The 72,089-nt window shown below is 37.5% G+C and overlaps 5 protein-coding genes across 5 annotated transcripts in view; 4 read left to right on the top strand and 1 right to left on the bottom strand.

The window, feature by feature from the left end:
• LOC143402078 (olfactory receptor 1f45-like) overlaps window positions 1-315 on the top strand; it is a 945-nt gene extending 630 nt beyond the window's left edge. Inside the window, exon 1 of the mRNA XM_076859562.1 lies at window positions 1-315. This exon is cut by the window's left edge and continues 630 nt beyond it. Coding sequence (XP_076715677.1) covers window positions 1-315 — 315 coding nt within the window.
• A 2,202-nt stretch (window positions 316-2,517) lies between these two features.
• Or11a1 (olfactory receptor family 11 subfamily A member 1) lies at window positions 2,518-3,474 on the bottom strand. The gene has a single exon (XM_076859561.1). It carries the CDS (start codon window positions 3,472-3,474, stop codon window positions 2,518-2,520), a length of 957 nt encoding a protein of 318 aa, XP_076715676.1.
• An 18,638-nt stretch (window positions 3,475-22,112) lies between these two features.
• Window positions 22,113-23,084, top strand: LOC143402075 (olfactory receptor 6Q1-like). The gene has a single exon (XM_076859560.1). The coding sequence runs from the start codon at window positions 22,113-22,115 to the stop codon at window positions 23,082-23,084; it is 972 nt and encodes a 323-aa protein (XP_076715675.1).
• An 18,579-nt stretch (window positions 23,085-41,663) lies between these two features.
• LOC143400814 (olfactory receptor 10C1) lies at window positions 41,664-42,605 on the top strand. The gene has a single exon (XM_076857811.1). It carries the CDS (start codon window positions 41,664-41,666, stop codon window positions 42,603-42,605), a length of 942 nt encoding a protein of 313 aa, XP_076713926.1.
• A 5,053-nt stretch (window positions 42,606-47,658) lies between these two features.
• LOC143402074 (putative olfactory receptor 2I1) lies at window positions 47,659-71,700 on the top strand. The gene is made up of 3 exons (XM_076859559.1): window positions 47,659-47,706; window positions 49,443-49,727; window positions 70,759-71,700. Exons 1-3 carry the CDS (start codon window positions 47,659-47,661, stop codon window positions 71,698-71,700), a joined length of 1,275 nt encoding a protein of 424 aa, XP_076715674.1.
• The last annotated feature ends 389 nt before the right edge of the window (window positions 71,701-72,089 follow it).

Here is a 72,089-nt window from a genome sequence, read left to right as displayed (position 1 = left end):
GTTATAAGTTCCTATGCCCATATTTTCCATGCTGTGGACAGAGTTCCATCAGCACAGGGGAAAAGGAAAGCTCTGGCTACATGCAGCTCCCACCTCTCCATGGTCATCCTCTTCTACAGCACAGTATTTGCCACCTACCTGAAGCCCCCATCAACTTCTCACTCCTCTGGGGAGCTGGTTGCTGCTGTCATGTATACCCTGGTAACTCCCACTCTAAACCCTTACATTTATAGTCTGAGAAATAAGGATGTAAAGAGTTCATTGAAAAGGATCCTGGGCATGGAGAGTTCTCTGGATTATGGATCATCCCAATAACCATGTACTTTTAGAAAAATTACTCCCTATTTCACTACCACAGTAACAAAGAGAGTTGGTCAAAATCATGGCTGTGCTAGAGCATTATATGATCCACTGAAAAGAATACTGGATTGAATTGGCTGTTCGTTAAATAGCTTTTGATTATACATTCACATCACTGCAACATTTGATAACCATGAGCATTTCTCTCTGAGGTTTAATATTGAAGATCCTCCCCATCACCTTGCTATAGTCAAAGTCATCTTTGCTGTTATCAAAAAAGATAATTGATGTCATCAGTACCATCATCAATAATAAGAGAAAGGAAACTGGACCAATGCAGTTTTCCCCCTTTAGTCCTCTCTTTTCAGAATGTTTTATATATCCATGTGTTTGTGCAATGTTTGAGACTTTCTGATTAGTTTCTGATTCTACGGCTAAGAATTGGAAGACAGCTAAAAGCAAGAGGACTTATTTGAAAACACTTCTTTTTATGTAATAGAATAAATGAATATTTCTTACATATGTTTGTGTTTATTAAGTTTTAAGTGAAAACAATAAAACAGTTCATTGCTCTATGATGAACTGATCTTTCAAATACAGACTGACAATGGGTGATGTGGATGATATCTTTGCATTATAAAAACAGTACACATTATTTTTTTAGTCATTATGATGTTTTTGGCCTGTGTTCCTTTATACACCATAGACATTATATCAAAAAAGAAGACTATGTTTTGTTAATTTGTATCATCCACTGAATTTCATATTATTGTACATTATGAATTATATGATCAGTTGAAACACTTAATGATTAATTCTATGTTGGTGAATAACTTGATACAGGGGTATATATAACTTTGCCTTAAGAAGAATATTTCTGAAGTTCTCAGACTGCATTCTCTTTTCCACGTTCACATCTTAATCTAGACTTTCTTCCTGGGTCATCTAGAAGTTAATACCTTCTTTTCAATTTAATCTAATGACTTGCCAGAGCAGGTGTTCAAAAATTATTTTCAAGCAAATAATGATTGAATGGATAATCCAAACTGATATATCCTCTGGCTAATTTTAAGAAATTATTTAAAGATCAATGGAGAAATTTGAATATGTCTTGTGTATTAGATGATATTAAGGAAATATTGATAATTTTGTTAAGTACTCTAATGGCCTGGTGGGCATGGTTTTTTAATGTCTGTATCAGGAAAGGAATATACTAAATACATGTGGAATATATATGTGCACAACATATTTACCCAGCATCTGGAATTTGTTTCTTTCCTTCCCATTGATAAGACAGAATGCATTACTTTACATCTACTTTTATTTGTGTGGTGCTATTTTCTAGCAAAATAAACAAGCAAAAAGGAGCTGTAGGGAATTCAAACAAAATTAGCCAAATGTTTATGTTGAAGCCAGATAGCAAATTGGGACTCATTGTGCCATTCTCTCTATTTTTGAATATATTTTAAATCTATGATTAAAAATTTTTTAAATAAATAAGTAAAATGAATTCATCTTTAAATATTTTTGAATATACATATCCTTAGATCTAGCAATTTAAGTCCAAAAAATTTATTATAGAAAAACCTGAATGTTCACAATGTACACATAATAAAAGAACTAATTACAACTAAAACATTCCTACCAATAGAAGATTATTTAAGCAAATCATGGTTAGCCATACAATGAAGCCCAAAAGAATAAAGAAGTAGATATTTTTTAATATAGGAAGTTGTTCATGACATAGTGCTCAATGGAAAACCAGATTTCAAGCTCTATGATACATAAATAAGTAGAAAGAAATTTTGAAATATCATCTAGCAATAATATAGTTAATATTTCTAAATTTGTTTTGATATTACTGTTTTGCTTCTCTATTTTCATTTTTCTTCTTCTTATTTTAACTATATATATTTATGGGGTACAATGTGATAATTCAATTCATATATTCATATTCAATACATATATAGTATATACTATGGGTAATGATCAAATCAGGGTAATATTTATGGCATATTTAATAAAAAACTAAAAATGTTTAAATAAGTTTTTAAACTAACATTTGAAAAGTACTGCTCTGCATCTTCTTTTTTTAGTGTATTTTGGTTTAACTACAGGAGAGCCAAAGGGGAAGGTTGGAATAGAACAGTTATTCCTTTCCAGTCACTTCTGGAGACTTCTCAGTGGAGACGTCCAAAGTCCAAAATAAAATCTTCACTACGCTCTTTCTTCAACTGTTTCCACTTTTTTAACTTGAAGAAGCCTTTGTAGTGCCTGATGAACCTCCTTGTTCCTGAGGGTGTAGATGACAGGATTGAAGATGGGAGTGACCACAGTATAGAGCAAGGCAAAAACCTTGGAGAGGAGCTGGGAGTGGACAGCCGAGGGCCCGATATACAAGACCATGAGAGTTCCATAGAAGGTGGACACTACAGCAAGGTGGGAGGAGCATGTGGAAAAAGCCTTTCTCCTGCTGGCCCCAACAGGAATTCTCAGCATAGTCATCACAATGCGAGCATAGGATGTCAGAATCAGTCCAAATGGAACAGTGAGGAAGACTACAGAGAGAACAAACGTTGTCACCTGGGCTACTCTGGGATCTGAGCAAGCCAGGACCACCAAAGGCATGAAGTCACAGTAAAAGTGATCGATGCGGTTGGAGCCACAGAACCTCAGCTGGGCCATCAGGACCACAACCAATCCATCTACCATGAAGCCAGACAGCCAGGCTGTGACCACCAGCCCCATGCACCATCTAGGCCCCATCAGGATTGGATAGCGAAGTGGGCAGCAGATTGCCAAGAAGCGATCATAAGCCATAACAGCCAGTAGGAAGCATTCTGCTGTGGCGAGAGAACCAAAGATGAAGAACTGGGTCAAGCAACCAGTCACAGAGATGGCTGCCTCCTGCAGGAAGCCCTCCAGCATTTTCGGCACCACTGTGGATGTATAGAGGATCTCCAGGAAGGACAGATTAGCCAGAAAGAAGTACATGGGCGTGTGCAACCTCTGGGAGCCAATCACTACCACAATGATCAGCATATTCCCTATGACAATGAAGGCGTAGACAACAGTGAACACAATAAAGAAAAGGAAATGCAGCTCAGGGATGTCGTAGAAGCCAAGGAGGACAAATTCAGCAATAGTTTGGTTTTCTAAGGAGGCAATTTCCATGTGGATCATCCAGGTTTCTATTTGGCAGTAATTGGAGAAATTTTAGTGCATCTCTAGGAGAAATTGTTGTGCATCTGTATTTCTTCTATAGCAAACGTAAGATTCATAGGACTAAAACAAAAAGGATGAAAATGAATCTTCAAATGAGAATTACTTTTAAAAAGTCTTTGTCTATCCTCTCTTCAGTTGTTACTCATTCTCCATCTCTCTTTCTTCTCTGCCTTCCTTAATTGTGCATGTTCAAGGTTCAAGAGAATTTAACACAACTTTAGTCTCTCAAAACCCTTTGACCTACTAATTCCACCTGCTACTATACAGTGAATTCTAGCAGCCAAATCTGTATAATCAGTCATGGTTTCCTTCATCTGCACCAGTGTAATTTCCTCCAAATGTCTGGTAGACATTTTCCAAAACAACAGACCCTTTTATCCTCCACAGCTATAGTCAGCATTTTTATGAGTGGCTTTAAAGTTCTATGTGAATCCCGTGGTCACTGTCTCAGAGTCATCTTTAGTTCAACACCCTTTTTTCTTCTCCTTCTCCAATCAGTGAAATTTCATCAACTATTCCCTGGGAAATTTATATATATATTTCTCCCTCTCTTCCTATTCTTACGTGAGGCTGATGATCTACTGTGTAGTCATCTAGTCTCTGTTTATGACTCTCTCTTACCAAAATAACTTTCTTGAACTACTAGCTTCATTCTTTCAATACTGTGCAAGAGTTAATAGTAAAAATGTTATAAATAATTATGAGAGGGAAGTATGGGTGCAGAGAGAAAACAAACCCCGACCAAGGCTGTGGGGCAAAGGGTATGGAAATCAAGGTCAGGGAAGGCTTCCTGAAGAATGCAACTTATAGGCTGTTTTGAAGCCAGGTAAGAGAGGACCAGGCAAAAGGAAGGGAACTGGGCAAGGTACCCCTAGCAGGAGAGTATATATGAAAGTCAGGAGGCATAATTGAGCATGGCATTTTTTAAGATATTAAAAATTAATCTGTGTACCATTAGAGCAGACTTTTGGATACTATCCAAGATGATGTGTGCTTTTTACCAAAGACAATGTGAATATGTTGTATAATTCAGAGCATAGGAGAATAATATAGGAAAAAATAGAGCTAATCATATATGTTCACATATATGAAATTTAAGTGTTGATTTCTGTATTATGAGATTCATAAACATATTATATTTATCATCATATAAAATGTAAGTTCTTTAATGCAAACAGCATAGAATGGCAATTACCTAAGAGGTGGAAAAATGAATGACTCAGGGCCAAAGGCATTGGGAGACTTCTCACTGCATGTTATTTTAAGGCAAGGAATCCCATTTTCCACTCCCCTGCTCACTTTTAAATTCTCAAAGACCAGCTTAAATTTCATCTCCCCAAGAAGCCTCCTTCACTAATGGAGCCCTTTATTTCTTCAGTAATCAAGTACTAAGTATCTGGTCTGTAGAAGATATTACACTAGTTTCCAAGGATACCAGGTCAAATAAATTGAGTCCATGACCTTAAGAAGTTTATAATCTTATGTAACTTCATCAGATAATGGCAATACACTGAAAGAAAGTTAGGGAATTCAACCTGAAAGAAATCTTCCGGAAGGAAGTGAAGCTAGACTAACTCTCCATTACTCTGGAAAATGGAAATAATGGAGATGAGAGCATTCCAGGTAAAAAGAAAACCATGAGTAGACACTGAGGCCAAAAAAAAGCAGAAAGTGAAGAGGAAAAGAGGTGTGGGAGGGTTAAGTATCCAATATTAATTAAACTTGTCTCTGAGGGAGCATTAGGATGCAGGTGAATAACAAGAGAGGAGGGCCAGCACCAGCAGCTGTATCCTAGAGGCAACAAGGTACAGCTGAAGGCTTTTAAACAGTAGAGTGGAATGGCTCAGCCTATACTTAGATCAGAGGCTAAATCCCAGGTAGCAAGAAGGAAAGAAAAGATGTCCCCATCCAACTGATACTTGGTGTGAAATGCATGCTCCCTTGAATTCTTCATTCATTATTTTATTGTATGCACTTTTCTTTCCCAAAAGATTACAAATTTATTTAGGATAGGAACTAGAATTTTGTATCTACTACAGTATGCAACAAGTAGAAAGTTCTTTACTTTATAGACCATAAAATCCACAGATTCTGTTACCATTCTCCAACTCTTACCTCTAGAAGCTATTCCCTTACTCTCTGTTCCCATCTGCATTTCCTTGTGATATGAATTTAGCACTCCTCTGGGATTTCCTTTGACTCCTAGATTATTTTATCTGGTCCACATCCAATCTGCCATTTGGGTTATTTATGCATTATCCTTCACAGAGGAGAAGTGAGTATACAAATCAGGCTAGAACACTTTCATCAATAAAAAGCTCACCACCACCGCTCCCCCAGTGTCATCATGGATCACACTGACTTTTGGCAATTTGTTTCTAAAGTGAGCCAGGTTTTGCTTTCCTAGAGTTTCCTCTCATTTATGCTCTAGTTCATAAAGAAAATTCCTTTTTTTGTGACAGCCCTTTAGTTCCATGAAATTTGTAAGAGGTGGGATAGAAGAAAGGGTAGTAAGGACAAATGAAAATTTCACGATTATTTTTTGTAAAGCTGACCTGTGCCTATTCCAATCTACTTGATGACTTTGCTCAAAAGAAACCTTTATAATCACTCTCATTCCAATCGTTCTGGACAGTCTATTTCAAGAAATGCAGAATTAGGACAATAGCAAGTCGGGAAATAAAAAGAAGACATTTCATTAACTTCTAAATGCAAAAGTAAAGAGAGTAGGAAATTGAAGTCATCTATCCAGGGTGACAATCCATAGAATATCACAAAGACTACAGTCTTGAATATCTTACCCTTCAACCAATATGGAAAGAGAAAAATTTGTAATATCTCCAGGCACCACTTACCTTCATAAGCCACTGAACAAGGTTAAACAATAATGATTTGTTGTTAAAAAAACAACAGCTTAGAGGAATAAAAGTAAAGAAAAAACTTGAAATATAAATTTTATGGACAATGTGTTAGTCATGGCTGGGATCAAAATACCTTAAAAGAACAACTTAGAGGGTGAAAAGTTTATTTGGGGCTCATGATTTCAGAACAATGATCAGCTAGTTCCATTGTTCTGGGCAGAACACATGGCAGAAGGGTGTAGCAGAGGAAAGTTTCCCAGCTGAAGGAAACCAGGGGGGCTGGGGGGAGCGAGCGAGCGCGAGTGCACAGGGACAAAATAAAAACCTCACTTCTTTTTTTTTTTTTCCCTGTTGCTGTGGGTATATACGTGACTGCATGACCAATGTAATTCTGCAACCTGTACTCTCAGAAAAATGAGAAATTATATCCCATCTGATTCAAATGTATGATATGTCAAGATCATTGTACTGTCGTGTGTAACTAATTAAAACAAATAAAAAAATAAAGAAAAAAAAATCTCAAAGGCATGCCCCAGTGACCTTCTTTCTCTAGCCACACTCCACTTGCTTACAGTTACCACCCAGTAAAGTAGTCTTTACAAACGGATTAATCCACTAAATTAGGTTATAAGCTTCATAATCTAATAATTTCACCTCTGAACATTCCTACATTCCACACATAAGCTTTCAGAGGACACCTCACATCCAAACTCTTATAGACAACTTAGGGTATGAAGCAATTTTTCAAATGAGGCCAAAGTAGTAAAATCCACTTGCACAAGAGCTAGTCATCCTCAAACAAACAAATCCTTATACTTTCTATCTCCAAATTGGACTTCTAATTCAAATGTGTGTGTGTGTGTGTGTGCGTGTGCGTGCGCTCATAGTCTGTGAACAATGTACATGGATATATGGCTGTATTCATTTCCATAGCCATATTGTTCTTTGAAGTGTGTAAAAGTTCCTCCATATGAATATTATTCGCATGTACGAAACAAGTATCATCCTGAATTTTTAGAACATCATATTTCCAGCCCTATTGTTCAAAGTGTTGGGAGTGGAGAGGAGGACAAAGTAGAAGGTAGTGAGATGTGAGGACTATAAAGAAACGGGAAACACATAGCAACAGCAGGGTGGATGAAAGGCCTTTGTTCCTTAAAAACAGAATGGGGTCAACCAATAGCAGAAGCTACTGAGTTGTGAAATGCCAAGGAATGAAGCTGAACTTGAAAAATTCAAAACATGCAGGAAAAGTTTGAAATCAAGGTGAATTTTAATTGGTAGAATGGTGGCATACACCTGTAATCCCAGCAACTTGGGAGGCTGAGACAGGAGGATCAAAAATTTGAGGCCAGCCTCAGTGATTTAGCAAGGCCCTAAGCAATTTAGCAAGAACCTGTCTCAAAATCAAAAGGGCTGGGGATGTGATTTGGGTTCAATCTTAGTAACCTGCCCCCCCAAAAAAAATGAATTTCATCACAATAACTGGTAAGGAAATGAGAATAGTGCAAAATATCTGTCTATTCCAATTGTAAACAAGCCTAGATAAATCCACAGCCCTCATCCAACCCAGATTTCAAGAGCCTTCAGTTAAAACTATCACTATTTCTGGAAGAGAAATTTAAATAATATTCCAGAAAAACATATTTAAAGAAATATATACCAAACTATACATTTCAATTTATCTTCAGGAAATTTAAAAAAAAAAACTTATTCTCATGTATTTTTTCAATGTCTGTTGAACATGTTTTTATAAACAGAAACAAACATTAAATAAACTTTAATTGAGCTTGATTTTTTTAATCTTTTGATTCTTTAGTTCTCTTTGGTAATTACTACATAATATAGCAAAAATACATGTTAATGGCTTTAAAAGAAAACTTTATCATTTTAAGCACAACCCAATTTTTTTCATGTTATGAAGAAGGACAAATTTCCACCACGAAAAAAAAAAAAAATTGGTGTGAGAGGGCCCTGCCTCTTTCTACACCACAGCACACCAACTGGGGGTTTGAGAACATGCATAGCTATAATTTCCCTCTCCAGGAGAAAGAAGGGGAAGGGAGTAATCTAGTACAGCCAGAAGGATTACACATCAACTTTTGAACTCCAATGAAGGAAATACCAACATTAGGATTCTGAAAAAAGACTGTGGGATTTCATAAAATGCTTCTTTAAATAGAGATATTTGGACTCTAAATTAATTGAAATTTGTTACTATTTAAAAGAGAAATGGCTATAAAGACCAACCATTTAACTTTTTTAAAGGATCTATGTATTCAAAAATAGGATGCTCACCTGAAACAGCATCCCTGCTCTCTAAAGACAAGACTGTGCAGAGGAGACGACCTGCTGAGATTGGCTAAGACTTCAGAATTGTGGAGTTACCTACTTACAGCTCCCTCCCTTTTTGAGTTCAAACTGAAATAATTCAGGATAAATATTACCCTTGTGACCCTCCACCCCTGAGCCATTCTCTTCTCCAGCTTCCATCCCTTTTTCTACCTCCCAAACTACTTTGTCCTTTGGAAGCCCTTGCTTTTATCACCAGGGAGGGCTGGCAATTGCTGAGAAGAGAGAGGCCCCTGAGAACCAATTACGGCTTTCCTAGACAGTAGCCTTAAATAAAGATGTAACAGCCCCTAAGGTTCTTGTTTTGTTTTGGGAGAGGTTCCTAAACTGTTGACTTGACCAAAAATGGAGCAGAAACTGAAAGAGCCATGTGGCAATCTCCCTTTCCATCCTCTTGGGGACAAATGCTGTCAACTTCTCCAGGCATCTTATCCCCTGATTCCCAAACTCTTCCCTATCCTCCCTCTGAATATCTCTAATTTCCCTGCAGCATCCCTAAATGCTCACCACCAGTAGCAGTCCTCCCAGAGGCCTGATTTCAACTCTCATTCCAGCCCAGGCCCTCTCAGCACCTCAGGCTACTGTTTCAATAGATGTCACCTTTGGTCAGGGTGTTCTATACAGATCATCAAAACCCCACCAATGGCCATTTTAAGGAGAAGGAAGCGGCCTGATGTTTCAAAGTCCAGTTCAATAGTTATGTGATGTCTCAATATCCTCCAAGACCTCATGTTTGTCTGACAGCTCATCTTCCCCTGCTCCCTCTTTGAACCTTCCACAGAAGTTGGCTAATCTTTTCACTCCCATCGGCAGGAGTGTTTCCCAGGTATTTCTGGGTTACTTATAAAACCCAGACTCTTACTCAGACCTGCTTTTCTTGGCCAACAGACCAAAAGAGGAAAATTTAATTCTTGAAACTCCTAAGTCTACTCTCTGTGGCTCACAGTAAATGCCACCCAACTTCATTTTGGGCCTCCTCTTAGCCATTGGTTCATTAAATTGTAATATGATAAATGGAAACACGAAATCCATGTGTCCTGAAAAAAAAAAAAAAACTTGCGGATAAGAAATGGTTTTCTTTTAGTCATACTAAGTTACTATAATTTAATTGACAAATAAAAATGAATACATTTATGGTGTAAAGCATGATTTTTTATATAGGTACTTAATGTGAAATAGCTAAATCAAGCTAACTAATATATACATTAATTCACATACTTATCATTTTTGAGGACACTTAAAATCTCTTTTAGCAATTTTCAAATATATAACACATTGTTATTAATTATAGATGCTCTATTGGACACTAGATTTTTTTCATTTATTCACCCTAACTAAAACTTTATACTCTCTCACAGTATCTCCAACTTGTCCCCTTTACTGTTCATAGCCCCTGATAACCATTATTCTGCTCTCAGCTTCTATGAGTTTAAACCTTTTTGTTTCCACACATAAGTGAGATCATGTGATGTTTGTCTTTCTCTGCCTGTCTTATTTCAATGAACATGATTTCCTCCAGATTCATCCATGTTGCCACAATTGACAAGATCTTCTTCAAGGCTATGTAGTTTTTCATTGTGTACGCATACCATATTTTCTTTGTTCACTCATCTTTCATGGGCACTTAATTGATCCCATATCTTGGCTATTATGAATAGTGCTGCAATGAACATGGGCATTCAGATATCTGTTCAAGATATTGATTTCATTTTCTTTGAAAACATACACAGGGGATTTTGGAATCATATGATAGTTCTATTTTAACTTTTTTTCAGGGATCATTATGCTGTTTTCCATAATTACTGTACTAATTTGCATTCATACCAACAGTATACAAGAGTTTTCTTTTCTCCAAATCCCCACCAGCACTTGTTATCTTTCCTCTTTTTGATAATAGCCATTCTAGCAAGTATGAGGTAATATCTCATTGTGGCTTCAATTTGCATTTCTCTGATGATTAATGGTGTTGATCATTTTTTCATATATCTGATGGCCATTTCTATGTTTTATTTTAAGAAATGTCTATTCAGGTCTTGTGCCCATTTTCTAATTGAGTTATTTTTTTTCTTGCTATTGATTTTTTTGAGTTCCTTATATGTTTTGGATATTAGCCCCTTATTTTAAATACAGGTTTGCAAATATTTTCTCTCAACCCATGAGTTGTCTCTTCACTCTATGAATTATTTCCTTTGCTGTGTAGAAGATTTTGTTTGATACAATTCTTTTTGTTTATTTTTGCTTTTGTTCCTGTGTTTTGGGGATCATATCCAAGAAATCTCACCCAGACTAATGTCATGGAATTTTATCTTTTTGTCTAGTAGTTTTACAGTTTCAGTCTCACATTTAAGTTTTTAATCCATTTAAAGTTGATTTTTGTATAAGTTGTGTAATAAGGGTATAAGGTCATTCTTCAATATGTGGACATGGAATCAAATTTTCCCATCACCAAAGTGACTATCCTTTCTCCATTGTGTACTCCGTTGAAGTAATTATTTAATTTTGATCATTCTGCTTATGTTAAGTATCATATTTATTGATTTGTATATGTTAAACCATTCTTATAATTCCAAAGATCACTTCAACATGCTATTGAATTCAGTTTGCTAGTATTTTCTGAGGATTCTTACATCTGTGCTCATCATGAACGTTAGCCCATGAACCACCCTATGTTTTTTAATTCAGTAGTTTAAATCATAAATGTGATGCATCCTTATTGTAACAATTGAAATAAAATACTGTTTTCTTTTTCCATATTTTATTGGTCCATTAAAGTTGTACATAAATGGTGGGATTTGATGTTACATATTCATACACACACACGATATAACAACATAATTTGGCCAATATTAATTATCAGTATTTCCCCCTAAAATACTATATTCCTTTTTTTTAATTTTATTTTTATTTTTTATTAGTTGCTCATGACAATACAATGATCTTGACATATCAGACATTTTAAAATACTATTTTCTAAGAAAAATTATATTTACTCTTTCTCCTCCCCTGAACATTTTCAACTGATTGATGAAACCTGTCAAGATATTGGTGACTGTCTTTCATATTTTTCCCTTTATTTTTATTTCCATAAGTAACAAAGGGTTCAATGATTTTTTTAAATAAAAAAGTGAAAAACAGCATGTTTTGGTGTGTTCTCATTTGTGTTTACACACACACACACACACACATATCGCTCACATATGTTTGTATATGCATGGTCAAGAAACTACTATCTCTAGGGTTGGGGCTGTAGCTCAGAGGTAGAGCACCTGCTTCACACGTGAGGCACTGGGTTTGATCCTCAGCACCACACCAAAATAAATAAATAAAGATATTGCATCCATATTCAACTAAAAAATATACTTAACAAGAAAAGAAAAAAAAAGAAACTACTATCTCTAGGTGTGCCTAGATTCCAGTTAAGAGTAGCAGAGATCTGGAGTATTAAAAAGATAAAACTACTATTAAATGTATTCTTAACGTTTTACCATGTAAAAATGTTTCTACATTTATTTTTCACTTGTTAAGTAAAAGTAGACTAGCTGTTTAATTTTTTAGTTTTTTTAATTAAAAAAGTAATAAGTACATTACACTTCTAATTCTCTCCCCTCCAGCCAATAGAAAAGTCTAGTGGGACTCTTTGCATAGTTTTACTTTAAACAAAGATAGATAGTGGTAGATAGGTAGGTAGGTAGGTAGGTACAGATAGACATTTTGAATAAAATAATCTTAAAGTAAACTGAATATTACATCATTCTTCTTTATAAATATTTCATCAAACTTATAGTCTGATAGTACACACACACACACACACACACACACACACAGGCATTAGTTATCTTACCTGCTGAATTAGTTGTTGACTTCAGTGTTCACATGTTTCTTTTCAACAAAGTAGATTCACAGTATACATGGTATAATAAAGTTTATTTCTTGTGCTAAACAATATATATATATATATATATATATATATATATATATATATATATATATATCAACACATCATAGGTATCCTTACAAGGCAGTAGAGATTTTCTTGTTGAAATGTCTTTTTGCAGAAAAATATACACGAAATATGATTTTGTGTATCATATAACAGTACCATATAATGTATGCATGGGGGTGTTTAGAGCTGTTTGTCAAGTCTTTCTACTGTTCTTTAATCTTTCATATGCATTTCCCCCATAAAACCTCCACTCAGCTCCTCCTCATGTAACCCATGCTCAGAATCAGCTGTGTATCTTTCTCCACTTTGCTCCATGAGTATGAAAATACTTTATAAATAAATCCTCACACAAATGTACAGCGCTGATATGGTTTTAGTTCCTATATTGAGTCTTTAACTTGAATATTGAACTCAACCATTTCTCTAAGACTAGATATTTAGATCATTATAAGTATATTTTATTACAAATAGTGATGCACTAGATTTCCTGTTCTATAAGTCTTTACCTATCAATCTCTCCTTTTCAGCAGATAAATTTTCAAAGTGATTCTTGGCTCAAAATACATGCACTTTCATAACTCCAATAAGTATTGCCAGATTGCAATGATAATTCTCAAAAGAACATAAAAAGAAATTCTCAGACTTTTCATAAGCATCGGGTCTTAACACAGTTTTCATATTTGCTAATCTAAATATATTGTCTAATCATTGTTTTTATATGCATTTCCAATAAGAAATGGCAACCTGAATATCTTCCTCCATTTGTTTGTTTTGTCTTTCCGTGCTCACCTTTTCATATCTTTTACCTGTTCTGATTTGGATTATCTTTCTTATTAATTTCAGAATTTCTTTTTGTATCAGGGAAAGGCCTGTCCTTTGTCCAAGTACAACACAAGTTCATTTAGAGAATCAAATTTTGTTTGTTTGTTTTTAATTTTAGCACCTAGAACAGTTCTATACTCTAAGAACATGGTGCGTGGACTTAAACCAGTCTGATTTCAGTCATAGCTCCACCTCACTGCCCCTGCCCACCCTATAAAATATAAACTCACTGGGGCATGGCGGGGGAGAAGGGAGAAGGGGGGAGGGGGGAGAGGGCTCGGTATCAAGACTGGAGTGGGGACCACAGACATACTCCCCCATTAGTTTCACATACCTTGTCTAATTTCATTCCTCAGGAATTTGTAGTTGATAAAAGAACCCTAATCTTAGTAGACTAAGCAATTTTTACATAATCCAAACTGAAGGAATTTCAAGATTATTGGCCTCCATTTTATTTTTCTAACATGGAGCAGGTCTGCAAAATTGGTATTTGTAACCCCCAAGTCAACTTTCCCAATAATGCATGGGCATGGGCATGTGCAGAGTACAAAAGGTTTGAACCTTGCATTATGCACTCTCCCAGCTAGGGGTTAGAAAGAGATGCTTTGCCTTCTTGTTTCAGCTCTCATACTGTAAGCAAGTGTCCTTCTCATAGTATAGTTAGTACTATAGTTAGTGTTACATTTTGTTTGTTTGTTTGTTTGTTTGAGTTTTGTTGTGATTTCACTGATTAAAACGGCCCTGTGTGTGATGCTGAAGTGTTGTCTAGTGTTCCTAAACATGGATGGGCCTTACTGAGAAAATACATGTGTTGGATAAATGTTTAATCCAATTTTTATTAGTGCATTACAGTTATACATAATATACATAATATTGGGTTCATTTTGACATAATTATACAAGAATGGAACATAATTTGCTCCAATTCAGTCCCCAGTACTTCCTCTGTCCCTCTTTTCCTCCGTCCCCCTGATCTCTTTCCTCTATTTTATCAGTCTTCTATTATTCATAGTTTTTTTCAATTAGTGTATTACAGATAAACATAAGGTAAAATTCACTGTGGTATATTCATATATGTACATAGGATAGTTTTCTCACTTTTATTTCACTGTTATCTCTTTTCTCATCCCTCCTCTGTCCCCCTCAATCTTCTTCTTCTTTTATTCCACTGACTTCTCTTCAATTTTTCATGGGATCCCCCCACCCCCACCTTTTTTATTTCCTAATTTTGCTTTAGCTTCCATATACAAGAAAATGCATTCACCTTTTGACGTGCTGAGTCTGGCTTACTTCACTTACCATAATGTTCTCCAGTCCCATCCAGTTTTAAGCAAATGTCATAATTCATTCTTCTTTATGGCTGAAACTCCATTATATAAATGTATTACATTTTTTATCCATTCATCTGTTGAAGGGCATCCTGGCTGTTTCCATAGTCAGCTATTTTGAATTGTATTGCTATACTATACTGATTTTAGTTCTTTTGGATAAATATCATGGAGTCAGATAACCAGGTCACATGATGTTTCCATTTCTAGTTTTTTTTTTTTTTTTTTTTTTGAGAAAACTCTGTACTGCTTTCCAGAGAGTGGATATCATAATTTGCAGTCCCACCAAGAATATATGAGTATTCTGGCTGTAGTGAGATGAAGTCTAAATGTAGTTTTGATATGTTTTTTCTTATTTCTAGAGATGTTGAACATTTTGTCATAAATTTGTTGGCCATTTGTATTTCTTCTTTTAAAAAGTATCTGTTTAGGTATTTTGTCCATTTATTAATTGAGTCATTTGGAGGTCTGGAAGTATTAAGTTTTTTGAGTTATTTAGATATTAAATATATATATATATATGGAAAGAGAGAATACTAACATATTCTATATATATTCTGGATATACCCTTTCTGAGAGCAAGTGGCAGAAATCTTCTCCCATTCTGTAGGTTGTTAGAGAGACTTGAGTCATGAGTTCAATGTTAGTCAACAATATTTATTAAATAAGATGTCTTTAAGCAGAAAAACAAACATAGCTATTTATTAATCAGTTGATGAAAATGTGACCATAGGCCCACAGGAATCTAACCCTGCATTTTCCCTATATCAAGGCAGGATTCCATACTGGCTATGTCCATGTTCAAGGATACTGTATAAAGTGTAACTGCAGCAAATAATAAGTTCTATTTTCACTTTAAAGAAAACTCAGGAGAGTAAAGTGAACTGTCCAACCTCACAGAAAGGGTCAGTCATACAGCTAGAATTTGATCTCTGGCCAGGATCACAGCTCTCTGCTTTATCTATAGCTCTCTGCTATATCCTACGATGCAATAAGAAAAAAAAAGAAACACAGAATAGGGGAGAGGAGAAAGAGCATGCATCAGATGAGCTTTTATGTACTTACAGTTTCCAAAAGGGTTGGCTTTAAAGCAGCCTTCTAAATAGCACATTTAAAGTATTATCTTAGACATTCCATGCTTATATAATTATGTCAAAATGTATTCTACTCTCATATATAAGAAAAAAGAACCAATTTTTAAAAAAGAAAATCCATTTATTGATATCAAGTAGCATATGTTTCTAAAACATATATATAACTGTTGTGTCAATAGAGGTCAAAATATTAATAACTTCGGGTGGTACAGATTGGAAAAAGTAAGTAAGATGTTACCAGTCATGGAAATTGAAGTCTATTGCTTTGACATTGAAACTATTGTGATATTCCAGTAATAGTAATTTTAATCAATTAACTTTATAAGGGTCTAGGAAGAAATGAAGTGAATGAAGAATGTATAAAATTAGCTTATGTGTTGCTCTCAATTATAAGCATATGAAAGAATTATCAGATAACTCTCATAGAATTTTGTTAAGACAGGTTATCAAATTTGGACAAAATACTTAGTGGAACAAAGAAATTTAATGAGAAGTAATAGAGCTCATGAAGATTCAACATTAAAATTTACAACAGAAATATCCCCTCCAATATTATTTTCCAACTTGGCTTGGTCCTTAACTATTTAAATATTTTAAATAAGGAGTCCCTTAAGTTTTTCAATACATGGTACTCACTTCATTGCTTTTTTAAAAAATATTTTTTCAGTTGTCAATGGACCTTTATTTATTTATATGTGGTGTTGAGAATGGAACCCTGTGCTTCACACAGGCTAGGCAAGTGCTCTACCGCTAAGCTATGACCCCAGCCCTACTTCATTGCTTTTTGAATGTCTGTTTATGTTCTTTTAAAAGATAGTTTTAAGGAATGTAGGGGAAGAGAAGAATTCTATAACATGACTTATAAATATGAAATGCTAACAAACTGGAATCCTGCTGGGCCATTATGGCCCTTTATTTTATAAAACTTAGAAAAACATGTATCACCATCAAAAAATGGTCACCATTCAAACATATCCTGAGGAAATTAATTAAAGTTTAAGTTCCAAAATTGGAAGAAGACAAGAAGAAGTATTATCTTAGAGTAAATAATATAACATTTACTGTAATGATCCTTCTTCAGACTTGGTGGGGGGTCTTCTGTTCCTATCACAGATCTGCAGGAAGAATTTCCTCCTTCAGGGGCTCAGGGAAATGGCTGCTGATTTTTCCATGCCTTCTTGACTGTCTTTATCCCCACAAAGGAATGTTTTGCCTAATGCCTAAGAGAAAATACTTGTTTTCAACACCAAAAGAAGTATCAGATGCACTTCCCGTTAATAAAGGTCATTAGTGATTGTAGCAGAAGATCCTGAAACTACAGGACCCTGTGTGGGGTGGGCTTGTTCAGTGGATGTGGTTGAAGAACATGACATCTTGTCCTTAATTCAAGAACCTGTAGTCTCAATGCTGACATTTCATAAAGCAGGAGAGAAGAACTTGGCCCAATCAGCCTGCTCCCCACAAGGACAGGTAGACATGGTCCCTCTCCAGGGAGCAGCCTGCCCTGACAGAGCTCTTTGTCCCTGAGGAAGTTGTTTGTTTGCCAAGTTTCTGACAATCATCTCTCTGTGCCACCTCTGTGTGCCTGGGTCTTGGGAGGGACATTCCCCCGAGAAGAGTCTCACACCAATAACAATCCACACCCAGGGCAACCATCCCAGAGCTTGAAGGCTTGATAAATGAAAAATAAACTGGAAGAATTTTCTGAAGATTCATAGCCTCAAGGAGCCCCTAACATCTAGGCTGAATATAGTTCCAAAAGAGGGGCACTTGTAACTTCTCTCCAAACTTTCTTCCTCAGTTGATCTTTCTCACTGTTTTTCTAAGACAAAAACTGTGCCCTTTCTTTTTAAACCAGCTGAGCATCATTCCAGGTTCATTCTCATCATTGGTGAGTATTAACCTCTCCATTCCTGACCTCTGCCTAAAGCCTGTCCTTGATCATTCAAAACAGATTAGAAACATAAAGGTGGAGTGTAATTAATGAAGGTGAGCCACATAGTCCCTCCAATAGCTCAGAACTATTTTGAGCTATCCCTATTTTAGAAGGGAGGGAGAGAGAGAGAGAGAGAGAGTCAACTAAAGCCCAGAAAAGTCAGCATAGGATGCTTCAAAGGATATTTGGAGCTTCACTGAACTGAAGAGGAGTTTGGAGTACTTCTTCCCCTATCTAGAAAAAATGTGAGGTGATTAATGAGAAAGAAAAAAATCCTCCATCAGTTGCTGAGGTGAGGGATTGGGCTGAATTATACTCAGAAAGTCCTTTTGCCCCACCCTGTCCATTCTCCAACAGGAAGTTGTTCTTATCGTCACTTGCACTGTAATATTCATGCCTAGAATCTGAACTAGTAATTAAGGAATTGCACTTTCATCTCTCTCACGTTAGAGAATTCACTTTTTCTCTCATTCAAGTTTCCCTCTGAAACTTCTTGAGAAGTATCAAAATAGTTTACTTTTTATTTTGTATTTTCATTTACTATTTAGTTTTTAAACCAGGTAAATATATAATTTTATTAAAAATGAACTTTAAGATATCTCTGAGAAAACAATTGATTATGTCACTTTTCTTTGCAAAACTGTGAAGAAAGTCAGATTAGAAGAGATACACATGAAAGTAACCACTGTTGAACAATATAAGGTAAAGATTAAGCCATAGTTTGGTGGGAGAGAAATGAACAATGTAACTTTTCACATTTTCTTGCCATCCACAGAATTCTCTATGTGAGTTAACTCAATGGTTAGAGGTGAATTTGGGGTTGTTCCCTGTAAAACCACCTGACCTCACCCATTCTATGTCAGTACCAATCACTGGCCAGCAGTATCATTAAAAAGGAAAAAAAATATATGGAAGGGAAAAAATATAAATGGGGAAAAAAGTAAAAGTGTCAGGCACAAATCTATTCCTCCCATCCTGAGTCTGGCAGCATGCTGAGAATCTGTCCCTGGAAAAAGAAGGGTCTTGTGAGACATGGATACTGAGAAAATTTCCCAGTCCCATAGGAAAGACAAAATCATTCACGTGAGAATTAAAGATATGATTAAAAATACAAGCCAACAGATAAACCTGGGGACCAGAAGAACAGAGGACTCCAGTTTTCACGTTAGTACACACCACTTGGATGACTCAAAAAGCCACCTCCTTATTTCCTCTCTGGGCTTCAGGCCACTAAAAATAGATGAAGTGTTTGGCTTAGAACCTGTAGGTCCAATTAATTGCCAATCTAACAAACTCCATAGTCCTCTTTAAACACCAGAATATAAAGGTCATTGCATTAGGACAGCTGGTTAAGTCTTCTTAAATAAATCAAGAAGGATGGTTGCTATTTTACAAACCAAAGGCACTGAAGATGGAAGGATCCTGTTGGTTCTTGAAGAACAAGAAAAGCTGCCTTTGACAATTATGTTTGCTGAATGTTAAATGTGCATCAGAATGTGTGTGTGTGTGTGTGTGTGTGTGTGTGTGTGTAAATATGTAGGGTTTTTTTTTATTAAGTCATCTCAAGGTATGAGTTGTAAATTTGAAACAGTTTTATGTTTGTAATAACTGGCATAAGCTACACTCTGCTTGTTCCCTCTCTATCCATTGGATAGCTGATTTCCTTAATGATCCTCAGTCAGATTCCCTCATTTGTGAGTCACCTTTAGTTCAAAAGTATTAAAACTGTTAATAAAGCGGTCCTTTTCCTCTTTTTGTTAAGGTATAATTTTGCACACAAAGACCTATTTATTTTTAAGTTTCAATCACAATTTTTACTTTAAATTTTCTTTTTTTTTTTTTTTAATAACCCCAGTCAACAGCCAGCACTAGCAGCTGGAGTACATAGGAGAGAATTGACCTCTCATACCATCTCCCCACGCCCACCTGGTGCTGGGAGTGAGAGGGGACAGGAACAAAGAATTGGTAAAGCTGCATCTCTTCTCTGCTGGTAGAAGCTTCTGCTTTAGCTCTTGGAATGATTCACTTAGACAGTGGTAGCCAGCTCCCATAGTCTTGGCCACCTAATCATCTTCATCTTCCAATTAAGTCTCAGCTACAGGCCTTATACCAAATTCCTAATGCTTGTACTCTTTGATCTAAAATCTAGCACAGCCCTGAACTCATCTACCCTTCCTGACCCTAATTTTGGCCTATCCCCGTAGATAGAATTCATCTTCTATAACCTTTCAGACCCTGAAAAAGCAGTAATTCAAGGAAGCAGGGCCTGTCTCTTTCTTCTGTGCCTTAAGGTCCCATGACATCATCTCCCATATGGCTCCTTTCTTATTAGATACTGCTGGTAAGCAAGCCCAGGGGCTGAATCCAGGTAAGAAACCAGAAATCAAGCCACCGCTCTCCACAAACTCCCCTTTTCTCTGGCTGGAAAAAAAAATTGAAAATTAATTCTCTTACCCCTTTGGAAGGGCAAAAGAAGGGATAGCCTGTCTTCACAAACCTTGCCTTCCTCATAAGCATAACCAACTTCTCTCCTCTCAACTCCCCTCTTAAACACTTGGGGTCTGGAGAAAGTGGAGGCTGGGGTCTGGAGTTTTGTTTCTACTAACATATCACTTAGCAACCAATGCCAGGAGCTGGCAGATTGCTCAGGAAAAATGAATTTAGAATGAGTTTTCCCACTAGTAAACCTAAAATTACATTTTTATGGACATACAGGGTGAGGCCAGATTTGCAGGGTCTACAAAGGACTACTAAACAAGGGAAACTGGCTGAAGCCCTCACCAAATTGGTGAAAGGAGAATTGAAAGAAAATGAGCAATTAAGGTAATGTCTTTTTATGACTTCAAGTGTGCATTTCTGTGTGGATATAAGCATGTTTAAATGCATGCATTCAAATTAAGTAGCCTGTAAATAAACACTCCAAATATAAACATTGCCAGTCACTGAATATGAAAATTTCAGGTGATACTTGTTTTTTAACAATTGACAATTTCTCTAGTCTTTTCTCTGTTAACAACAAATCTCTGACATCAAAATAAATGGTTTAATTAAAATAGTCTCTGATGACATTAAAATGTCTTTATGATAAGATATTTGGATACAGAAACCTACATTTAAAGTGACTGGTAATCTTACAATAATCTGACACCTTGAGAATATATATCAGATATTGGGTTTTGCATTATATCACTTTTTCTCTTTACATTGTGTCAGAACAATTACCCATGATTTTTGATGTGTAGCATATAAGCCTAACTCCTAATGATGAATACTTTTGGTGTTTCCATTTTTAGAGGCACTTCAAAGAAAGAAAATCAAGAACTGGAAATCTGGGTAAAACTCCTACTTTATAGTGTCAACACTATTATCTCCATCCTTCCCAATGGTAATGTTAACCCAGAAAGCCTGTTTCCTCTGAGTTTGCATTTCTGGTCTCTTTGAGTTTGCTCTCACATCAATAATAGTTGTTTTCCCTTTAAAGACCCTAATCCATCCCCAAATTCCCACCTGAGAATTCCAGCCTGAATTTACCCTCTCCTCTTGAAACATGTTCCTCTTCTTACCATTAACTAAGCAAGATTATTCCTATTCTGCCTGAGAGATAGAAATTCAGAAGTCTCTCTGAAAGGCCTCTATTCCACCCATATTGAAATCTGTACAAAGGACAGCACACTCTCCATCTTTACCTCTGGAGATCCAATGGCCATTGACAGAACAGGAGAATAACAGAATAGGAAGATTCCACATCCTCTACAAGCTTGATGGTAAAAGAATCTTAGGGTCAGAGAGGGCACAAGAGTATACAGTAAGCAATATGTAGAGATATCAGGCTAATTCATAAATTGCTGGGGATTTTATGCCAAAGAAGTTGGCATCAACATATCAACATATGATTTAATCTATATGTGGAAGTAAGGCATGTCACATGCTCAGTCTAGAAAGATCCATAGATTCAGAGACTTCTCCTCTAATTCTTGGGAATTATGGGAACTCCTGGGAAATGTGACGTATCTATTTCAATTAGGGGAGAAAGATGGCCTTGAATATTCAGTATTCTACTTTTTAAGAAATATAGTACTCATCACTGTTTAGAAAGTGAGAGGTAGCCAAGAAGTAAGCAGAAGGGAATATTGAGAGACTGAGCATCCATAGTGGTTGGCCGGAGATAACTAGATAACCACATAAACGAGGACATCTAAGATCTTCAAACAACCCCCTCCCCTTTCCTTGTCCAGTTGAATCAACTGGTGGAATGGAGAAAGTCAACCGCACATTGGTGACTGAATTTGTTTTCCTGAGATTTTCCAACTCCCCACATCTCCAGGTGCTCTTCTTCTCCCTCTTCCTCCTGGTCTACCTCTTGTCCTTAGTAGGCAATGCACTCATTGTGCTCCTTGTGGCCCTGGATGGGCGCCTCCACACTCCCATGTACTTCTTCATCTGCAACCTCTCTTTAGTAGAACTCTGGTACACCACAGTCACTGTGCCCAAGATGCTGGCCAACTTTCTAAGTGTCCAAGGGGTCATCTCAGTTCCCAGCTGCATTACTCAGTATTACTTCTTCTTCTCCTTGGCTGCCACTGAGCTCTTCATCCTCACCACCATGGCCTTTGACCGCTATGCTGCCATTTGTCGCCCACTCCACTATGCACTGTTGTTCAGTCCCCAAACGTGTGTGACCCTGGCTGGGATCTGCTGGTTTGTGGGATTTCTCTGTCCCATGTTCCCCTCCTTCCTCCTTGCACAAATCTCTTTTTGCACACCAAACCAGATCAACCACTTCTTCTGTGATGCAGATCAGATTTTTCGCCTTTCCTGCACAGACACATATGTCATTCAAGCAGTGGGCTATGCTTTTAGCACTGTCATTGTCCTAGGAGCCCTGGCCTTTACCATGGCTTCCTATGCCCAAATCCTGGCCACAATCTTAGCTATGGCCTCAGCTGCAGCCCGACGCAAAGCCTTCTCTACCTGCACAGCCCACCTCTCTGTAGTAACCATCTACTTTGGTACCCTCATCTTCATGTATGTCCGTCCAGCAGTAAAATATGAGTCAAATATCAATAAGATTGTGGCTATTTTCTACTCAGTCATCACCCCACTTCTCAATCCTCTCATCTATACACTCCGTAACAAGGATGTCAAGGAATCTCTGAAGGTGTTGGTGTCCCGGATCCAAAGAGTCTGCCAGGCAAGCAAGCATCTCAGTGATGGGGCCACATAAGTAACCAGAAGAAAGCAAAGCTGGACGACTGTCCAGAATAAAACCTTCTTTAGTCATTTTCTTTGTTATGTAGCCTCTTTAAAAAGTATTAAATTTATTTATTTGCCTTGTATGAGTTATCTGTGGCATATTTTAAATGAAAAAAAAATCTTCTCCTACAAAGCATACTGTCCATATGCTGCCTGCTCCTTCAATTGGTCAGCTGTTCTTAAGGGGAAAGAAATGGATAATTTCACATTAATATTAGCATAATGAAATAAAAAGGATTTTTTAGTTCTCTCTCAGTTGCTTGCATCAGTTAGCAATTCACGAATCTGATAAGAGTTTTGGGGAAGTAATAAAAGAACAATTTTTTAAAAGTAACAAAAAAAAAAACAATAAAAAAGTAACAAAAAAATTTAAAAATAACAAAAAACAATAAAAAAAAATTCCCCCGGAAGACTGTTCTTGACTTAATAACATGTAAAGCAATGAACAAGTGTTGATTCATTTGATTACATTAGTCTCCATCAAGCATAATTACAAATATAAGCCAAAATACTCATTTTTTAACAAAATGCAGTTCTTTCTGGATATAAAGATAAAAGATGCTCATTATCAAGAAGTCAAATGATGCACACTGCATGACACAGAAAATAAGAGAACATCTTCTAATTTAATTAGAAAGATTTTAATTTTTCAGTAGCATCCATAATGATGACTGCAGGATTTTTAACTACTCACAGTAGCCAAGAGTCAACCAAAGGATCCATCAATGGATAAAGAAAATGTGGTGTGTGTGTATATAAATAGTATATAATATATTTATACATATACAAATATTATTCAGTCCTTTAAAATCAGAAAGTCCTATCATTTGGGACAACATCAAGGATGAACCTAGATGACATTATGCTAAGTGAAATATACCAGATAAATACTATATTATCTCATTTATATGAACAAAAAAAAAGTAAAATTCACAAAAAGCAGATAGTAGAATAGCAGTAGCCACGGCCTGAGGGTGGATAGGCACAAATGGGAAGTTGCTGGTCCAAGGATACAAAGTTTCAGTTAGGCAAGATGAATACATTCTGGATATCTACTATATAGGCCTTGACTATAGTTACTAAAAATGTATTGCATAAGTAAAAGTTACCAAGAGAGTAGATATTAAATAGTATAATCACAAAAAGTATGGGAAGTGATAAATGTTAATTAGCTTCATTTAATCATCTCACAAAGTATATATTTATGTCTCAAAATATAACGTTATATACCATAAATACAAACAACTTTTATTTGACAATTCTACCTTAATAAAGCTGAAAAAGAAATTTAAGAGATAGTAATTTGAATTAGGAATTGCTTATAGCCATTTCAGTCAAAAAGAAAATTTAACTAAACAGTTTGAAATTTTTTAAAACTCACAAATAAAAGATTTTGTATTCCTATGTATAGTTACAAATATCAGTCAGATAAGCCTGAACTATTGAAATATCTATGTTCCAAAGTTTTCCAAACTTTGGAGTATGTTTATTAAAATACTAAACTTTCATAAAAATACTAAGCTTCTGAAAGCCAGACTATATCACAGATAGGCACTTAATGTTGTATCCTTATTTCGTGACAAAATCTTTTTCTTAATTCAGTGATACAGAGCCCTTCTTATGCTAGCCTTTAGTTGTCTTCCAGTGCTTGTGGGAAACATCTGCACTGTCAGAGCAGCCTGGTATAAAATGCAGTGAGTGACAAGAATGTGGGAGCTTCCTTCCTCACTAATTAAAATCAATTGTCTTGTCAAACATCGTGGAACTTCCTCCCAGAATTGTGAAGCTTTCCTTTTCAACCTTTATTTAGGAAAAAAACTTACCATTTCCAAAACATCAATAGCCATCATTTTTTTACATTATAATTCTCTGATAGCATCAACATGAGCAAGGCAAAAAGAAAAGAGCACATTGAGAGATGGCTACAGTTTCACCCAGTTGTACACAGAAAAGAAATGTTAAGGTTGCTGTTCTTGAATGATCCATTTCCAAATGTTTAAAGAAAATGGCCTACACCAGGATAAATCTCATCTTTAACAACTGAACAACTACCAGTTGATATTCAGTTCTTACTGATAGTCCGTCTCCCCATACCCAGGGTAGGCAGCTTCACTAAAGTACCTCCAAGTCAGGCTTTTTTATTGAGAGATCTGGAACAATCTGTGTGTGCTAAGAGAAGGTTGCAATGAGAGCTGGGTGTGGCTCAGTGGTTGAGCGTGAGCCTAGCATGCTTGAAGCCCTGGCTCTTCCATCTCTAGTACTGCAAAAAGGGAAGTAAATAAATGATTTCAATGAATCAGCAAATCTATGATTTTCAGTGTTCCAGTTTTTTCAGTTTGAGTGATCTTCACACACACACACAAAAAAAAAATTTTAAATAAAAAAGTTATATTTTATATATATATATATATATATATATATATATATATCCATTTTTGTGTGTTTTAAAAATAAACAGACCTGAGGTAATCTTTTAATTTGTCTGGCTTCATGTTTCTATTCAAAAGAAATTTCCACAATTCACTGTGGCATTTGTATGTCTTTACCTATTTGTTAATACAAGTGAAATTCTAAAATGCAAAATTTTCATCAAACTTTCTTTGACATTTCAATTTAATTAGGTCTATAAAATATAAAATAGAGATAAAAATAAAATATTTATTCAATTCACTTTTGGACTAAATTTTCACATGGTTTTATCTACTTTGAATAAGAAATTTCAATGCCAAATAAAACTGCAGAATATTTTAAGTATCTTCTTAGGATAGTTAAATTTAAACATTATCTTTAAGTAAGATATTTTAAAAGTTAAAATAGGTACACCAAATAAAAGTAGTTTTATAATTTGTTTAAAGTTTGAATTTTTTTATGGTTTAAGTGGGAGTTAAAATTGGGTTATATTATTTACAGTAGTTTAGAAGCAGTGCCCTGTATGAATTTCAGCTACTGCTGCACATGCTTTTAAGACTCTCTAAAAATAATGATATCTATTTCTGGTGGTCCTCCATCTGCTCATGAGTTTATTTCCTGTAAAAATACAGGAAATTTTTAAAAGTAATAGTGTAAGAACACAACTTGTACCAGTGGAGTACCAAGGATAAGGCCACGGGAGCAAGTTTGCTCAGATGTGGGCAATGAGGGAGTGCATTTTGAAACAATAACAAAACCAGCTGGAGTCAGTGTACTATGTCTTATATCCATGCAATGACAAAGATGTCAGTAACAAAATACTCCTCCCCACTAGGATCGCCAGCACACATACACGCACGCACACGAGCACACAGGTTTTTTGTTGGGCCAACTTGCTACAACTTCTATTGAGTTTTTTCATTTATTAAAAATTTTTAATAGAGCATATAATTATACATAGTATTTGAGTTCATATACACTAAACATGATTTTTTAAGAATTCATACTGCATTGCGTCCCCTTTCCCATTCCTCCACTCTCTCTCTCCTTCTTCTACAGTACTGATCTAGCCCTTTATCTTTATGATATTCTATCCTGCCCTCCCTCTTTCCTTTATTTTACTCTTGTTTCTACACATGAGAGAAAACATTTGACCTTTGAGTTTATGAGTGTGGCTTATTTCACTTAGCACAATATTCTCCTTTTCCATGTATTTACCGGCAAATACCATAACTTCATTCTTCTTTATTGCTTAGTACAACTCCATTGTGTGTGTGTGTTTGTGTTTTTTTTTGTGTGTGTGTGTGTGTGTGACAACTTCTTATTCCATTTATCTATTGATGGGCACCTGGGTTTATTTCATAATTTAGTTATTATGAATTGTGCTACTATAAACACGGAGGTGGCTATATAGCTATAGTATGCTGATTTTAGATCTTTTGGAAAAATAACAAGGACTGGTATAGGTAGGTCATGGGTGGTTCCATCTCTAGTTTTTTGAGGAATCTTCATACTGTTTCCAGAGTAGCTATACTAGTCTGCTGTGGGAACAAGTGCATGGAGTACTGCATACTTGGCATATGTTAAGGACTTCTGATTGGCAGGCCACTCCCCTCTGCTAGACGCATGAGGGGAGTGGCCATGGCCAATCAGAAGTCCCATAAACATATGCCAAGTAATGCACTCCATGCACTTGCTTCCACAGCCCACTCCTCATTTGGTCAAGGACAAGGGACAGTTAGCAAGAAATTGTATTGGTGGCTGCCTATAATCTTTCTAGCTACTGCCTGAGTATATATACATGGTAACTGTGCTATAAAATTAGACCTGCTTCCTGCTTGGTCTCTGGAGGTCTTGATTAGTGACTCCACAGCCACACTCTCCTTGTTCTGTGCACCTCCTCCCTGGAGGAGAGAAAGCCCATGCAGCCTACAGTTCCATCAACAGTGGACAAGTGTACATTTCTCCTCACAACCTCACCAGCATTTATTGTTGTTTGTATTCTTCATCCTTGCCATTCTGACTAGAATAAGAAGAAATCTCTAGAGTAGTTTTTGATTTGCATTTTCCTGTTAGAGATGTTGAATTATATATACATTTGTTGACCATTTGTGTTTTGTTTTGGGTTTTGTTTTGTTTGTTTGTTGTTTTTGTTTTGAGAAGTTTCTATTTAGTTCTTTTGCCCACTTGTTGATTGGGTTATTTGGTTTTTTGAGTTCTTCTGAATGTTAATCCCCAACAGAGGAGTAAATGGTTGTGATTTTCTCCCATTCTATAGGCTCTTTCTTCACCCTCTTAATCATTTCTTTTCCTGGGCAGAAGGTTTTTAGTGTGATGGTGCCCCACTTATTGATTCTTGGAGTCTTGTTGAGGAAGTAGGTGCAAGCACCAATATGATGGAATTTTGACCCAATGTTTTCTTATAGCAGTTACAAGGTTTCTGGTCTAATTCCTAAATCTTTGATCCATTTTGATTTGAGTACAGGATGAGAGATAGGGATCTTTTTTTATTTTTCTACATATAGTTATCCAGTATTTCCAGCATTGTTTGTTTAAAAGGCTGTCTTTTCTCCCAAACATATTTTTGGCACTTTTATTAAGTATCAGATGATTTTTAAGTATGTGGATTTGTCTGGGTGTCTTCTATTCTGTTCCGTTAGTCTTCATGTCTATATTAATGCTAATACCATGCTGTTTTCATGCTGTTTTCATTACTACAATCAGATCAGGTATTATGATACCTCCTGCTTCACTTTTCTTCCTTAATATTGCTTTGGCTAGGGGCTGCGGCTGTAGCTTAGTGGTAAAGTGCTTGCCTTGCATGTGTGAGGCACTGGGTTCAATCCTCAGCACCACATTAAATAAAGATGCTGTGTGTTCCTCTACAACTAAATAAATATTTTTTAAAAAAAATTGCTTTGGCTACTCTTGTTTTCTTATTCTGCCAAACAAATTCTAAAAATGTTTTTTCTAATTCTGTGAAGAATGTTATTGGTATTTTGATAAGGATTGCATTGAATCTATATATTGCGATAGGATGGGGTAAGGGAATGGGAGAAATCTACAGTATTAATTGGGATGATTGATCAAAAAAAAAGAATCTATATATTGCTTTTGATAGTATAGCCAGTTTGACAATATTAATCCTGCCTATCCAAGAACATGGGATGTCTTTCCATTTTTATAGGTTTTCCTCAATTTCTTTCTTCAGTATTATATAAATATTATTATATGACTTTTTTCCCCTCCTTGGTTAGATTAATTCCCAAGCTTTTTGTTTTGCTTTGTTTCTGTTTTGTTTTTGAGTTATTGTGAATGAGGTGGTTTTCCAGATTTCTTCCTCACTTGAATCACTTTTGGAGTATAGAAAAGCTGTTGATTTGTGGGTGTTAATTTTATATCCTGCTACATTTTTAACTCATTTATAAGCTCTAGAAGTCTTCTGTGGAGTTTTGAGTGTCTTCTAGAAACTGGATAATGTCATAGGTACATAAGGATATCTTGACCTCTTATTTTCCTATTTGCATCCCTTTGATTTTCTTTTCTTGCCTGTCACACTGGTTAATGTTTCAAAGAATATATTGAGTAGGAGTGATGAGAGTGAACAGCTTGTCTTGTTCCTGAATCTAGAGGAAACAATTTCAATTTTTCTTTATGCATTAGGACATTAACTTTGAGTGTGTCATAAGTGGCCTTTACAATATTGAAATAAGTTCCTTCAGTCCCTAGATTCTCCAGCATTTTTAATATGAATAGATGTTAGATTTTATCCAAGGCCTTTTCTGCGTCTGTTGAGGTAATCATGTGATTCTTGTCCTTAATGCTGGTAGTCCTTAAAAGTGATGAATTACATTTATTGATTTTCATATGTTGAACCAACCTTGCTTCCTTGGAATGAAACCTACTTGATTGTGGTGTATTATCTTTTTGACATGTTTTGTAATGCAGTTTGCTAATATTTAATTAAGGACTTTTGCATCTATGTTCATCAGGAATATTGATCTGTAATTTTCTTAAATTAATGCATCTTTGTCTGGTTTTAGTATCAGGGTTGTACTGGCTTCATAGAATGTATTTGGGAGTGTACCCTCCCTTGCAATTTTACAGAATAATTTAAGAAAGACCGTGTTAGTTCTTCTGTAAAGGTCTGGTAGAAATCAGCTGAAAATCCATCAGGTCCTGGGCTTTTGGTTTCAGGAAGGCTTTTATTTGCTGTTTCAATGTCATTACTTAATATTGATCTGTTTGGGCTTTTTATATCTTCCTGATTCAATTTGGGCAGGTTATATGTGTCTAGAAATTTGTCAATGTCTTCTAGGTTTTCTAGTTCATTGGAGTATAAATTTTCAAAATAAGTTCTGATAATTCTCTGGGTTTCAGGAGGATCTTTTCATCTCTAATCTTGTTAATTTGTGTCTTCTCTCTCTTTCTTTTAGTTAGTTTGGCTAAGGGTTTATCAGTCTTATTTATCTTTTTGAAAAAGAAATTCTTCATTGCATTGTTTTGTATTGTTTTATTATTCTCAATTTAATTAATTGTGGCTCTGTTCTTAATTATTTTCTTTCTTCTACTGGTTTTGGAATTAGTTTGTCCTTTTTCTACGGCCTTGTGGTGGCATACAAGCTTATTAATTTGGAATCTCTCAGTTTTTAATGCTATTATTGAGGTTTAATAATATCTGTAAGCTTCAAATTAGCACATTGTTACTAAACTTTAGTAAACATTATATTCTATTTGGAAGTTAATTCAAACAATTTCCTGCTAAATAGTAACCCTGGACATTTTAAACTCAGCTACCAGCTACTGGCATTAATTTAGAGTGAGTCTGAAATGATTTGGAATCTCTAGTTCATTTCAGAACTGAGTTTATTTCTCTAAACCCCATAGTACCACCTTCTTACTTTGAAACATTAGATTCTAAATAAACATAGATGGTATATTGACTTAAACACAAGGGCAAAAACAGAATTTGACTTCAATTTCATTCTCTGTTGTCATTTGGAGTTTTTATTTGTGGTTAAAACTTAAATTAGTGAGGTGTAACTTTTGTGTTTCTAAAGTACAAATTTATATGTGAAATAAGTATTTTCATTGAATAAATTTTACTAAATAATATCTTTTAAATTGAATGTATTGTTTTATAATTGTTATTTTTGAATATTTATTAAACTGAGATTTTATTTCTCATTACTACAATAGATCAACATGTATGTACAAGTTTTTCCTTTTTTGCCAAAAAAAAATATACTTTCTATATCATTCCTTACCTTTTCCTTTTTTATTATTTGACATGAATACATATTCAAAGTTCAGTAAAAGCACATTTCTCTACTTGTACTTCCTTTCTGAGCATTATGATGAATTCAATTTCATGATTTTTTACTGAAAATTTGATTGTACAAAGGGGAAGTATAACAACAATCCATTCTGATTAATTAATAAACTGGTTACATTATCAATTTTCATAAACAATGTCAACTTTATATTAAAAACAATATCCAAAAAAAGAATCTAAAAAGAAATAATTAAATAAACCTCTGTTACCTATAAAACTTTCAACATTTTAGATAACCCATATAAGATCTGTGTTTCATCCGTTAACAAAAGTACAATGTCCCTTTCAACAGTTTCTTCACCATCAAAGTGTTGGAATTGGACTGGCACACTGTGACCCAGGAATCAATTACACAAGCCTATACCACCTTAACAAAAAGTTAGGAATTCCCATTTAAACTATATTATTGGGCAAACTTCTTTTTAAACTCTGTACTGTTTTTTTAACTTTGTATTATTTTTAAGGTAAAATACATCAACATTAAGTCACCATTCTAAACATTTTTAAGGGTATAATCTAGAAGCTTTAATTACATTTACAATATTGTGCCACGGTCATCACTATCTACTTCCAGAATTTTTCATCACCCAAACAAAAATTCTGTACCCATTACATCATAGTTACTCATTCCCTCCTCCCTCTTGCCCACAGTAACATGTAATCTACTTTCTGTGACTATGAATATGCTTATCCTAGATATTTCACATAAACAGAATTATATAATATTTGTTGTTATTGTTGTTTTCTGGCTCACTCATTTTACTTTGTTTGACATCTTGAAGGTTCATTCATATTGCAGTACTTATCAGAATTTCATTCCTTTTTATGGCTGTCTATTTTGCTATTTTTATATTAGTCCAACAAACTTTAACAAACAAAAAGTGTACTTCTGTTCACATATTGATCAATAAATAATACTCAATGCAGAATATTATAAAATAATGTAAATATCTCAGTCACCACCAATGTGGTATCTTATCACTCTGAAATCACTAGCAAAGTTGCCTGACATCTAGCCAGCTTTGTACCTATCAGCAGCAAGTCTAATAACTGCTAAAATTTTGAGTTAATACAGAAGAAATACAATTGATCAACAAATATATGAAAAATGTTCAACATCTCTAGCAATTAGAGAAATGCAAATCAAAACTACTCTAAAATTTCACCTCATTCCTGTCATAATGGCAATCATCAAGAATAGAGGCAACAACAAATGTTGGCGAAGATATGGTGAAAAGGTACATTCATACATTGCTGGTGGGACTACAAATTGGTGCAACCACTATGGAAAGCAGTATGGAGATTTCTCAGAAAATTGGGAATGGAACCACCATTTGACCCAGCTATCCTACCCCTAGGTTTATACCCAAAGGACTTAAAATCAGCATACTATAATGACGCAGCCACATCAATGTGTATAGCAGCTCAATTCACAATAGCTAGACTATGGAACCAAGCGAGGTGTCCCTCAATACATGAATGGATAAAGAAAATGTGGTATATATACTCAATGGAATATTACTTAGCTTTAAAGAATAGTGGAATTATGGCATTTGCCAATAAATGGTTGTAGCTGGAGAATATCATGTTAAGCAAAATAAGCCAATCCCACAAAACCAAAGGCTAAATGTTTTCTCTAATATAAGGATGCTAATTCACAATAAGGGGGCGGGGGGGAGGGCACTAGAGAAGAATAGCATTACCTTAGATTAGGTAGAGGGAAGTGATGGGAGGGAAGGGGAAGGGATGTGGGGATAGGAAAGATAGCAGAATGAAACAAACATTATTACTATATGTATATATATGAATACATGACCAATATGATTCTGCAACATGTACACTCAGAAAAATGAGAAATTATATCCCATCTATGTGTGACATACAGAAGTGCATAAATGCATTCTACTGTCATGTATAACTAATTAAAATAAATTTTAAAATTTTAAAAATAATAATTATAAACAGTATTTTGAGATATCTAAGTAAGTCTAATGGGATAAAAAGATTGTACTTTTATACTGGAAACAAAGTTACAGGTACTAATACTAATGTGATTTTTTTGCCAAATTCATAAAGAATCATTAAGTTTAAATAAATTTTAATAAGAAATAAAGATGTAATATTTCCTGTTCAAGTTCATGCATCCTTACACCCAGTTTAATTGTTGTTGTTTTCACCATACTAGGGATTGAAACCAGGACCTCACACATGCTAGTCAAGTACTCTACTACTAAACTACATCCTCACAGGGAGAAAGGAAGGAAAAAGGGAAATACTGGGGAGTAATATTGGTAAATTATATTGTTATATGGAGTAACATTGGCTAATTATATTGTTATATTATGTGCATGTACAAATGTGTAATAATGAAGCCCACCATTATGTGCAACTATAATGCACCAATTAAAAAATGGAAAACAAAACTACACCCCAGGCCTAGAATAAGTTTTAAGAGAAGCACTTTCTCACTTATGTAGCACGTTCATAGTAATATAACAAGACTAACTTTAAATTTCAAATTTTCCTATTTTATATGTATATATAAAGTTTATATGTTTATATATTTTATATATTATATAAAGTTTATAAAACACAGCACATTCCTGGCACACAGAACCACTCCAATACTCACTACAAGTATCCCTCTCAGTTTTAAATCAGTGGATGAAATAAGGCAGAACAAGCTTCAAAAGAGACCCATGGTAAAATTACTTAATACAAAGACATATTTACAGAAATCAAAATGCTGGAGGCACCAAATGAAGGTCTGAGAGGGTGCTGCATGGGCTGTGGACTGCTGCTCACCATTCCCATCATGAGGCAGCACTCACACTGCTACAGCCTCCTGATGGAACATGCAAGTGTGACCTGTTATTTTTAGCTTGTAGCACCTTTTGCAAGGGGTTTGAAAAAAAAAAAAAAAACATAGTGAAAATAGGACTCATTTTAATTTAGCCTAATTAATATGCTACAGCTAATGTGGATATAACATCCAACCCTGAAAAGAAAAAAAGAACAGAATCAGAGTTTACTGTGTATACACATGTATGAGTCTTTCATATATGAGTAAAGATACATGTCTCAGTTTATACCACAGATGGATAATATCATAAAGGAAACACAGATATCCTTGAATGAGGAGGATAGAGAAAGAATGTTAACTGGTATTTGCTGTGTCATTCTTAAGTCTTCACTTTTACACCTGAGTTTTGGCAGTTGGTAAGTGTTAGTCAAAGTTGAAAGCAATTTTGTTTGATTCCAAATAGTATGCACATTCTATCATCTCAAGTTCCTTCTTACCTTTCACAAAACATCATAGCTGATCCAAATACAGGCCCATGTTAGTTCTGTGAAACATTTCAGCCCTCTTTTTTACTCAATCTCTGACTTCCAAATTGGTAAAAATAGTTTCCTACCCACTGTCTCTACTTCCTCTTCTTTCAAATATTCTTTAATATCCTCAAATCTAGATTTACCCTAAGAGTCACTGATAAGCAAGATACATTGCCAAGTTTTTTTCTCTCTAACCACCTCCTTCTATAGTGGCTGGACATATATAACTAAGTGGTAAATTTTTAAAAAAACTTATCTATTTGAAATAAAAAACTTTATATTAGAATCACAAAACAAAATACAGTTCTACGTTTTAAGAGAGACAAATCTAAAACAAAGTGATTCAACAAGATATAAAATTAAGGAATGATCAAATATACATCAAGCAAATGAAATAACAAAAGTTACAGGCACCATACCTCTATTGTTAGATAGATTACTTCATATCATAGCAGAAGAGCACTTTATAATGCTAATGGATGAAATTTACAATGAAGATATGGCAGAGGTGAGTCACAAATCAAAAATATCAACACTCATAATGCAAAAAGGACAAGAGAATAAATTCAATAAGTTCCTAAGTTTTTTAAAGCTATAGAAGAAACAAAATAGAATATAAAACTTTTATATAATTTGTCATAATATATTTATAATTTTTCATAGAGTATATTTAGGGAGAAAACATCTAGTTGGTCTTTTGTACCCATGGGTTCCACATCTGGAGATTTGACCTAGTTTAGACAGAAAATATTTCTCTTCCCCCCCAAAATTGCATCTACATTGTGCTGGGAGCCATCAGCCAAGTAGGTATGACAATCTCCTTGCCAGCTTACTCCCATGCTGTCTAGTGGAAGGACTTCTGAAAGGTGACCTTGCTCAAGGACCAGGGCGGTTTAGCATAATAGGAGATTAGGGTGTTCCCCCTTTAGAATAGGGCGTATCCTGCTGCTGAGTTCCTCTTGAGTTCTTAGGGTCAGACAGTATATTTTTGGGAGACAGAAGCCCATGTGGAGTGGATTGGGCAGGAGTGGATTTGGGCAGAGAACGTGGATTCCCCCAGAACGTGTTTGTAGACTGCCGGTGTGAGTTCGGGAATAAAGAATTGCTGTTTGAATCTACAAGCTGTGTGGAGACTCGTGATTTGTGCCCAGCCAGAGACTGCGGCAACATTGAACATATAGAGGCCTTTTTCCGTATTATTCCCTAAACAATAGAGTATAACAGCTATTTACATGGTATATAAGCTATTTATATAATACTTATTCTATTACAACTATTTATATTGTACTAGGGACTATATGTAATCCAGAGATCATTCAAACATATAGAGAAGATATTCACAGTTTATATGCAAATACTGTCCCATTTTGTACAAGAGACATTGGCATCCATGAATTTTAGTATCCAAAGGGAATCCTGAAACTAACCTGCCATAGACACCAAGTGACAACTGTAATTGATATGAAGCAGTGCTTCTTTCCATATGGTTGCCTATGGAACATTCACCACCACCCCAGAAAAAAGACTATCTTATCTCACAAAGACAACCTTGAATTACAAAAATAATGAGGAGAGGAATGGAGAGGGGGAAAAAATGAGGGGAAGAATAAATAGAGTACTCTCTTATCACAACACAATAAAATTAGACATTGAAAATAAAAAGAGAAACTCTACCATTTGTAAATTTTAAAACTTCAGATGTGGCATAGCCACCATAGATATGACAGTTCTTCCAAAAATGGGGTAAGTAGAATTCACACAGCATCACTGGACCATAGTAATATTAAAATCCAAACAGGTTCATGTTGCCAGCTTATTGATTAGGGCTCAGTCCTACTGTCTGAAAGTTGTTCAGCATGATCACTGCCTCCATCTTCTGGCTCTTTCGTTCTACCTATGAATCATTCTTCTTTTTTCAGACAGCTTCTGTTGTATCTAAGGAAATTTCTCAGCCTGCCTCCCACACAAAATAGTTCAGAGATCCAAAAGTTTTCCTTTGTTTAGTACTATATCTATCCTTTCAGCTAAGTTGATGCAATTCCTTTAAAAACTTTATAGGCTTCCTGTGACTCAATTTGTAATCCATTTTTTATTCTATAAATAGTATTTAAACAGAAGTCTGTCTCTACCTTGGGCTTCTTGTTAGGGTGATGGACAACATCTCTACCCTAAGATAGTTTGGCATAGATTTAAATTTGAACCCTAAAGACCTAGATACTATATTTTAACATTTTGCTTGAAAACTGAAAAATCCCTTCTTTAGTTAACTTCTCTCTGTACCTTTGGTTAAAAGAACCCTGCTGGCACTTTCAACATTCTAGGAAAAAATACTCTTAACCAGGCCCATCAGTTCATTAGGACTATTTTTTTTAATATTTATTTTTTAGGTGTAGATGGACCCAACACAATGCCTTTATTTTTATGTGATGCTGAGGATCGAATGTGGGTCCCCGCCTGTTCTAGGCGAGTGCTCTACTGCTGAGCCACAATCCCAGCCCCAGGTCCATTTTTTTTTTATTTCCACAGTGCTACATTTTCTACTGCTACATACGAGGATCTTTTTATTCTGATAACATTTCCTTCACTTTCCTTTAATATTTTCTCCACTTTCCTCATTAAGAGTCTTCCAAAGTTCCTTGCTATTTGTTCCTGAAGACAATGCCACTGTAGACAGGTAAGGTGTGGCTGGTGGTGGGTCACTGGTGTTAGGACAAACAATGCACACGTGATGAAAGTGAGAGACAGGAAGCAAACCTCGGATCAGAAAGATTTTCTTTATTCAGTATTTAGCTGTGGAGTCAATTGGTGGAACCCTGGTGCAGCTCATTTTCAGAGTAGAAAATGGCATGAGCTGAAGCAAAGGTCTGGGTTATATAGGCTTCCTTTAGGGTGGGACAGGAAGGCCATTCCTGGGGTTCATTGTAGTGGGGTCAGGTGACTCATTAGAGTGAAGGGGTCAGGTGATTGTCTGGTGAAAGTTCTTTTTATGTTCCTGTTCTGGCTGAAGCCTGAATTTTAAGTGACAAAAACTTGGGGAAAATGTCCTTGGACTTATTTTCCTATTTTTCAAATGGGGGCATGCCTTTGGGGTTTACATTTTGTCCCTGGTAAGCTCACTAGTGTTCGCTCCCCCCAACGCCCGCTCTTGCTCCCTCTCACTCTCTCTTTCTCTCTGCTGATTTCCTCCTTCTCTGATTTTCTTCTCCACATCTTTACATCTTGTTGTTCTGCCTCAAAATTTGGCCCAGAGCATTGGCCACATATGCGTTGAAACCTCTGAATCCATGAACCCCAAAATAAACTTCCCCTCCTGTAAAATTGTTCTTGTCAGGTCTCTTGGTCACAGTGGTGAAAAAGCTGTTCACAACTCTTTCACAAGGGCAGTAATCCTACTCAGGAGAACTCCATCCTCATGAACATCCCAAAGGCCCCACCTCCAAATCCTACCACATTGAGAGTTAGGTTTCAACATATGAATTAGAAGGAGAGGAGAAAGAAAATGTCTATATAATGTCATTCTATAGCAGCAAAGCAAGATGCCTTGTCTTGCCCTACAATGGATGAGACATCAATTTTGAAGACACAAAGTCTTTAAAAGGTGGTTTGACAGCTGGGATCCAGAGTCCTCTGGTTGGAATCATTATTCTTACGTCAGGTATTGGTCTAGGGTGATTTTTAATTTGTTTGCTCACTGAGTGCCTCCTGTGGACATGTGTCTTGGTTCCTCACAGCATAATAGTATCAGAGTAGCTGGACTTCTTACATGGTAGGTAAGGGGGTCCAAGTGTAAATATTCCAAGACCCAAGGCAGAAATGGCATCACTTTTATTATCCTGCTTCAGAAATCACACATCATCCTATCAATCTTGCTGTATGGGTTGAAAGGATCAAAGCCCAAATGGATTTAAACAAATTAGGGGAAGTAGGCTTCACTTTTTGATGGAGAAGAAGCAAGATGATATTGTAGAACAGTATGCGGGTAAGAAAGACTTCTTACCTTTAGAAAGTACAATCTTCCACAATCCCTTTGAAGTTAGGCATAGCTATGTGACATGTTCCGGTCAGTAAAATGTAAATAATGTAATTTAATTGATGATGATTGATTCTCCAGCTCATTCCTTCTTAGCAAATACAAAAGCAAGTGTTAGTATGGCAAAGTCATAAGATCAAAGTTACATGGAGTTTTGCATGGAGCACAGCTATGTTAATGGGTCATCTGAGTCAACAAGAGATTCTGTATGGTTAATAAATAATTGTTTTCTATTAAGCCACTACAATTTTGAGTTGCTTGCTCTTGCAGAAACATACTACACTATCATATAACTATTGCCTGCTAATATAGTCCACAGCCCAAGTAATAGGGGAAAGAGTGTGAAATCTACACAGCCTCCACAGACAAGAACAGGATGATTATTTACAAAGACAAACATCCACTAGAGCAGAGTCAAGGATTCATCCATACACATATATATACTTTTTTGGATGAACCACTTAAAACAAACTTACAGTAAGCATAACCCTTTGCCCTTAAATATGTTCTTCTCCAACTTTCTAAAGTCAAGGGGTCCTCAAAAATATTATTACACCCAAGAAATTTAATAGTGGTGCAATAAAATAAAGTCAACATTCAATTTCCTGTTTCAAAAGTCTTTTCTCTTTGTTTTGTTTTTTCTTATGATCTGGGATCCAGCCATGGGCCATGACATTTTATTGTCATGTTTTTTTGGTCTTCTTCAGTTAAGAATAATATCATCCCCAACTTTTGTTTTGAAGATAAAACAAAAGCCATTAATATTTTTGAAGAGTCTGGGTCCGTTGTCTGCAGAATGTGCCATTAATTGGGTTTGTCTGATTATTTCCTATAATTATACTCAAGCTAAACATCTTTGGCAAGAATTCTACATAGTTTATACTAATAGAATGTTTACCTGCCACAAAACATTCCAAAGTGTTCTACTATGTTCTCTTTCCTAAAACATGGATGCCCTCATCTTAAGCCATAAGAGGGTCTTACATCAGGAGCAGAAAACTCATAAACTGACAGGAAGCAAGATTTCTGATGACTTCTTAGATCAAAGTAGCCATATTTTTTTGAAATGCAGAGCTTCAGATAATAAAGTGAGAAAAAAAAAATTTATCCTCTTTTTTATTTTTGGTGCAATATAGTACATATAACTATAATATGTAGCGAGGGGTTTGTATAGTGATAGATGTGTTTGTGTGTTTGTATGTGTGTGTCCTGTGTGTATATGTGTGTGAGCTGGACACACACACACATATACACACATGCTAGGCAAATGTTCTTATCACTGAACTACTTCCTCAGCCCTAATTTTCATCCTCTTTGAGCCACTGGTATTTCCATTACTTTTAGCCAAACCTAATAAAACAGATGATGTAAAGAAAACTAAGTGGGAGATCTAATATAAGCAAATCCTAAAGTTATAGGTACAGGAACCTATAAATTAGCTTATTTTTAAACCAGTTTGAGTTTGAGGCTTATTATTTTAACAGTTGTTACATGTCTAAAAAAACATCTTTTCTGATGCAAAATTTATCAAATGTAGGAAGTGTGTAAGAACACAAAGAAACAGATCAAAAATTAAATCCAAATACTAATGATGTAAAGATGACTCTTGTATAATAAGTGAAAAAAAAATCCAAGCAAGAAAAATTCAGGACCAATTTTCAAGAAAATAACAATTATCAATCAGCTCACTAGTCAAAATATGTTTATGTCTCATCTATATTCTTAATTCTATGAAAAATAACTAAAATACATGAGATTCTGTGTATAGCTAAAAATAAATTTATTATTAAACTATATCAAATTCCATAAGATAGGTAAAATGGCATTATTACTTTTTGTAGGTGTAGTAGGACATTGACAGTGAGAGAAAAAATTTTTGAGAAAGGAAAAGGACACAAAAAAGATCAACCCAGAGGTATTATGGGAGAGTTAAAGGAAACCAATATTCCTGGACATTGTCTCTGAAATATTCTTGACAGGTCATCCTTTACTTTTGGTGATTTAAGGAACTAACTCTAAAATAACAGATTAATTAGTTATTTCCCATTGGAAAGTCAAATATACTTGGAGATTCAGGTCCTCAGAGACCTTATGGAGACACCAAACCTACGAGTATGTTTCTCATGAGGATCTGCTATGTAAAGAGAGGATAATATAAGCAAGTCATCAAATGCTACCTGCCTTTAGCCTAGTTATTTCTCCAAACAGAGAAACACCATTCCAACAATATCCTGGAAAACACTGAACAACATGGAATAAACCAGAGATTCTCAACTGCAAAAGGATATCAATGTGTGCACTTGTATTTCTAATATGCATCCTTAAATATGGTTATTTTGCACAGAATTTTGATTTATGTATCTATGTGTATCTTTCCATGTTAATATTTTTATGTTAAATGAGTTTTGACTTTCATTGTTATCTGTAATGAAGTTTGTATTTGTATACAGTGTGTGTATTTGACTTTAAGTGAGTCTAGCATCTGAGGATGTTAGGTTATTCTCCTGTGCTTATATTTAGAAACACAATATGTTAGTGTATGCATATGTAGAGTTTATGTGAGTGGTCTGGGGATTTGTATATGTGATATGATATAAAGGGGTGAAGTTTGAGAGTCTGTAAGATGCAGAAATAAGCAACTGAGAAAGGTCTTGTTATCTCCTTCCAGAGCATTTAAAAAAAAAAAAAAAAAAAACTAGAAAGACCCTCTGGAAAATTGAACTACTTAACTGCCTTCAGGACCTTAAAAGAAATGATTTATCCAATCCCTTCTCTCCCCACTGAAAACCATGAAGTTCATCTCATGGTGAAATGATAGAAAAGGAAGAGGTTGAGGCATCTGGTAACTGGAATAATAGCTGGAAAGGGGCAGGAAATGAAAGGAAGAGGTAAACATTAGACCAGAGAAAAGCCAAGTTAAGAGAAAAGAAAAACGTGGAAAAAGGAAAAGAAACAGAAAAAGCGTCAGCAGGGAGAGGAACAGGAAAGAAATCCTCTTTACTTGGAATGGGTTTTTTCATGTCCTGAACACAGAACAAAGTCTGGCTTTGAGCAGAAAAACATCTACTGGGAGGGAAAATTCCATCCCCAGCCCTGCAGCAAGGCTGGGAAACAGAGAAAAGGGGGCTAGAATGATACAACACTTCACCCAGGAGAAACCAACCCAAATTCAATGCTTTATCTGAAGGTAGGCACCATCAGGAAGAGATCAAGACAGCTGGGCTCAGAGAGACAAACATTTGCCCAGGGTTCCAAGAGTGGGCCAGGGCAGGGGCAGCTGGGCTGCCTCATTTCAAAGACACTGAAAGCCTAAAAGAAAGGGAGTCCCAGGGCTTTGATCCAATGCAGAGAGAGGTCATTTTTTACCTCGTCACAATTCTATACCGGTGGCGACTCTTCTTTGCCTTGTCTTTTTTCTTCCCATCAAAAGGGGTGTGAGCAGGATGAGCACCAACGCTTCCATGGTGGTAACTGAATTCGTTCTTGTTGGCTTCTCCCGCCTGGCCCACGTCCAGGGCTTGCTCTTCTCTCTCTTTCTCACGGTCTACCTGCTCACCGTCACAGGCAACCTCCTCATTGTGGCGCTGGTCTCAGCGGACCCTGCACTCCAGTCCCCCATGTACTTCTTCCTCCGAATCCTCTCGGCCCTGGAGATGGGGTACACGTCGGTCACGGTGCCCCTGCTGCTTCACCACCTCCTCACTGGTCAGCGCCACATCCCCCGCTGGGGCTGTGCCCTCCAGATGTTCTTTTTCCTCTTTTTTGGTGCCACCGAGTGTTGCCTCCTGGCGGCCATGGCCTATGACCGCTACGCAGCCATCTGCGAGCCCCTCCGCTACCCGCTGCTGCTGAGCCGCCGGGTGTGTCTGCAGCTCGCAGGCTCAGCGTGGGCCTGCGGAGCCATGGTGGGGCTGGGCCACACCTCCTTCATCTTCTCCTTGCCCTTCTGTGGCCCCAACGCCATCCCTCACTTCTTTTGTGAGATCCAGCCTGTCCTGCAGTTGGTGTGTGGAGACACCTCACTCAATGAATTGCAGATTATCCTGGCTGCTGCCCTCATCATCCTCTGCCCCTTTGGCCTCATCTTGAGTTCCTATGGGCGTATCCTGGCTACTATCTTACGGATCCCATCTGCAGCTGGCCGCCACAAGGCCTTCTCCACTTGTTCCTCCCACCTGATCGTGGTCTCCCTCTTCTACGGCACTGCCATCTTTATCTATATTCGCCCTAAGGCCAGCTATGATCCAGCCACTGACCCTCTGCTGTCTCTCTTCTATGCTGTGATCACCCCTATCCTCAACCCCATCATTTATAGCCTGAGGAACACTGATGTCAAGGCTGCCCTAAAGAGAACCATCCAGAAAATGGGGCCTGCAGAGGTTTGACAAGGAGAGCGACAATGATGACTGTAGCCAGGACCCCTAGTCAATCTCAAAACACCGAGGAGCAAAGGAAGGGGTGGAGCAAATGAGGCATAGGTCTCACCTCGGGGAGGACCACCCTGTCAAGAAGACAGACTTAGCCTTGAAGAACTACTTGGAGTCAAGCCCCTGAAGACCCCCTTGATACTCACATAATCTAAACAAACATGAAATTCAAGAGAGAAGATCAATTTTACAAGCAGAACAATCTGACAACTAAGAGAAAAGTTACAACCCCACCAAACTGCCAAGGTAATAAAATTTTCAGCAATGATCCTTAAAGTCATTTAACACTTTTATATTCTAGGGAAGCCATTTGTTTCCTGGGTAGTACTCCTGGCTAATATGGTAGCAATATGTAATTATCCCTAATAAAATCTATCACCAGGCAAAAAACAAATCTCTTAAAAAATTTTTATTGGTGCATTATAATTATATATTTTAGCAAACTCTCTTGTCACATATTTAGACATGTACACAGTATGATTTGGTCTATTTCATTCGTCAGTACTTTCAAATTGTCTCCTTTCCTCCCTTCCCAAGTCCCCTTCCTCTACTCTTTTGAGCTCTCATCTATCTTCATGAGATTCCACCAACCCCTTTCCTTTTTTCTTTTTTCTCTCTAGCTTACACATCTGAGAGAAAGCACTGAGACTGGCTTATTTCACTTAACATGACATTCTTAGGTTCCATCCATTTTCTTTGCAGAAGACATAATTTTGTTCCTTATGACTGAGTAGAATTCCATTGTGACTATATACCACATTTTCTTTATCATTCACCCACTGACAAACACCTAGACTGGTTCCATACTTTGGTTATTGTGTACTTTGCTGCTATAAACATAGGTAAGCATGTATCACTATAGTATGCTGATTTTAATTCTTTTAGATAAATACTGTAGAGTGGTGTAGCTGGGTCAGTCAATGTTCCTAGTCAAAAAGCAAATCTCCTAAGATGTGAAGAAGGGCCAGAAAAAAATCAATGAAGGTAAGTTCTTATGAAAAGCAGTACGACACAGTGGTTAAGAGAATAGATTTTGATGTCAGATAGATTTGAATTCAGTTTCTTCCAACAAGCAAATGATGCAATCTGTTTGAGCCTTAATCTCCTTATGCATAAAATTGAAATAACAATGGAGTCTATTTCTTTGTGGTTTGTGAGAATTTATAGACTTGTAAGCACCAAGCTTAGTATCTGGCACAAACTAGTATCTCAAAAACTGTCTCAACAATGAGTCAGACAGATCAGCACAAAGGATAATATCCAGCTCACATTTCATTCCTTTGCTGGGGAAAGATGATGAAAAAAATAAAATAAAAGGGAAAAAAAAAAAGAGTATTCTTTGTGTCAGTGGCACTGGGACCAATGAGACCCAAAGGAAGGTACAGAAAGAAGCTCCATACATCAAGACTATAGGAAACTGCCACACAGCACAAAGGTAAGCTAGAAACAACCAGGATAATGAAGAGCAAATATAACAGCAATGAAATGCAGTAGTCAGCGACCCTCAGAACAAATAAATAATCTGAACTAGTTAATTTTTAAAAAATGCCTTCAAACTTGGAATGGAACCACCATTTGACTGAGCTCTCCCACTCCTTGGTCTATACCCAAAGAACTTAAAATCAGCACACTACAGTGATGCAGATTGCATGAATGGTGTGACTCTACATCATGTACAACCAAAGAAATGAAAAGTTGTGTTCCATTTGTGTAAAAAGATAAAATTAAATTTTAAAAATGTAAAAAGTGAAAAAATACCCTCAAGATGCAAGAATTCATTCATAATTTAAAGTATAACCCACATACTTTTTCATATACCCAACACCTTTATTTTGTGCCATTGCTGTTTGACACTGTGGTGAATACCAATTAAATACAGGGGGTGATTTTGCCCAGAAAGTCTTTTCTGATTGGAGAGAACACATTTATTCCTGTGAAAACTGTCAGAGAGCCACAAAAAGTAGAAATGCTGTACTCAAAACACTAAAGAGAAGGGACATAAATGGTTACTCTTCCCTTCCCAGAGAGAAAACAGGGCCTTCTCCACACTTATTTTATCAGAGTAAAACCTCAACATAATTGCTCTTCAGTACTTATCAAAACTCTCATAGATAGAAATGGCGTTTAGGAAGAGTTGCCTATAGGACTGCTAAAACAATAAACTTTTCCTCTAATCACTGAAAATCTAATCTCCAGGCTGAAGCAGACCATGGGAGAGCTGTATATTTAAAATGCATTGTTTTTGCCTCCTAATTATCTCCACGTACCCACCCTTGGCAGAAATGTTCTTGCTCACAGGTGATTTGGCATTCTGCCACTGATTTCCATTGGTTGCCATTAGGGAAGATTACAGGAAGCAACACTATGAAATTCTCAAGAGGAAAAGTTTATCCCACATCTCCATGGTAGAAATACCTGTACTTTTCCGGTCATATAAGCAATAACTTTTTTCCTTACTATTTTATGGAGGCATCATCAATATATATAAATTGCACATACTTAAATGTAAATTTTGTGTTGACTGTGTGTGCACTATGAAACCATCAAGCAATTGTGAAAGAACATACCAGCCTCCCCAAAGCTTTTCTCATGGCCTTACTTCCACCCTAACCGGCATTCCTCATTCCCAACAAACTTTGATCTGATTTTCATCACAATAGTCTGCCTTTTCCAGAGTTTTATAAAGGAATCTTTCAGTCTATGTGTTACTGGAGACTGAAATGAGGACCTCACACATTTGAGACAAAGACTCTAATGCTGAACTACATCCTCAGCCCTTTCATTTTTCTTTTTTAAGAAGAAGAAAAAGTTTATTTTGGGCTCATGGTTTCAGAGGTTCAGTTAGCCCTTTCATTTTCAGACAAGGTCTTGCTAAATTGCTGAGGCTGGCCTTGAACTTGCTATCCTCCTGCTGCAGCCTCCGAGTAGCTGGGATTATAAATGCATTCCGCTGCACCCAGACTTCTTTCACTCAATATAATTTTTTGAGATTCATTCATGCTGTGGTGTACAGCAGCTCATTTCTGTTCATTTCTAAGTGATATCTTGTTGGAATATTCCACAATTTGTCCATTCACCTGTTAATAGAAATTTAGATTGTTTCCAGTTTTTTATTCTTACATATAAAACTTCTATGACATTTGTGTACAAATTCTGTATGCTTTCATTGCTCAAATGAATATACAGAAGTGGATGGCTGCATGCATCCATCCAGGAGGTATATGCCTAACCTTTAAAAAGAAAATAATCACTTGTTCCTCTTTGTGTGACAGCCAGTAAGTTTATACCAGAATTTGCAACTTGTGTCCCAGAAATTTGCAGAATTCCTCAAACTACACTTTGAACTACTTACCTGGTTTCTGGCTCCACATTATTTTGTCTACTCTTTTTTTCTTTCTCTACTCTCCCTCATTCTTTTTTCAACATATTTATGTAAGTCACATTAAAGTCTTTCTGGGACATGGCTTAGATCCAGCAGGCAAAAGAAAAAAAAAATGTAGGGGTTATTGTTGAATGGAGCAAGCCCTGGGTTAAGACTAAAGACCTGGATTGCAAGCTCCACTGTTACTAAAATTTTATGTGATCTAGAAGTAAATGCCATTCATTGTCTTCTGGTTTTCAGCAACATCATAAACAGAAGGGCTGAATTAAATGAGCTGTTGGGTTACAGCTCCACTGTTTTATGTTTACTTCCCCAAGAACCCTCTGTTTTTCATACCTGATTCTCTTACTGAGAACCGAAAAGAAGATTGTGGTGAATGCTCTTCTACTATCTATACCAAGAGGTCTTGAACTAAATTAATCCTAATATGTATATTCACTTGATGGTTATGGCAAACTGCATTAGCAAGTTTCTAAATTCATAACTCTGATCCCAGCTCTAAAAGTGAAGCAGACAAGTTTCTGTTTCTTTTGTTTATAGAGATTTCAGTAAAGAGCCAATGTGTACATGCTCATCTGTAAAGACAAAGACACAGAGAGGAACCACTTACTAGAGGGATCTTTGGGTGACCAAGGTCCAACTCCCCATCAAAGTTGAGAAGGATCAAATAACACCTGTTCCAAATATCCAGTGTGCTTTTTGTACCATCTCTCTGGTAAATGTTAATTGTATTTATGAGCTACATCGAGCAGCCAGCATCTAATCTAGAAAATGCAGTATCTTGAATAGGGCCATCAGCTCAGGGCTTATATAATTTTTTGAGATTCATCCATGCTGTGGTGTATAACAGCTCATTCCTTTTCATTTCTGAGTGATATCTTGTTGGAATATAACACAATTTGTTCATTCACCTATTGATGGAGAATAGATAAATCGGGGAAAGGGCTTATCAGCAGAATAGTGTTAGAATGCAGTCTCCTAGGGATATGGTGGATTTGTAAATCAGGCACATGTACCAGAAACATTAACATAGCAGCCTGACTAGGTTCCTAAATTCCACTCATAAAAACTCTAAAAGCTTCTCTCTTTGCATCATTTTTTGTTCTATTGCTTGATTTTTACTTTAGGAACTTATGAAAAGGTGTATTAACTTAGCCATTTATCATTTACAGCTCAGTGGGAGAGGTCTAGAGACAAAGCATCACAAGACCTGGACCCCAGACTGGCAGGGGGAAATGGTGAGATGCATGCCAAAGTCAAAAGAGTCTCAAAAGATGTGAAGATAGTTAAGTCTGACTCTTCCCTGCCCCTGTAAACAATTTAACTCCTTGTGGGTGGGAGGGACCTCATCTCTTCTTATGATTTCCTAAGACTTCTCTGAGTTTTCCCTGGGCAATTTTATAGATTAGACAATTTTATAGATCGCCACCTATGGTTAGGGAGCATATGAGATATACCACTCTAGCTCTCCAAAACAGTTTGCATATTACAACATTATGATCATCTAGAATGGGGTGGGAACCATGGTGGTGGAGCTTGGTCTCAACTATTAACCTGTCATTATACACTGCCTGTGGTCATCAAAAGTGATCCCTGACCAGGAGCAACAGCATCACCAGGGACTTAGAGATGCTCCTCGGGTGCTACCTCAGACCTGCTGAATCAGAAATTCTGTGGGTAAGATCCACTTTTAAAAAATCTCAAAACTGCCTTAGGCCTTACCTCCAGGAAACGTTGCCACAATGCTTGCCAGTACTATACAGCATGCAGTTTTTCAGTTTGGCCACATGGTGGCACCAAAACTACAATAATCCTGACATTTAGCAGTAAGGAGCAGTGTTATTAGTGTGTTAGGGCCTCAGACCAGAAATTGGTTTCTCAAAGTTCAGAAATAGAAAGCCAACCTAAAAGTTTAGTAAACAATAGCTTTACACCCACCCCAAGACAGCACAGGAAAGTGTGACTGGTCTGAACAACTAATGGCTTCTTGCAATGACAATTTTAATTAATGACTTTCTACTTCCAGTGGCAAAACAGCTCTGGCCCCGCCCTCCAGGAGGTGGAGCCAGTGAAATATGGGAATACCTTCTCTTCTAAAAAGTCCAATTCTCCAGGTGAGAGACTGAGAGAAAGATGATGTTTCCACCTGCACTTTATCACTCCTGAGAATCTCCTCATGAGAAACATCAAGTGCAGAAAGGAAACTGAGGCCATTACAGCCCCCACCACCGTTACCCTTCCTTGTTTGACTTCTACCCTGAGCCCCCAAGAAAGATAAGAAGTGCATTTTGCTTTGCTTTATTTTTATTTCTAAACACCAGACTCCCCACCATCACCCAGTAGAAAATCTGAACAGGTATTTCTTCAGTGAGGGAAGGGCAGAGTGCAAATATAATGAATATTCCATCCTCTAGATGCCTTAAGTTCAGAATGCCCCAACTTCGTAAGTGAAAGTAGAAGGTTTAGGAAGAGAGAAGAGAGAGCAAAGTGATGAACTGATGCAAAGGAGAATCCCTGAACTGCACAGCTCAGAGGTCATTTTGGAGGTGGGAACATAAAGGGCAAAATGGGGACCATGATGTTCAATTTTAACATAACTCATGAAGTAGACCAGAGGCTCCAATAAGCCAATATGGAGTAGGAGATATAAACTCTAAAGAGGGCAAGATGAATTTGGGGTAATGAGAAAACTATAAAATAGGAGGCTTTTCCCCAGACCCATACTACTTGCTATACTTTTGCTCTATATCTTCAGCTCCTTCTTCCCTGGAGAACCAATCCTTCTGGGAGCAAAGGGAGAGACTCTGGAGAGACAAGAAAAGAACTGAGTGCCAGAAACACCAGTTAGTCACCTTCCACCCCTGGAAAGGGATCTATAGAAAATCGACTTGAGCTCTCCTATGGCACTCCCATTGTACTGTGATCCCTCCCATTGTACTGGGATTCCGTCTTCTCTTGACCAGTACCGCAGAGGAAAGGTGAAGCCCAGGAGGAGTGAAGTCTGGAGACAGTCGCTTCTTATCAGCCCGGGCTGATGACTAGGCCAGACCTCCGATGTCACCCCAGGATGCTTTTCTACTGGGTGCAGCTTCCCATTGCAAGATGATGCTTTTCTTCTGACTGAAGCTCAAGCTGCACACCAGTATGGAGCTTGTGGTGCCAAAGGACTTTGGAACCGTTGCTTAAGTCCTCATAACAATAACCCTAGCAGTAGAGGCGCTCGCCTGTGTGCTTCCGCTGGTGGACCATGAGGTGCCATTGATGGTTGAAGTTTCCCCCATGAACCCAGCATTTCTAGGGCCCTTCCCTGGTGTGGATGCCAGTGATTGACCAGAGTGTGTCTGAGAGGAAAAGCACTGGTCTCACTGCACTCGTTGCACCTGTAGAGGCTGCTCCCCCTTGTATACCCTCAGGTGCGTGAGTACACACAGTCGGTGCAGCGGAATGTCCGCTCACGGATGTGGATGTGCTGGTGCCTGGCCAGGTCAGCGCTGTGGCTGAAGCTACAGTTACACTGCAGGCCCAGGAAGAAGTTGGTGGTGCGTCAGGTCCGAACTCCATCTCATAGGCTGATAGCACTGTGCGCGTTGGAAGGGCTTCCCTGCACTGTGACATCACCGGTGGCAGTTGAAGTTGGGGTGGCAGTTGAAGTTGAAGCGGTAGTTGAAGGTCTTGCCGCTCTGAGGGGCTCTGGTAAGGTTTGAGCGGGAGAGCGGGGAGGGATTGCCTGGGACAGTTGGGGGCCACACAAGGAATCAGCTCCTTACCCTCTGAGGCGCTCTAGCACGCCTTATCAGGATGCTTCCAGGAGGCCTTAAGCCCCTTGGGCATGGGTGTGGAAAGGTCCCTAGCCTCCCTTGGCGGGTTTGAGGTTTCAGATATGTCACCTGCTGGGGGAAAGCAGACACCAGGGTTAGAGATGGGTGAGAAGGGCCTGGAGTGCATATCAGATTTGTGCCCTAATGTCTTAGCTACCATCAACCCATTGGCAAGTTAATCAGTATCTCAGTATCTTTAGCCTTTTTCCCTGATCTATAAAAGAAAAGGAAAAAAAGGACATTCTAGGTCTGTTAGGATGACCAAGTAGCTGCTAACAAATATTTGCTGAATGGAATGCCTGAAAAGTAGAAGGATACACACATTCAAGATTTCCACAACTACTCCAAATTCAATGATCTGGCTTCTCACCAGAAACTCATACAATGCAAAAACAAAATAAATTGAGGTTATTTTCCCCCTTGGTTTCAGTAGGTTTAAGTGCCTAAGTCAATTTTTTTCATAATTATCTTCAGGGGTGGGGGTAACAGGGACTGCAGAATGGCTGAGTGAAGCACTTAACAAATACTTCTACCAAAGCTATAAAGATTTGTCAAGAACAACTATGCAAGGACCTGGAAATTGTCCAGAGGCATCCCACAAATTAAGAAGAATTCATTCCAGAATATTTCTAGAACCTCAGCAAGAACAGTGAGAAGCTACAACATTTTAACCTGAAGTTATCCAACTCTCTGTCCTCAAAGTTCTGCCAGAAAAGGACAGGCCATGAAGATCAGCAATAAAAGGGCTGACTTTAATTGGAACAGAACCAAGAAAATTCCAAGCCCAAGGAATTGTCAAAAACAATAGTGTCCCAGCACTTTGGGAACCTGAGACAGGAGGATAACAAGCTCAAAGCCAGCCTCATCAATTTAGTGAGGCCCTAAGCAACTCAGTGAGACCCTGTCTGTAAATAAAATACAAAATAGGGCTGGGGATGTGGCTTAGTGGCGGAGTGCCTCTAAGTTCAATCCCCAGTATCCCTCCCCCCCCCAAAAAAAAACTATAGCTATCTCTGTAGTGAACAATCAGGAAAGTCCTGCATGTCCGCTAGTCAGAAACCAACACACTGAAGAGCAACAAGCCTTCAGTCTAAGCAGATATAACAGGAGGATGTGGAGAAAAAGGTGTCCAATGTAGGTCTGGATAAGATTCCACATATCCTTCATGATCTAAAAGGCTATGCTCCTGTGAAAGGCTATATACACTACCCAGCTACTCAACTTAGGCTGAACATGAGGTCCAACAAACACAAAGTAAGAGCCTAGACAAACTTGCAAAATGATGGAACTTTAAATGCATTCTCTGTCACACCGATCCATCAATAAAGGGTAGAAGACTCACTAGCTCAAGGTGTTTAAGCACAGCCTCTAACTAATAAACTGTTTTGACCATGAATAACCTCTAAGAAGGTTAAAAACGAAAACAAGAATTTAAAACTTCTGTGGCCAATACTGAAGGTTAAAGAGACCCCACAAAATTAGTCCAGGCAAGTTTTGAACAAATAAACAGCAGCACCAACCACTGTTGGAGGGAATCAGAATTCAGATTTGCTACTTTATCTAAAATGTCTAGAAAGTAACAAAAAATTATAAGAAAGGCAAAGAAGTAAAAAAAAAAAAAATGTGACCCATAGACAAGAAAACAACAATAGAAACTGCCTCTGAGGGTGCTATAAAAGTCAAAGGCCTCAAAAAAAATATAAATACATGTTTAAAAGTAAAGGTAGAGGAATTACAATATGATGACAAAGACTTATAGAAAATATAAACAAGGAAATAAATCATCACAAAAGAAGCAAATAGAAATTCTGGAATTGAAAAGTATAGCTGCAATGAAAAATTCACTAGAAGAGCTCTACAGCAAAGAAAAAGAAAGGATAAGCATATATTAAGACAGATCAATAGAAATTATCCAACTGGCACAGTAAGGAAATGAAAAATGAACAAGGCCTCAAATATTAAGGTGGGACACCATCAACACATAACAGGCAGATTAGCAAAAGAGAAAGAGAAAAATATTTGAAGAATAATGGCTACAAATGCAAATGTTTGATGAAAAATGAATTTATGCATCCAAGAAGCTCAGTAAACTCCACTAGGATAAGCACAAATGAAACCCAAATCTAGTCAGGCACCGTGTAATACACCAGTAATCCCAGCACTTGGGAGGCTGAGGCAGGAGGACTGCAGTTCCAGATCAGCCTGAGCAATTCAGTGAAACCTTGTCTCAAAATAAAAATTAAAAAGAGTTTGGGGATGTAGCTCACTGGTAGAGCACCCTTTGGGTACAATTTCCAGTACAAAAGACATAAAAAGTAAATTCATCAGGATTAAAAATTATAGACATATAAAACATATACAAACATAACTAGAGACTTCCAAAATACATGAAGATAAAATAGAGGGGAAAACAAACAATTCAACGTTTGGCAAGTTCAACATCCCCCTATCAATACTGGATAAAATAGGGCTGGGGTTGTGGCTCAGGGGTAGAGTGTTTGCCTAGCATGCATGAGCCACTTGGTTTGATCCTCAGCACCACATAAAATAAAGATATTGTGTCCACCTATAACTAAAAAATAAATTTTAAAAAATACTGGATAAAACAAGATGAAAAAACAACAAGGATTTATAATAACACTTGACCTCACTGACAAAAAACACTCCATAAAAGAGCATCATATATATTTTTCTCAAGGGCACTTAGAGCTATAACTAAAACTTTTACTAGAAAACATAAGAGGAAAAATTTCAGGACTTAGTTTGGGCAAAGATTTCTCAGATTTGACACTAAAAGCAAGAAATGAAAAAAGAAATTGATAAGTTTGATCTTCATTCAATTTAAAACCTTTCCCCAAAACATTGAAAAATGACAATGTAAGCTACAGACTGGAGTAAATGTCTACAAATTATATGTTGGATAATTTTTATTCAAAATAAGAAGAACCTCTTACAACTTACTAACAAATGACCCAATTATAAAATGGGCCAAAGATTTGAATAGACAAATTCAAATAAAAGAAAATACGAAAATGGCTAAAAAGCACACAGAAAAATGCTCAGCATCATTAGTCACTAGGAAAATGAAAACTAAAACCGCAATGAGAAATTAAAGATTTCTAAATAAAACTAAAGCCATCAAGCCACTTAACACGTGCTGGCAAGGATGTAGAGAAACTGAATCCTCACACATTACTGGCAAAAATATAAAATGATGCAGCTACTTTGGAAACAGTTTGGCAGTATCTTAAAAGGTATTACTCTACTTTTTAAGAAGTGCCAAGAAAAGACAAATTCATACAGACAGTAAAATAGTAACTGCCTGAGGCCTTGAGTAAAAAATGAAGAGTAAATGCAAATGATCAAAAGATCTTTTGAGCATGATGAAAACACTTTAACATTAGATTGTTCTGATGATTTGCAACTCTTTTAAGTTCACTAAAAATCACTGAATTGTTTACTTGAAAAGGGTGAGTTTCATGATATATAGGTTTATATACTGCAACAAGATTATTTGTTATAGTTTAAATATGAGGTGTCCTCCAAAAGCTCCTGTTAATGCAGGAATATTTGATGGTGAAATGATTCAATTATGAGAGCTCCTAGTTTGAATGAACTGACTGGGTGGTATCTGGAGCCAGGGTGTGTATAGCTAGAGGAGGTGGGTCCCTGGAAGAGTGCTCTGGAGGGTAAATCTTCCCTATTGCACCCGCTTCTTTCCACCCTGCCCCCCGCCACACACACACACACACACAGCCTGCTTACAGACCACACCATGAGCTGAGCAGCTTTACTCCTCTGGGCATATGCTGTCTCTCCTTGGGCTCAGAGCAGTGAGCTTGAAATAAAATTTTCCTCCTCTAAGTTGTTCTTGTAGGTGTTTTGATCACATTAACAAAAAGCTAACTAAAACACTATTTTTAAAAATTATTTCTAAGGTCCATTTTCCTTCTAACATTTCATGACTTCAGGCAGTAAAATGTATTTACAGGACACAAGTTGTCTAGATGGTGTTTTTGGATGGGTGGATTGGCCTGGGATATGGAATGGTAAGGAGATGTCAGCTAATGATTCAGACAACCACATATAATCCAGGAATTGAAGGATGCACACATAAACATTAAAAACTGATGCAATTTTTCCAGATCATCACTGTTAAAAGCAGTGATGAAGTATCTAAAGCCAGAACCTGATGCAGATTGTTTGCTCTCATACAAAGTAGGAGATAAATTCAATTCGAACTTGGAAGAAAGATTTTTCATGGCACACTCTTCCCTACAAGTTATACCATAGTCAGCTGTAGCTCATGTTTAATAAGGGCAGAAGTAATACAGCTTCAAAGATGAAAGCTCAGCTTCTAGAGTCAGACTCTCAACTCTACCACTAACTAGTTCTGTGATCTCCAGAAAGAATTGTATCTCTTTTACACCTCCTTGTCCTACCTGAAAAATAGGATTAAGATGATAATATCTAACTCATAAACTTACAAAATAGTTCCAAATTTATGAATTAATATGCTCAAGAACAATTCTTCACAGATAGTAAATACTATACAATCTTGGCTGTTACTTTGATTTTAAACCATGTTGAGATAGGACATGCTGATAAGATATGCTGAAAAAGGCCTTGAGCCAATTTGATGTTTCCTTTAAAAGCATGATGGGTTTTGAATTCCTCTAAACCTATGAGTTCTGGGAGTCCCAAACAAAAATGAGGCAGAAACATATAACTATACACAGTTATTCATATAACCATAACATGCATAAATAGTGACCAAATGAACAGATCTCTTTAATAGGCAAGCAGGCAATGTCTGTGACTGTGAGTAGTTTTTGACTGTTTCAAAATAAGGTAGCATCTAGTGTATGACCTCCTCTTCCTTAGCAGGAGGCACAGTCACATGATGAAAGGATTCATGCACACACAAGTACCTTATAGAAGGATAATCTACATATTTACCATTCATTCATCAGGATCTCAGTTGTGTAGCAAATGAACCTGCCATGCTACTGCCAGTGACCAATGGGAGGCCAACAAGTGCCAAAAATACCAAGGATACCTATTGCTGTCCAGAAGCCACATCACCACATGACCTGCCAATGACAACACCAGATCATTCTGGTTCCATTGTCTCACAATAGAAGGAATTGTTCCCCAAACTTCTGCCAACTCTTACTAAATGAACTCGTGGGCTTTAAAACACCAAGGTGTCAAAAAAATACTGAGTTTAGAATATAATGATTATATATACTTTTTTAAAAAACTGGTCTTACTAGACACTGGATTTAAAGAGCCTCAAGTTGACTGTGGTTCCAGTCCTCCTCCTGTCATTCTCAAATTCTCATTTTTGAAGACATTTTTGGCTGCATAAAAAAAATGGATACTATCGCCAGACATATGTTAATTTTTTTAAAGTCGGAGGACCACAAAATATAAAGACAACTTGTTTTGGTTAAGTGGGATTATGGATGTTTTAATTAAATTCTGCCCCCCCCCTTTTTTTCTTTTGTAAGTTTTCTACAATGAACAAGCATCACATTCGTAATCAGGAAAAAAAAATGTAAGTTTATAGAGCTCAGTGGTTTAGAATCAAAGTAATAACCATCATTGTATAGTATTTACTATCTGTGAACTCATTGGTAGATCCCTTGTCTAGTATGCAGGAGGACCATGAGTTCATTTTGGTTTTGTTCTTTTGCTCAATGTGAAAAGTCCACTGATCACAGGGTTGGGTGCTGTGGCAAGGTCAAGTTGCTCTAAAAATTTTTAAATGCTTTCTCTTCCCATCACAAATTGGTAACAAACAATTCACAGAGTAGCACTAGCCCACAGACCACACTTTGAGAAGCACTACTCTAGTCAGGAATGTGGTGTATGCCTATAATCCCAGAGACTTGGGAGGCTGAAGCAGGAGGATTGTAAGTTCAAGAACAATCTGAGCAATTTGGTGAGGACTTGTCTCAAAATAAAAATATAAAAGAGCTGGGGGTGTAGTTAAGTGGCAAAAGGTGCCTGGGTTCAATCCCCAATACCAAAAAAGAAAAAAAAAAAAAACTACTAGATTACTCATTTGATATGAAGCATATTCAGCCTTCTATATTTAAAGGATGATTTTCCTGTATGGACCCATTTTATCAGTCACAAGGAAACCTCCAGGGGAACACAGAGGTCTTCTCTTGTTTATCTATGAATGCTCCATCTCAAAGTACGTGTAATGGGCTGACTGGTGATGAACCAATAAAAGATTATGGAGGAAGTTTCAGACTGGAAGTAAAAGAAAATATAATGGAAAACAATGGGATCCCTCTATTATAACCTTGATGTCAATATCAGAAAGATAATCCTAAACTGGCAAATGAAGTATCTGATTGAAGTTGTTATGATTCCTAAACTTTCTTGATTTTAGCCTCAACCTCCTCACAGCATGTGTTCAAAGTCATGCCCTATGGAGATTAAAATATCTGAAGATTGCCTGACCCAGAACTCTTTATTTCCGCAAGTAGAATCATCCCGTGCCTGTTTATTTTACATGGCCCATTAGTGTTGGGCTGGATTTCCTATCATATCCCATGAGACTATTCATAAACAAAAAAATATTTTTGTAATAAAAATATAATGGAGAAAATGAGAAATTGTATGCATCCATGAATAGAGATATTTCGTGGCTAAAATGGTAATTCAAGAAAGAAGAAAAAATACTGATAAGGAGTAAGAACATAAAAGGGAGAGAGGATGGTTTGGAAAGAGGAGAGTGAGGCAAAAAGAATAAACAGGATTAGTGCTACAAAAAAAGAGAAACATGAGAGAAGACTGCTGTTTTTATAACAGCTGGGGAACAACATGTTTATGCTAATGAATTTGATTTGTAGACTCTGATCTGAGTGACAAAGCCTACTAAGTCTCCCACTAAAGGATTCCATTATAATGGTCCTGATGTGGCATTTTGAATATCTAACAAATTCAAGAATATTGCTTCTTTTAAAGAGTCTAGGTTTCTAGAAAAAAAAAAGTTATATAAAACTTATTTTTAAGTACCAGTATATCCTCAGTTTCCAGAAAGTTCTTTGAGAGTAATAATGACAAAAATATCATCAGACCACTTCAATATCAATTATCCTTCTTGCTAACCTTGCTTTTGAGGATGAAGAGCCAGTGGAAATACTCTGAGTAGTGCTAAAAATCTATGTACAAATAATGAAGAATTCTAAAATAGAATCTCAATCACAGAAGTCAGATTTCTGCAGTTCTTCCACATGACATCCCTGTAGAGGGTCCTCTGTGCTGAGATCAGACACCCCCACCCTTCCTAGGAAAACCTCACTGCCATCTTCTCAAATGTCAGCAGACCCTAGAATAGGAAGAAAACCCAAGTGTGAAAACTGAGATTGAAAGACAAAAAGGAACATGTAGGTTTGTAAGATAAAAAGACACAGAGAAGAGGGTGGCAGGAGGAGCAGGAAAATGCAGAGAGGGACCTAGAGAGAAGAGACCAAATATGATGAGCAGGAATAAAATGTCTAGCGCTGTTTAATAGAACCAGAGCACCTAAAGTCATTAGGGCCTTTGAGAAGAAAAGTGAGCTCATCTCATCCAATCCCATTATTTTGGAGATGGGGAAACAAAGGCCTAGAGTGGATAAAGTGTGCTCAGAGTCACATAGCTACCAGGTGGCACATCATGAATTAGAACTCAAGTCTTCTTCGGCCCAGCCATTGTGTTCCTGTTTGCCTCTACTTGTTGTATGAACAAAGGAATGAACCATACCCACCCAGTTTCATCATGAGACTTTGGTCAAGGCTATAAATTCAGAAAGAAAAGGGGCCAGGCTTCTGAGGTGCAGTACAGAAGAGATGGCTGAGTACAGGTCCACAGAGCAAACAGGGAAAGCAAAACAAACCCAATTGCCACAGAGATAGGGAAGAGGAAGAGAAGAATGAAAAGATACAAGGGAGAAGTCAGGAGGCCGCATTCTTACTCGAGTTCCAGGTGCAGAGTACATGGATACCATGATTAGTCTGTGGAGGATGAAGACATAGGAAAGTCAAGCTTGGGGAAGGTTATAAGAGAGACTCCCATCTTGAGGCCCCCATTACCTTCCACCTCACTGAACCTGACACCTAAGAATTATCTTTCTACACACTTCCTGTCCTTGTCTCTCAGCAAACCCTGGCCCTATTCCTGAGCTCCCAGTTACCCTTTCCCTGACATTTCCTCTTTCCAGCCTTTCTCTCTCCCTGACTATCCCTTAACTCCCCCAGTACATGGGACTCACTCTTTAAACTGTCCCAGTCCTAGGTTATACCTGCTCCTAAAGGTATCCTCTTTCCCTTGCTTTGCAGAATTAAAGTAGAAAGTGACTCAGAGTCAGGGAGGGAGAACTGGAGTTGGACAAAAGGGAAAGGGAGAAGAGGAAGCTAAAGCACAAGTTAGAAAAAGATTAAAAAAAAAAAAAAAAAAAAAAAGACTGCAGAGGAAAACTCACTGGCTTACAAGAGAAAGCAACATCTTCAGCTCCCAGGCTAGCCTCTTATCCTGGCAGGGAGCCGGTTCACTGCTCTTGCCTGGGCTTACTGGTCCCCCAGCCTCACTCCTACTCTCCATGGCTTACTAGTCCCCTCTCTTCCCTTCCCCTCCCTTCCTCTGCTCTCCAGGATCTCTAGAATTCATAATTCAATGCTGCAGGGAGGGATTCAGAAGAGCCCGGAGCATAAGGGTCTCATATAGGGTGCAGAAAAAGGATATGGGATGCAGAAATGGACACTGCAGGCTGCAGTTCAGTACAGGAAAAGTGAGTGGACACTGTAACTGATTCAGTGATTCTCCTCTTGGTGAGTCTAAAGCCATGGAACAGTATCAGAAGATAAAAGAATGGAGGAAGATCACCTGCAGCCAGTAGAAAGAGCACTGAAGTTACTTGCAAATCCATGCTCTCCCCATGAGAGCAGCATGAGGATTTTATTAAGGGAAACTATGCAGAGCCACATAACAAATCACAGGTAGGGTGGGCACATTTCCGAGCATGCTTAGCTTAAAGTCATGGTTCAGAAAGGAAAGTTGGCAGACACAATCACCCGTGGGCATGCTCACTTCAATATTATAGTGAGCCAGGTTTATGATAGGTCACCAAAAAAATGAGCTGGAGTGACTGGTCACCTTAGTTGGTCCCTTATAAATTTCTCTAAAAGAGTTTACCTCAGGCAAAAAAGAAAGGACAACTTTGAAGTTGCCTTGAGGTAGGAGTTTGCCCACAAAGATGACTTTCTTGCTTAGTGGCTGCCTATCCAGTCAGCCTTTCTGCCTCTCTAGGGGTTGTGTTCTCACTAGCCTTAAGTCTTCCCAGTCAGGGTCAACTAGGAAAAGGTGGAAAGCAGAAAAAAATGAGGAAGCAAGGAGAAAACAAGCTTAATAGGGAGGCTGAGAGACAGGGAAGGAGGGGGAAACTGACCTGGCTTGCTGCTCCAAAGATTCATGGATTGGTCCTCTGAGAGCTGAGACTGCTGATTTAAGGTTTTAAAGATGCCATTTATTGACAATGGGCCTGGGTCCAACCCGCCACCAGCAGGCACCCACTAGAGCCCAGCCTCTGGCACAGGACCACCCCTTTTGACCAGCAAACTAGAGAGGGAGGTCAAGACCAGCAGCCCAGATCCATTCACTCCAGCCCCTATGGGATCCAGGCTCACAGTAGGCCTGGGTACACCCCTGCTTCAGCAGGGCAGACACCCCCCCCCCCATAGCCTAGCCTCTAGCACAGGACTGCCCATTCCAAGCAGACTACCTTGGGAGCTTAGGCCTGGCTCAGATCCATCCACACCAATTTGCACAGGACCCAGATCCAGGGTAGGTCCAAGTTCACCTCCCCCCACCTGGGAGCCTAAACCTAACCCACTTCCATCTTGGGGCACTGCAGTCATCACCATAGCCTTCCCCATGCAGTATCCCATAACTTTTTCACAGCAGACAGGGCCTAGAAGCAGCTGCATCTCAGAGCAGGCATCCCAAGGGAGGCCCATCCTTTCAACCCCATTGCTTCCATTTTGGGGCACATTAACTATTATCTCAAGTTACCTTGGCTATTGCTACCACATTTAAGTGCAGTAACATACATTGAAGAACACCATCAGGGTCTGGAAACCCAACATCAAGGTGAGATACAGACAATTTGCATGGGTACTATAAAAATATAGAGAAGGGGCTGGGGTAGTGGCTCAGTGGTAGAGTGCTCACCTAGAAAACATGAGGCACTGGGTTCAAACCTCATCACAATATAAATATGAAATAAAGATATTATGTCCACCTACAACTAAAAAGTAAATATTTTTTTAAAAAAAGAATATAAGAAAGAAACTAATATCTCAGATCCACACTGCAAAAAAGGAAGACACATAGACAACATGAAAACACAAGGGAGGAAAGTGCACCAAACAAACCAGGACACTGTAATAACAGAACCAATGGACAGCAAAGTTCATGAAATGTCAGAGAAGGAGTTCAGAAAGTTCATAATTAAAATGATCTGTGAATTAAAGAATGACATAAATGAGCAAATACAGGCAAAAATTGATCACTCCAACAAAGAGAAAAGAGAGCAAATACAGGTAGCAAAAGATTGCTTCAAGAGAGAGATAGAGAACCTGGAAAAAAAAAACATCAGAAATCCTTGAAATGCAGGATACAATGAATCAAAAAACAATAGAAAGCATAACCAACAGACTAGATCACTTAGAAGAAAAAATGTCAGATAATGAAGACAAAGTATACAATCTGAAAAATAAAGTTGATCACACAGTGAAGAAAGAAACCATGAACATAATCCAAGAATTATGGAACAGCATCAAAAGACCAAATCTAAGAGTTATTAAACCAAAGGAATGCACAATCTTTTCAATGAGATCATATCTGAAGATTTCCCAAGCATGAAGAATGATTGGAAAACCAAATACAAGAGGCTCATAGAACACCAAATGTACAAAATTACAACAGATCTACATCAAAGCACATTATAATGAAAATGCCTAACATATGGAATAAGGATAGAATCTTAAAAGTCGCAAGAGAGAAATCAGATCACATATGGGGGAGACTATTTGTATCTCAGATTTTTCAACCCAGATCTTCAAAGCCAGGAGATCGTATATCTAAGCTCTCAAAGAAAATGGATGCCAACCAAGAATCTTATATCCAGTAAAATTAAGCTTTAGATTTGATGATGAATAAAAACCATCCATGATAAACAAAATAATTTACAACTAGAAAGCCTGCACTACAAAACATCCTCAACAAAATATTCCAAGAAAAGGAAATTAAAAACAATAATGAAAATCAGCAGAGGAAGGTATTACACTAAAGGAAAATCTATTTAGAGAAGAAACCAAATCACGTTAAATAACAAAAATAAATAAAAAGTGTCTGAGAATACAAATCATGTCTCAATAATAACCCTGAATGTTAATGGCCTAAACTCACCAATCAAAAGATATAGACTAGCAGATTGGATTTTTAAAAAAGACTCAACAATATGCTGTCTCCAAGAGACTCATCTCATAGGAAAAGACATCCACAAACTGAAGGTGAAGGGTTGGGAAAAATCATACCACTCACATGAACTGGGGAAGCAAGCAGGAGTTTCCATCTTCATATCAAATAAAGTAGACTTCAAACTAAAGTCAATCAAAAAAGATAAAGACACTACATACTGCTCAAGGGAACCATATACCAAGACTTAACAATTATAGATATATATGCCCCAAACAATGGAACGTTTATGTTCATCAAACTCTTCTCAAGATCAAGAATCAAATAGACCACAACACAATAACTTTGGGTGACTTTAACACTTCTTTCATCACTAGATAAATCTTCCAAACAAAAGCTGAACAAAGAAACTATACAACTCAATAACTTAGAATTAACTGACATATATAGAATATTTCACCCTTCATTGAGAGAATACACTTCTCAGCAGCACATGGATCCTTCTCTAAAACAGACCATATACTATGCCACAAAACAACTCTTAGCAAATATGAAAAAGTAGAGATACTACACTGTATACTACCATATCATAATGGAATGAAATTAGAAATCAATAATAAAATAAGAAATAAAATCCACTCCAACACCTGGAAACTAAATAATATGCTTACTGAATTAACAACGGGTTGCAGAAGACATCAAGGAGGAGATTTTTAAAAATTTAGATGTGAATGAGAACACAGATACAACATATTGAAATCTCTGGGACATTATGAAAGAGTAAACTTCATTGCATGGAGTTCATTCCTTGAAAGAAGAAAAAGTCAATAAATAAATGACTTAACATTACATCTCAAAACCCTAGAAAAAGAACAAATATACACCAAAATTAGTAGAAGACAGGAAATAATTAAAATCAAAGCTGAAATCAATGAAGTTGAAATAAAAGAAACAATTGAAAATATTGACTGGACAAAAGTGGGTTCTTTGAAAAAATAAATTGATAGACTCTTAATGAAGAGAAGGAGAGAGAAAACTCAATTACTAACATATGTGATGAAAAAGGAAATATCACAACAGACACTACAGAAATACAGAAGATAATTAGGAATCATTTGGAAAACTTGTACTCCAATAAAATAGAAATATTGAAGGCATCAACAAATTTCTAGAGTCAGATAATTTGCCCAGATTGAATCAGAATGATATACACAATTCAAACAGATCAATTTCAAGTGATAAAAATTTACCAACCAAGTAAATCCCAGGATTGGATGGATAACACAGTCGAGTTCTATAAGACCTTTAAAGAAGAACTAATACCAATACTCTTCAATTTATTTCAGGAAGTAGAAAAAGAGGGAACACTTCCAAACTCATTCTATGAGGCCAATATCACCCTGATTTCAAAACCAGGCAAAGACACATCAAAAAAAAAAAAAAAAAAAGAAAGAACTTCAGACCAATATCTCTAAAGAATATAGATGCAAAAATTCTCAATAAAATTCTGGCAAATAGAATACAAAAACATATCAAAAAAATTATGCACCATAATCAAAGTGGGATCCATCCCAGGGATGTAAGGTTGGTTCAACATACAGAAATCAATAAATGTAATTCATCACATCAATAAACTTAAGAATCATATGATCTCAATAGATGCAGAAAAAGCATTTGACAAAATACAGCACCCCTTCATGTTCAAAACACTAGAAAAACTAGGGATAATAGGAACATATCTCAACATCATAAAGCCTATTTATGCTAAGCCTCAGGCCAGCATCATTCTAAATGGTGAAAAATTAAAGGTATTCCCTCTAAAAACAGGAACAAGACAGGGATGCCCTCTTTTACCACTTCTATTTAACATAGTTCTTGAAACACTGGCCAGAGCATATGGCTGATGAAAGAAATTAAAGGGATACACATAGAAAAAAGAACTCAAATTGGCATATTTGCTGATGATATGATTCTATACCTAGAAGACCCTAAAAGACCCAGAAAACTTCTAGAACTAGTAATGTAGCAGGATATAAAATCAACATCCATAAATCAAAGGTATTTCTGTATATCAGGGAAAAATCCTCAAAAAAAATAAAATACTAGGGAATCAACTTAATGAAAGAGGTGAAAGATCTATATAATGAAAATTACAGAACCCTAAAGAAATCAAAAAATACATGGAAAGATCTACCTTGCTCTTGGATAGGCAGAATTAATATTATTTAAATGACCATACTTACAAAAGAAATAAACAGATTTAATGCAATTCCAATCAAAATCCCAATGATATTCCTCATAGAAATAGAAAAAGCAGTCATGAAATTCATCTCAAACAATCCTTAGCAGGAAGAGTAAAGCAGTGGCATCACTATATCAGACATTAAACTATGCTACAGAGCAATAATAATAAAAACTGCTGTATTGGCACCAAAACAGACTGGTAGACCATATAATTATATTAGACAAAAGTTCCAAAAACATGCATTGGAGAAAAGACAGCCTTTCAACAAATGGTGCTGGAAAACCTGGAAATCCATATGCAACAAAATAAAATTAAATCTCTATCTCTTATTAAAAATCAACTCAAAACGGATCAAGGACTTGGGAATAAAACCAGACATCCTGCGTCTAATAGAAGAAAATGTAGGCCCTAATCTCCATCATGTGGGAAATGGGATGGATTCAAACTAAAAAGTTTCCTATCAGCAAAAGAAACAATCTGTGAGGTGAATAGAGAGCCTACTTCTTGGGAGCAAATCTTTACCCCTCATACACCAGATAGAGCACTAATCTCTAGGGTATATAAAGAACTCAAAAAAGCAAAGCACCCCCCCCCCAAAAAATAGAACTAAGTGGGCCAAGGACCTAAACAGACACTTCTCAGAAGAGGATATATAATCAATCAACAAATCTATGGAAAAATGTTCATCATTGCTAGCAATAAGAGAAATGCAAATCAAAACCACTCTAAGATTTCATCTCACTCCAGTCAGAAATGGCAGCTATTATGAAGACAACAATAAGTGCTGGCAAGGATGTTGGGGAAAAGGTACACTCATACACAGCTGGTGGGACTGCAAAATGGTGCAGCCAATATGGAAAGCAGTATGTATATTTGTTGGAAAACTGGGAATGGAATCACCATTTGACCCAGCTATCAGCTATCCCTCTCCTCGGGCTATACCCAAAGGTATACTACAGGGACACAGCCACCGTTACCACCTTTCTTGCTTAAGGACAATCCCTTCACCATCTTCTCTCACTCCCTAAGTCAATCAAAACCCAGCAATAACTATTCATAATGGCAAAATCTGCAAATAATCCAAATGTTTCCAGTAGGAGGATGGGTTTTACAAATATGGTATGTGATGACTAATTTGGGTGATCAACTTGACTGGTCTGAGAGGCACCTAAAAAAAAATAGTAAAGCACACTTCTGGGTATGTCTATGAGGTGTTTCCAGAGAAGATTTTATGTGGGTCAGCAAACAGAGTGGGGAATACCTGCATGGATCATGGGCAATGCCATCCAATAGGCTGTAGATCAGATGGAACAAAAGCAGAAGGTGGAAGCAAGAGCATGCCCACTTCAGACTCTTCTTGAGTGGGTATGGGATTTTGTTTGCTGCTAGCATCACATCAGACTTCAGATTCATCTGGACTTAAATTCAAACTTGTACCACCAGAGGGTTGCCAGACCTTTAGCCTTGAATCAGGGCTGCATCATTGGTCCTTCTTATTTTGAGTTTCCAGCTTCTTGGACTGAGAAGCTATTGTTTCTCTAGCTCTCCAGCCTGTCCATGTCTATTGTGGGACCATTCAGTCTTTGATGGTGTAAGTCAATCTAATAAATCTCTTATAATACATCATTTGATGAAGATCACTCAGTAATAAAAAGAAATGAACTACTGATACATGAAACAACCTGGAAGAATCACAAAAGCATACCAAGTAAAGTAGTCACAGAAGAGCACTTAATATATGAGTCCTTTATATGTAGTTCTAGGAAATGCAAACCATAGTGAAAGAAAGCAGATCAGGGATGTAGCTCAGTGGCAGAGCTCTTGCCTAGCCTTTGTGCAGTCTTTGGTTCAATCCCCAGCACAAAAAAAAAAAAAAAAAAAAAAAAAAAAAAAAGAAAGAAAGAAAAAGCAGAGCAGTGGTTTCTAGGATTAAAGACCCTTTAGAAGTGGGGTAGGGGGTGCTGGGGCTGGGGCTCAGGCTCAGTGTTAGCACACTTGCCTGGCATGTGTGAGGCACTGGGTTCAATTCTCAGCACTGCATATAAATAAAATAAGATAAAGGTCTACCAACAACTAAAAAATATATTTTTTAAAAGAAGGGGCATAGGAATAAGAACAACATTTGAGGGTGATAAAGAAATTTATGTACATGTTTTACAGCAGTGTTTTCACAAAATATACATCAAAACTCATTGGATTGTACTTTTAAATAGGTGCATTTATTGGATGTAATTTGTGCTCTGATAAACACCAAAATATATATCAACCATAATAATCTATTTTATACGGTATTTTTAAATGTTATCTAAAAGAAGAAATATTGGCCATCTTAGTTTACAAGCACTTAAAAATACAGTTATGAGCAAAATAGTTTAGCCTGTTTAAGGAGAAGAGGGGATGCCTAGCGGTTTAATAGTAATCAAGACATAAAAGGGCAAGTCTGATCAAATACACAAGAGCTTAAACAGGTATGCTTGGTAAGCCTGGTCCTTTGACCTCAGGTAAGCATAGAATTTTAGATATTCTTGGTGCTGAAAGCTATATATACAGTGCAACATTAACAAAAAATAAAATGGAATTAAATTTTTTCTAATCAAATGAGCAAATATCTTATTGGAATGAGAATGTTTAGTGTTTCCTGACTTTGTAAAGTTGTCAGGAAACATTTACACTGTACATGGATGATAGAAGTATACAGAAGCACAACTCTTGCTGAAGAGTTTTCCTATGTCCTACTATGTGTCAGGAGTTTTGCATACATCATCTCCAATCCTCCCAGCAACTTTGCATTAAGGCAGGCATTATACTCAGATTACAAATGGGGTACTATGGTTTCAGTATGTTCTCCATAAAAGCATGTATTGTAAACTTAATCCTCAATGCAACCATGTTGGGAAGTGGGGTTTAATAAGAGGTGATGGGTCATGAGGATTGTGACTTTATGAATGGATTAATGTTATTACTGCAGAAGTGAGTGAGAAGAGTGGGTTGTTACAAAATGAATTTGGACCCCTCTTGCTCTTTCATGTTCATCTCTTGCCCTTTTTGCTTTCCATCATGAAATGCCAGAGAGCAAAGGCCCTCACCAGATAGCCAGCCTCTGCTTCACCATTGCTGAACCCAAGTAGAAACTGTGTTCCAGGGCTGGGGATGTGGCTCAAGTGGAAGCGCGCTCGCCTGGCATGCGTGCGGCCCGGGTTCAATTCTCAGCACCACGTACAAAGATGTTGTGTCCGCCGAGAACTAAAAAATAAATATCAAAAAATTCTCTCTCTCTCTCTCTCTCTCTCCTCTCTCACTCTCTCTTTAAAAAAAAAAAGAAAGAAACTGTGTCCCAAAAAGGAAAGACCTGCTCTATCACATGGTCCTGATTTTTTCAGGATATGAGATATTAGAACAAAAATCTAACCACTGGGTGTAACAATGCAGAGGTCGTTTGCAACTATTAATAAATGTAGTTTCAGTATGGAAGCCTTACTGGAGACAATGTAAAAGAGAATGAGACCAGAGAAATACAGTGAAGAGGATGAAAGGTAGGTAAGAGCATCAAGGAGGGGTGGCAGGCAAAAGCTGAATACATAAGTCACAGCTGCACTCAAAACTGAGAATGATTTCAACAAATCTACATCTCTAACAGGTCAGCATTATTCTCCATGGTTTATAGATGATGAGCCTGGAACTCACTGAAGTGGCCAGTTTAAAGTCACTTTGTCAGAGAACCAAAAAAAAAAAAAAAAACTAGTTAAAACTTAAAAGGAAGTTATGCTGCCTCTGGCCTCAACACCCTGCCAGAGACACAGTACCCTGAAGGGACTTTCTCTGCAGAATTTCCCCTTCTTGACCCTGGGGGACTTCTCTCTGGACACCTCCATGAAAGCACTAATGATGAGAGTAGGATGCAGATTCCCCAGAGCTCTGGCATCTCTTCTAACAGGTAAAGCTGAGTCCCCTGTTTCCCCCCTAGTGAGAACTCATCAACATCCTCCTCTTGCTCCAACTGCTATATTCCTTAGACTTCTGAAGGATAATTTTGTCACCACCACCACCAGTTAATGCTGATTGGCTGCCACCTCAAACCCTTGCCTTGTCTGTACCCCACCACAGACAGACATCACACCTCTGCCCCGGGTCCATGTTTCACAGAGTTAGGTGCCTTCTTTCCGGATTTTCTATACATTCCTCTGTTCACAGGCAAGATGACACCCATCTCCTGTCTCCTTCCTGAGGTGCCTAGCTGTCACTTCAGGCACTCATTTCAAAAATCTACAGAATCATACAAGTGGGTCTTTTGTTAATCTTTCATTTTCATTTCAAACCCAGGCACAAGAGACCAAAGTATAATCTGAAAACTCAAGGTCTAAATATTGGGGCCAGAGTTTAGACATGAAGGTAAGTTGTTATTACACTGCCGTGGGGGAAAAATGGTTTTGCAGCTGAGAGACATATTCTAGAAAGCCAAGTGAGCTTTACAGGTAAGTTATACAATGTATTTTACAATTTGCATTCTGAGTACATAAGAGGAATGATGGTGTGTATGTGTAAGCATTTGTGTGTACACGTGTTAGAGCTTTGTATTTGGGAATTTGTGCATACATATAATAAGGATGTTATCTGTGCAATTTTATGAGTGTGTGCCTGTGTTCATCGTGTGAAATATTTGGAGAGGAGAAGTTTAGGACTTACCTAACTGAACTAATGCGTGGCTATGTAATCAAAATTCTAAAGAATTTGACTTTTTGTAACTCACCATTTCTAGCCACCATTGACTAGGAAACCTGAAAAGTAACGTCCTATACTTCACCCATTCCCAGTATGATCCAGTTCTGTAAACTATCTAAAAATAGTTCACACCTTGCATAATTTTAAAAAAAGGCAAAGATCTTGGTGTTAGTCAGATCATAGTCAAAATCCTATTATACATTTACAAACAATGTGACCTTGGATAAGTTATTTAATTTTTATTACCTTCCTATCTTCTATAAAATAAGATTGTGGTCTATTTTTCAAATAAACGAAAAGTAGAGTTAATATATAAAAGGAAAATGGAATTTTAATATCAGTTCTGTAACCATATAATGAGGTAATCCTTTAAAAAGTTGTTTCTTGGTTGGAGGGTGTAATTCAGTATTAAAATGTGTGCTTCACAAGTCTGAGGCCCAAAAACAAAGAAATTTGTTTCCTGATTTGTAAAATAAGAATAATACTCATTAACATTTGATAAATCCTAATATGTGCCAGGCACTATATTAAGTGTTTTTTTTTTAATTTAACTTATTTCACCCACAACTTTTTTCAATAAGAAAATGGGGGTGGAGGAGGGTGGGGGGGTACAGAGGTTAAATAACATGTCCAAGGTTATTATTCAGCTACAAAACAGCAGAATCAAGACTTAAAACCAGGCAATCTAGCTCCTGAGCCCTTGTTTTTATTCACAACATTAATATTTGTTCTAATGAGCCTAAAATGAGAGGACCATATAAGCAAGATGTTTTGTTGGGGAAAATGAATTGTTTTCCTAAAAAATAAAAAATAAGACAATTATGATTTTTAAATTATAAACAGTGAATGTGATATTTTATTAAGTTATCTAGGGCTGGGGATGTAGCTCAGTGGAAGCATATGTGAAAGCCTGAAGTCCATTCCCAGTAGCACCACCAAAAATTTTTTTCAAATTTATTTAAATCATAATATGTGCCAGAAAACATGCAGTAGAAAGATTTCTTTGGAAATTTCATTAATCATGATCATTTCTGCACCATTAGGATATTTAATTCAATATCATTCTCAAGGATCAAAATGCCCTGAGAGGACATTCCTTTGTTCCCCACATTCCCTTTCCATTATTTTGAGAAATGCTTGACAATAAAGCTTCAGGACAGGACAGAAACCTAAAAGATCATCTAGTTCAAACTCCTGAATTTATAGGTGATAAAACTGAAGCAGAGGGATATGAAGTGACTTCCCCATATCAAATAATCATCCAGAGGAAGCTATGGTAGGTAGGACTAAGATTTCCCAATTTCTGGTCTACCAAAAATTGTTCTGGTCTACCAAAAAGTGTTCTTTCCTCCACAGACTGAACCTTGGTTTCAAGGCTAACATGCAGGTTCTGCGGCTAGAGGACACTGTAAAGCAGACTTTATTAAAAACAGAATAGATATCACTTGTCAGCAGAATCATGGGTTGTGTTAAAAAGTAGACTGATGAACTGAGGAAACAGTTCATGCACAAGGCCCTGGATTCCATCCCCAGCACCACCAGAAATAAAGTAAACTGAGGCACAAGAACATTTTAAAGTTTATTTCAACAGCTATTCATGATTAAAGCAGCTCCAGTCCAGAAGTAGTTCAGTAAAGTCAAAAGAGGCAACACAAGAGGGAGAGTTTAATAGGGCAAACAGAGAAGTAAATCTGTCCTATTGTAAAGAGCCTAGGTATATAAATCCGATGTCTGGTTCTAAGTAATTGGATTTGAGTTCTCTTTTTCTTTAGGTATTTACAAGAAATAGCTTAATGAAGTCTCACTTGTGTTCACAAGTCAAACCAGACTTTGAGATCTAATAGCCTTTGTCTGCTGTTAGGAGCTGGCCCCAGCTCCATAAACGTGAAGCACCTAAAACAAGGAAGGTGATAATTCTGATCTATAAATTCTTAGTTCGGGCAAGCATGGGATAGCGCCCTAATTTTTAGGGACTATACAATTACCAGGAAAGAGGGAAAGGGAGGCTCAGAGTGAAATCTGTCTTCACAAATGTGAAGGGCTTTGATGTAGAAGAAAGATCAGATTTCTTCCTTGGTCCTTGGGAGTGCAACCAGAACTAGGGAGGCAGCTGAAAATACCACTGAGTTGGAAATCAGACAGGACTGAGTACAAGTCACACAAGGCCACTGACTCAATATAACCCTAGGACAACTTAATGAGCATTTCTGAGCCCACATTTGTACATTCATAAAATAGACGTTTTAGCTCCCCCAGAGGATGCTGTAAATATATAAAACAAGGAATGCTGGCACGTGGCAACTAAACTAAGGGTTCAGGTCTGTAAATGGGACTACCATCCATAAAGTATTATCGGTACTATTGTATGCTTTCAGCTCTTCCCCAGTCCCACATCCTGGGTTTTCCTTTACTTGTAAAGTAGTGTCATCCTTTATTCCGTCCTTCCAAATATTCTTGGAGTTTTCCTTTTAGGCCAACCACAGCACAGAGGAGCTCTTCCTCCTGCTGGGATTCTCTGACTGGCCCTCCCTGCAGCCAGTCCTGTTCGCCCTCGTCCTCCTCTGCTACCTGCTCACTCTAACTGGCAACTGTGCGCTAGTGCTGCTGGTCATGCGCGACCCGCGTCTGCACACGCCCATGTACTACTTCCTTTGCCACCTGGCCCTGGTGGATGCCGGCTTCACCACCAGCGTGGTACCCCCACTACTGACCAACCTGCGGGGATCGGCGCTCAGGCTGCCCCGCGGCGGCTGCATGGCGCAGCTGTGCGCGTCGCTGGCCCTGGGATCTTCTGAGTGCGTCCTGCTGGCGGTGATGGCGCTGGACCGTGCGGCCGCGGTGTGCCGCCCGCTGCGCTACGCGGGTCTCGCCTCGCCTCGCCTCTGCCGCGCGCTGGCCGGCACCTCCTGGCTGGGCGGTCTCTCGAACTCCGCTGCCCAAACCGCGCTCTTGGCCGAGAGGCCGCTCTGCGCGCCCCTCCAGCTGGACCACTTCATCTGCGAACTCCCCGCGCTGCTCAAGCTGGCCTGCAGCGGCGGCAGAGACACCATCGAGCGCCAGATGTTTGCCGCCCGCGTGGTTATACTGCTGGTGCCATCCACCGTCATCCTGGCCTCCTATGGCGCTGTGGGCCACGCCATATGGAGCATGCGGTCCAGCGGAGGCCGGAGAAAAGCTGTGGGCACGTGTGGCTCCCACCTGACAGCCGTCTGTCTGTTCTATGGTTCTGCTATCTATACCTACCTGCAGCCCACGCACAGCTACAACCAGGGGCGGGGCAAATTCGTGTCGCTCTTCTACACTGTGGTCACCCCTGCCCTCAACCCGCTCATCTACACTCTCCGGAATAAGGAAGTGAAGGAGGCAGCCAGGAGGCTCCTGGGGAGTCTGGGGAGAACTCAAGCCAGGCACTAAGTGGCTTTGGAAGGGGAAAAAGGTTTAGCCCAGAGCCTATGAGGCAGTTCATTTTCTTATGAGAATTTTCAAGATTTGTCCTTAGGGAGACTAAGGCTGAGAGGAGGTTGTGTTGTTTCATCAGATAAGAGTCAAATTCTTCAGAGAAAATGCCTATATCATATATATTCATATCCCCCCCCCCCCACACACACACACACACAGTGGGAAACCCTCCCCCGACTCAGGCTTTCTCCTACACCAATGAAGAAAGAAACCATGATGGCGGGCATGGGGCTTCCTCATCCTTAGAAGATAGTCAGAATTTCACATGCAGTTAAGATGATGAGCAACACAGTGTTTTCTGGCAGTCTGATGGAAGACTATGGAAGATTCTGTGGGCTTTGCCA

This window comes from Callospermophilus lateralis, chromosome 6 (assembly GCF_048772815.1).
Source record: "Callospermophilus lateralis isolate mCalLat2 chromosome 6, mCalLat2.hap1, whole genome shotgun sequence".
In the NCBI taxonomy this organism is placed as follows: domain Eukaryota; kingdom Metazoa; phylum Chordata; class Mammalia; order Rodentia; family Sciuridae; genus Callospermophilus; species Callospermophilus lateralis.
This window is presented reverse-complemented; position numbering and strand designations above follow the sequence as displayed.

Bases quoted from the DNA above. Each gene is read 5' to 3' on its own strand.
- Or11a1 (XM_076859561.1), bottom strand. From the start codon at position 3,474: ATGGAAATTGCCTCCTTAGAAAACCAAACTATTGCTGAATTTGTCCTC.
- LOC143402075 (XM_076859560.1), top strand. From the start codon at position 22,113: ATGGAGAAAGTCAACCGCACATTGGTGACTGAATTTGTTTTCCTGAGA.
- LOC143400814 (XM_076857811.1), top strand. From the start codon at position 41,664: ATGAGCACCAACGCTTCCATGGTGGTAACTGAATTCGTTCTTGTTGGC.
- LOC143402074 (XM_076859559.1), top strand. From the start codon at position 47,659: ATGCTCCTCGGGTGCTACCTCAGACCTGCTGAATCAGAAATTCTGTGG. The intron at 47,707-49,442 runs GTAAGATCCACT...GTATACCCTCAG, and splicing joins CTGAATCAGAAATTCTGTGG to GTGCGTGAGTACACACAGTC. The intron at 49,728-70,758 runs GTTTGAGCGGGA...TTTTCCTTTTAG, and splicing joins CTCTGAGGGGCTCTGGTAAG to GCCAACCACAGCACAGAGGA.